This window comes from Vidua chalybeata, chromosome 6, assembly GCF_026979565.1.
Source record: "Vidua chalybeata isolate OUT-0048 chromosome 6, bVidCha1 merged haplotype, whole genome shotgun sequence".
NCBI classification, from domain to species: Eukaryota; Metazoa; Chordata; class Aves; order Passeriformes; family Viduidae; genus Vidua; species Vidua chalybeata.
In genome coordinates this window covers 61835073-61907161 of record NC_071535.1, presented here as the reverse complement: position 1 = coordinate 61907161, position 72089 = coordinate 61835073, and the positions used below count along the sequence as shown (strand labels likewise).

General features: G+C 41.4%; 2 protein-coding genes across 3 annotated transcripts; both read left to right on the top strand.

Moving 5' to 3' along the window:
- Positions 1-32663: 32663 nt before the first annotated feature.
- On the top strand, positions 32664-33617 carry FSHB (follicle stimulating hormone subunit beta). Its single transcript, XM_053946139.1, has 2 exons — positions 32664-32822; positions 33381-33617. Exons 1-2 carry the CDS (start codon positions 32664-32666, stop codon positions 33615-33617), a joined length of 396 nt encoding a protein of 131 aa, XP_053802114.1.
- Positions 33618-56777: 23160 nt separating this feature from the next.
- On the top strand, positions 56778-63029 carry ARL14EP (ADP ribosylation factor like GTPase 14 effector protein). 2 transcript variants are annotated; one of them, XM_053946238.1, is made up of 5 exons: positions 56778-57203; positions 57323-57414; positions 59067-59572; positions 60459-60586; positions 61535-63029. In XM_053946238.1, the coding sequence occupies exons 3-5, from the start codon at positions 59150-59152 to the stop codon at positions 61761-61763; spliced, it is 780 nt and encodes a 259-aa protein (XP_053802213.1). In that variant the 5' UTR covers positions 56778-57203; positions 57323-57414; positions 59067-59149; the 3' UTR covers positions 61764-63029. The 2 variants fall into 2 exon arrangements, with proteins under 2 accessions (XP_053802213.1, XP_053802212.1); XM_053946237.1 differs by lacking the exon at positions 57323-57414.
- The last annotated feature ends 9060 nt before the right edge of the window (positions 63030-72089 follow it).

Below are 72089 nucleotides of genomic sequence, written 5' to 3'. Positions count from 1 at the left end.
AATTGCCTTTATTTTGGTGTGCTACAAGGTAAACAAATAGTTATGGTGCTTTTCAGTGTGACATTTACTGAGGAAAATATTTCCAGAATGGACGTGCCCTTTCTAGAGTATTGTCATTGGTCTGGGGTCCAGGACTTGCTAAGAAACAAGAAGTTAAAATAAGTAGCACAAAGACAATATAAAAATTGCTTTAACACTGATGCATAAATGGAGTTACTAAAAATACTCTTGAAATTACCCTGCTGAAGAAGACCTGCACTTCAGGACATTGAGGATCATTTACAGCAATGCTTGGGAGAGCTGAGGTGCAGTTAATGTGAGGAAATATTAAATTCTGCAGGTTGAATGAAGCATCCAGCCCTTTCTCCAGAGGGAAGAGGAAATGGTGTTCTGGAATTCACAGGCTGCCTTCCCTCACGTGCACACAGAGCTGCCACAGGCAGGGCAGGGAGGATTTGCACCCTTTCTCTGTCTTCACAAGGCAGGTAAGCTGGGAGATATTTGCTGTCATCGCCTCATTAGGCTACAAAGTCATCCCAATAAATAATTTGCATATGCAGATCAGAAATCATCTGTAGAGAGCTGATGTTCTTTTGTACACTGCTGGCAGAGTAACTCCTGGGAAATGCCTAGTTAATATTAGCTCAGCTCTACCCTATTCCTATCCCAGGTCAGTAAAACCTCCATATCAACCTCTAAATTCAGAGAAATCTTGTGGTTCTCAGCTGCAGGATACTACAGAAAATTTCCTCCCATCTGTCAGTGTGGGAGCTCTCACTGTGTTTTTGTGTGCCCCTGGGCATTGCTTAACTATTGTTGAACACGAGGAGTTTTCACAGAGAGATCAAAGGCCAAACCATTTGTAGTTCATGAATACAATTACCATTTTTATGAGATCCTGAGAAATGCATTAAACTTAGCTACTGTAAAAACTGGGCATTATACCTGTGTCAAAACCCTGTGTCAGAAATTAGAACGTGGAAACTCCAGCCCAAGAGTTAATCTTGGCATGTAAGCCCAACTTACTGGAGTGTGTTGTTAAACTCAGAGTTTTGAGTGGACCTAATGGTCCAAGTGCTTCAGATCTTTCAGGCTAACATGGATTAATTCCTTTCCTCTGTTGAAGTCAAGAGCTTCAATGAATTGTTCAAGACGAGGCCTTTGTGGCTAATTAGTTGGAACTGGAACCTTCAGTGGCCTGCTCTGTGATTAGGAATGGCTCATCACATTCCCCAGGGGGTCTCTAGGAAAGGCACATGGAGCAATGAGCCACCGACCTCCCACCCAAATCCAACAGGAATAGAGTTGAGCTTTCATTTTCTCCATACCCGTTAACTAACAGAGCCTAACGCCAAAGAATTTGGTGAGATTTCTGGAGAGCTCAAGAAGAACACGAAATCCCTCTGTGCTGGGCTCACAGACCCCCTTACCCAAGTCTAAACAACAAATAAACGATAAATAAATAAACCAGCACTAAACAATGCTGTCCTTATGAGCACAGAGCTTCTCACAGGGTGTGCCAGCTGTGCAAGCCTCCTCTGCACTGGCTGTGAGCTCAGCATTCACCCCTCTCCTCTCAGCACACCCTGACACGTGTGAGTCAGTGAATTCATCAGTGAATATTGCCCACAGCCACCACGCTGACAGCACAGCACTTTATCCTATCCACAAGCAGCAGTAATAACTTGAGAGTGAAACCAATCCCTGAACAACACCACCACCACCACCCCACCACGCTCACAGACTCTTGTGTCATGGTCCTTCCAATCTGCTGAACACCCACTTTCAGGTAACATAATTTTTGGTATAAATTAATAGTAGCAAACTAATTAATAAATTAGTAGTAAAATAGGAGTAAATAGTAGTAATACTATCATAATACTACAGTAAATATTAGTCATAGCAGTAAATTAATTAGTAAATAAATTAGTAATATATTAATTTCATTAATTATAGTTAGAAGATAAATAAATAAATGCATGGTAGCAACAGGACTAACCCCCTTCTGGTTAAAATGACCTTTACAAGCCAAACTCCTGTTCAGGGATGTTCACTGGGAGCTTTAACAGGGCAAAATCCAAGAGAACTAATGGATAAAAATCCAGTACATCTTTTCACCTGGACAGGCTTTTCATCCTTTCTGGCACACACACTTCAGGAAGTCCACTTCAGATATTCTTGGAGAATTTTTAGAAAGGAATAGGTTTTTTTTTTTTTCCCTTTCCTGAAGAAAAACGAGGAATGCTAAGTTTTTCCAGACACTTACCCTAACCCAGAGAAGGAAAATTTGAGAGGGAGTGTAGTGCTGCTGAGGGAGCTCTAGAGAGCAAGGTTCTCTCTTTGGCCATAGTGAAACAATGTGAAAAGCATTCAGTTGTATTTCTGGGCACTTCTGTGGCTCTGCAGTGACCTGTTAGGTGAGAAGGTTCTGCAGTTATTTCCTGTGTCCTCGGGTGAGCAGCAGTGTGCTCGTACAGCTCCCTTAGCACTTCAGCAAGAGAAATGCATTCACAAATGCTGCCACTGCTGACAGCACTGAAACTAAGCAAAGAAAAGGAAGCTACTTGATTTATAAGCTGATTTGCTTGGGAGTTATTAACATCAGGAGCTCAAAATCTGCCCAGATTCATCCACTTCAATAAGTTCAAGCTCCATTTTAAGCAAAATTTCTTTATCAGGTGAAGAAGGACCCAAGTGAATCTCTCTAACACTGAGCTCAGCCTTCAGGGTCTCATCATAATTACAATTTGAACATACACATATTCATTATTTATCAATACAAACAATTATCAAAACCACAATGCTTACTGACTTCACAACGTTTGTTCTGACAAAACTGATGGTTTCTGATAAATAATTCTGGATCAGCTAGGGCATCTGAACACAGATGTGCGTGCATTACACCTGGGGCTGAATGCTAGACTCACACCTTGCTGGTACAAAGTGATTTACAAAAATAAACTTTAACTACTCCAAGAAATGCCTACCAATGTCTTTCTGCAAAGTGGAATGGGTACATTTCTGCTGCCTGGGCATGTGCAGAACACGTCTGCAGGGGCAGATCCACACAATCCTCACAATCCACACAATCCTCAGTTGTCTGAGGGTTTCCTTTGTGCATCCACGAGGTTATTGAATGACAGAAAATGGAACCTGAATCATCTCTGTTAAAAAAAAAACACACCAAACAAACAAACACCCAAAAAAAACCCCACCAAAACTTTAGTCAGAAAAATGAATCCATCCTTAAATAATCCTTACTTTCTTTTACATGTATGTAAAGAAGTGAAAAAGGGTTCCAACTGTGATTTAAAACCAAACCAGCACAAATTCTTTCTGTGGAACATCAATTCCTAATTTGCACTTTGCTTTGTTGGCAGCATGGCAAAGGGAAAGCCAAGATTTAAGTGAAATATCAGTCTAAAGGTGGCTAAAGTAGCCCAGTACACACCTGGAATAATAAAGGTAGGAATTAGCATTGTAGTGATGGGAAGGTGGATGAATCCTGACAAAAGCTTTCTCTGAATACAGTCAAAACAAATTTCCTGTTTTATCCACAAATAAAGAAAAGACCTTTTTGCACTGCTCATTTATGTCAGGGTCCATTACCTATCTTTAGGATCTTCCTTAGGAACAGAGATAAATGAGCAGCTACCTTCTCTGTGGGGTTATTTATGAAGTCCTGCTTCTGCAGAGTAGGAGTTCTAAACCTGTGTTATTTTACATTTGAGAAAATGTCTCACAGATCAGAGGGTTTCAGGCAGTTCTAGAACTTCCTTTATATTAACAACGCACCCTGTCAAAGCAGTGCAAAAAAATTCTGGTGTAAGAATGTCCATTATTGAGGGAACTCATAACTGGCTTTCATGTCAGCTTTCCTTATTAAAATAGCCAAATGAACAAGGCAGATAATTCAAAGTTCACAGAGCAGTGATTATACCCTGACTATGGCAATCACAATGCCAACAGACTAAAGACCTATTGCACACATCAAAGGCTGAAATTTGTTTACAGGTGACAAGAAAGCCAGCCTTAACAATAAATAAAATAAGAAAAGAAATAATATTAAATAATAATATAAACAAATAATAAAGCTATAAATATTAATAAAATATAAATATTAATAATAAATGATAAAATAAATAAATAAATATATTTATGCCATCCCTTAATGCATTCTACTGAGATTTACCCATTTGGTTTGTGGCATTTCATCACTTTCTACAACGTGGTCCAACAAGGTAAACAAAATGCATCTTGCTGAAAGGAAGTAATAAGTTACTGTTAGAATCCAAAATACAAAGAATTCTCAGAACTTTGAGCCTGTAAGCCAAAACTTAAAATTAAAACACAAGATTTGATCTGAAACCTTAGAAAAAGCTTCCAAACTTAAGTACTAGAAACAAAAATGTAAATTTATAGTTTAAAGCAGACACACGTTAAGCTAAATAAAAGAAAGTTCCAAGTTTTGCAGTTTAAAATATTAGAAAAATTAAAAGTAGTTACAGAAATAAACACAATAAAATACAGCATTGTAAGTTTGTGTGACATAACATAATTAACTAAGAAAACTTACACTGTAACAAAATTCCATAAAACAAAATGTTTAGAAATTAAGTCAAAACCATAAATATTCTTATTAACAGTGTTTTATTAATCCTTAAAATGACTAAGTCTCTTAAGACCTTCTAAACCATACTATAACAATGTGAGCCAACCTCCCCCTTCCTACCTATGCAAAAAATAAAAAAGTAAACCACATCAAAAACAACTCAAAAGTCCCATCTCTACCTTACTCCAAACTCCCCACAAGTAAATTATCACAGGTTACATTGCCTTTTTTGGGCCACTTTTTTGTACCCCAGCAGGTCCTGATGCTCCTTGCTGAGCTGTGTTATAATTAACTTTTAATGTATCTTAATATGTTCCTTTTGTTCTGTCTCACACAAAGGGAATTTGTCTGGAACTGTTTGTTGGAACCCTGCTTACTGAGAATTCCAGACTTTCTGTGCTGCCAGGCACTGACCCCCAGGAGAACTCTGCATTGACCTGAGGCCCTGGAGAAGCTTCCAGAATGGAATGACAGAACTGGGATTGTGGGGGTGGAGTTTGGATAGAAGTGTGTAACATCACAGGGTGGGAAACTTAGAGTTTAAAGGTTTAGAATATAGTAATAGATATAAAGCAAAAGGGAGGTTTTAGGGCAGTGGCTGCTCCTTCTTCACCTTCTTCTCCAAGGGTTTGGGTGGTTTTGTGCAATTGGATAAAAAGCCCACATTGCACGACTGGTTATTGGGTTAAAAGTGAAAACAATTTAGGTGTCATTACTTAATTGGACAGTTTATCCTTAAAAGGCCTCGTGGAGAAAGACAGCTAGCCATTTTTGTAGCTTAGTTTGTAGAATGTAGCTGTAGTTAGTAGAACGCTGCAGGGCTGGTAAGACTGTGATATAGATGAGAAATAAAAAACGTTCGAGCCCAAACACCAAACATCGTCTCGAGCGCTTTCAATCCTGACTTTGACAGAGGCAGAAAAGAAGCCAAGAACCAGCAACTGTTCTTATGGAATTTGATGTAACAGACATCATTCCTACCATGCTTTCCCACAGCTGTGTCATTTGCACAAGCAGCAAATTCCCCTGGGCCACGAGAACCAAAAGGGCTTTTGGTGAGGTTTTCTTCCTGTAGGATTGTTCCTTCCAGTCTTGCACTCAACCCAGAGTTCTGCCCCTGGTTTCACCTCGCTGTTTTTTGATGTTGATGAGAAAGATGTTGATCTAAAAAAAAAAAAAAAAAAAAAAAAAAATCATTGCTTTGAAAATTCATAAGGGTGACACGGAAATGGTACCTACTTTCTATTTTATATTTAGCATCAAAATATGTCATCAGTCAGCTGCAATCTTCTGTCTTCTGCAGCTTTTGCTAAGAAACTAACATTTATTAAATCTTGCCATTGTAATTAAGAGTTGAACTTTGTCACTTCTTTTGAAAAGGCCGTTATCTGATTTTCAGCAGTTTCCCTCATTTTCAAGGAATTTCTCTTTGGACCTTTAATACCTTCCTATGATTTTCTGGGACAGCATAAAGAAACAAAAATATGAAAAGTGTAGTATATCATACCAAATAAATCACACCAAAAAAAACAGTAAAAGACACAAAATAATTCTCAATATTTACATTACCAAGATCTCTGAATGGCTCTTGGGTGTAATTCTCTGTAGCTGGCTATTCTGGCAGAAGTGAGAAGTGTTTCCCAGGCTGGAATCCACTCATTAAAGAATCTGTAGAAATAAGTTCTGTGAATTTTATGGTAAAACAGTGCCAAGCACAGCCCAAAGAGCAGGATTTAGAAAAAACCTCTTCCAAATGAGGCACTGAATGCAAACACAAGTGCCCTGTTTTTCTAATGACATGAATCAGAAAACCCAGGCGAGAAATTCTTCCTTAATAAATGTGCTGAGATTTTCACCTTGCCAGTGGGGAAGGAGGCTGCTCTATTGCATAATTATATAGTTGTTTTAGTAAGAACTTTTTCTTTTCTAAAATGACCAGCACTTAACTATTCTGCCCAGTGCCCAATTTTCATAATTTTCATTTCTCTGGGAAAGAGTAATTCCCTAGGGATATGAGTCGTGGTGTGGTTGGGCTCTTGCCACTCTTACCCGTCACCCTCAAATTCTCCCTCAGTTACAACAAAGTTTTCCTCCCCTGAGGCTCAGCCTCCCAATAAATCTGTTTTTATGGATAAATCTTCATTCCATATCACTCACAAGGAGGGTTCTACTGATGCTGTGGTTGATACGTGGGAAACACTGGAAATCTCAGGTTTGACTCCCGTGGCCTCTTTGCACTGCTTTGGCTTGACAAGTCATGACAAGCACAGGTAACACAACTTTTGTATTCAAATCAAAGCTCCTGTTTCCCTCCTGGCACCACAGTAGTCAAGCGTGACACTCAAGCAAACACCAAATTAATTTCCTTTTTTTTTATGAATTCCTTATGGCTAACTCCTCTGGAATAAGTCCTAAGGAGATGTTTCATGTATCTTTGACATTCCAAGGCCCTCAATGAACAATAACGATACAGAACTACCTCCATACAACAAAAGCAAATGAAACAGAGGAAACCTTTATCTGATGAAGCTCATACTCACCCTAAGGACACTCTTGAGATATATTTCCAAAATATATTCACTGCACAAAACAGCAAATCATCAGGAAGTAAAGTCAGGAAGTAAAATACAGCTGGACTGACCAAACTGAAAGGACTGAAGCGCCACAGTGAAAATATGATGTGGTAAATCTTAAAAAAAAAAAAAAAAAAAAACATTGATCAAGATGTCACAGAAATAAATTAGAAATCGTTTATTTCACAGAAATAATGACTGTGGTCATGAACACAAGGAATGAAAATACAGATTGGCTGTTGAGAATGAACCAGTGGAAAAAGGAGAGAGAGAGAGCAATGATTCCAAAGAGGATGTATTGAGAAATTCAGCTGGGAGAAGGGAATTTGCTATGGATGACTCTGTATGCATTAAATGAGAAATGTCTGGGCCAAGTATGACTGGAGAAAAAAATGAAATCATCAGAAATTTTGAGTCTGAGCCAAGTACAACAGTAAATGAACCGAAATCTGGTTTTTAGTGATGCACTTAGTGCAACCTGGCAGCAATTGGCAATACAATTATAATCAACACAAGCACAGTCATCAGGCACCATTATGACTTAGCTGGGGCTACAAGAAGCACATCTTGCTTCAAATGAACACATTCAAGGATAATTTTTACTATATTAACAGTGGAATCTCCAGAATTCTTGTTTATTTTAGTCTTTGAAAGATAAGAACTAAGGAAGCATGCAATAGCTAAAAATGGGTTCAAAAGACAGATTGCAGCCTCCTTATGTAGTGGCATAAGGATCAGGGATATTATTTCTATCCAGACCCTCATTCTGGTTTTACCAAGACTGGGAAAGAATCAAATTCCAGTTCTGAAATCTTTGCATCACTTTAACTCCCACTGTTGGCTGAAGGACTTTTAGTGAACCACAAATGCAAAAATCAGACTCAGACTGAGTAGTTTCAGGAAGAGATGTATTCTGTAAAATGATTATTACAGAAATCCTCCTTCACTATTTTTCTGATTGCCTAGAATACTGTGCTATAATGAAAAAAAAAATCATAAACCCACAACATTTAGAAGAACATAATTTCTAAAAAAGAAATGCACCTTCCTAAAGGTATTTTTCATGACCTAATTTTTCAAATTAGCTTTTCACAGTAAAGACTTCCTACCAGTATTTCTTAAGAGCTCAGCTTCCAAAAATGCAGCCACGTATCCTACTGACACTTGTTCATTTTAGCTGATTTGGCTGAAAGTCTGCATTAGGTTCTTACAGAAACTATTCGTGGTAGGTTTTCAGTTGTGCCCTCGTGGTGCATGCAGCCCCTCAATCTTCTCTCACCTGCCTTGTGTTCGCACTGGCTTTTGGTGAAGACACTCCTTGCAGTGGAACACAAGTTGGGGCACACATGAAAACTCTCTGTGTGAGTCTGTTTCGCTGACAAAGTCCAAAACTATTCCTTGCCCCTCCCAGGATGCTCACAAGGCAAGAACATTCGACAGGAGACAATCAGGTGCAGCAGTTTTCCACTGAGAACTGAAAGATCATTACCTTGAACACAAGAACTGCTGGCATCAAAACCATTGAAGATAACCCCACTGTAACCCCCAAAATCTGCAAACACTTGTCTTTACAACACTCCTCTGAGGTAAAAGCATCCTGTCAAACCTCTCCTTGTTGTGAGGAATTCACTCACAGAGAAGCAAAGTGGATTTCTGCAGTCCTGAAGGGAGCTGTAAGCACTCAGACCTTACTCAGAGCACTCATCTCTCACTAGTGTGGCACTGCCCCAGCCAAGAGCCATTCACCTGCTTCAGTTCCTGATGGGGAGCCCCAAATGTGAAGTACAACAGGAGTATGAACAGCACTGGACTCTGCCCAGTCATAATTCATGACTGTGAGGAGCAAAACAGGATTAGCAGTTCTCCTCAGCTCCTAATCTCACAAAAGTCTGAATGCACTGAAATGTTTCTGTGAAATAAAGACCAAACTGAGCTGTGAGGGCATTTACAGCTTCATTAAAATTACAAATTCACCTCTGGCTGCTGGCTTTCAAAGGCTGTAGACCAAGCCATTTTTGTGCATGTGCCCCATAAGGGACAATGCAATGTGCTACAAACTATTCAAAGGACAGTAGCCTCTTTTTTTATCCTTCAAATCAAAAAAAACATGAAGAAACCACCTGGGGTAGAACGAGCACACTGCAGTCATTTCCTCAGACAATTACACTACTCAAACATTTATTCAACTCTGAAGAAAAGCTGCCTGACCTTCCAAAATTACTTTCTCTGGTCTTGTAATCAGTCAAGGAAGAGGACCTGAATTAAAAACATGTGAAGAGCCATACCTTCCCTCTCCTTGTGAGAAGAGACACCTGAAGGCTGGTGGTGAGATTCCCATCCCTGCACTCAGGAATCAGATATGGCAGGCAGGCAGAGGGTGTGTGATTAACCACTCCAGTGCTCCCCGAGCCCTGATTAGCAATTCATTTGGCACTAATTGCAGATTGCAGGAATACCATGGTTTATGATTCAAGTAGCAACATAATTTGTCGGGTTCAAACCTCAGTTTCAGCCAAATTGTACCTTCTGCTTTGCACTGTATTCAGCAGTTATAAAGCTGTTTACAACCACAGCTTACTGTTGAGCTTTCTTCAGAAGCTTTGTAACACAAAGCTGAGAAGCTTTTTTTATAAAATACTCTGAAAAGTATATCTTTATATTTGATAAAATAGATTTATAAATATATTTATAAAAATATATTTATATTTATACAATATCTCTGAAAAAAGCAAAGTGGTGGTGTCTGCATTGCCAGTAAGAGAAGAAATGACCCTGTAAAGGCAAAGATAACAGCACAGTGCACTCAGGAAAACGTGTGACCAGTTCAATCACCCAAAAACCAGTCACAGAGGGAGCTGCAGTGCGTGGAGGCTGCTCCCAGAGGATTAACTGAACCATTCCATCTGAACTCTCACGTAAGGACACAACTCTTTGAGAGCTAACCAGTAAAAATGGGCACACAACGTGGTAAAAACGCCCAGATTTCTTCTCAGCAGCTGCAGCATCGATAAGGCTTAAATTCAGTCAGCAGAAGGAGGAATCACATTGGATTAGCACACAACACATCAAAAATGGGCACATCCAAAAACAGATCCCAGCTTTTGCCTCTGTCTCCTGGCATGAACTGAGGACTCATTAGTTTCCACAGCAAAGCCAATGTAAAAAAAAGATTAACAATTTCAGTGGGGAGGTGGCTACCAGGGGCAAATCCTCAACAAAACCCAGCATTTAATCTTCTTTTTTTTTAAATAGAAATTGTTTATTTATGACTTAAAAATTGCTTGCTTACTTTGCTTACACTGTGGCATTACAAAGCAATGAATAAATCAAAGTTGCCTCTCCCATGCTGCCTCTGTTCCTCTACACCTTAATCCTTCCAATTCAGCCTGTCAGATGCCACAAATTCTTTAAAAGCTCACAAAACTACTTTGTAATGTTTTGATAGATGTTCAGAATGTATATTTATATATATATGACATTATTTTAGAGCCACAGTATCCTTCTTTTCCATCACAGTGGCTCAGTGTTTAAAAAAAAAAACAAACCCCAAAAAACAACCAGGTAATAAGAAAATGCTGCCAAGAAAGAATCGAGTATATTCACTCTGATACCCACTGGAGTTTTCTGGGGATACACAAATTCTTTTTGGCTTTCCTCTCTACAAAGACTCCTGCATTTCAGTTTTAGGGACTTGAATCTTCGAGACTATTGAAATTCAAAACCAGGTATTTGCATTTATTCACACAAATAAGCTACAACAGAAGTGACTTCTCCCATACTCAGGCACCTGTGAACTAACCAGAATTAAAAGATGACTTGTATATTTTGGAATTTACCCCAAGAATAAGTGTCAGCACAAGGCCTACATTGAACTCCACTGCTGCCTATAAAAAGGCAATTTCTTATGTAAGGTAATACTTTTTTTGTCCTATATTTTCATTTTTACACGAAAGACAACCTAAGAGATGACTAAAGCTGAAACTGAAAAAAAAAAAGTAATTTTAAAGATAAAGGGCTCCATAGTTTGGATGTATATGATCTATAAACAACTGGTAAAATCTAAATATAAAATAAAAAGTTTTACCATTCCTAATCTGCCCTCACAATACACTGAATTTTCAGGTTCTGTATGGAGTGATGAATTTTCAGGCTATGTTGTGTCAGTCAAGCCTGTTTCCACTTCACTGGTAAAACCTGCCTGGATTTCAGTGATAATACCTTTAAATTAGAAATCCTGTAATAAAAAGAAATATTTTGCATAGGTTTTGAGGCATCTGTTTATATTTAATTCAATTATTTATAATCAGGCCTCTTCCCTTTGAACTCACATAAAACATTCTATATTCATCTGATTCATTCTCAGGTTGTTGCTTTACTAAATGTAGGAAAGAATTAACAAGGGCTGAACTCACACCTGATTATAATCCTAATTATTTATTTCATGGGCCCTAAAGCAGACATTGTAAAAGCTGGCCTCCAAGCACTTCCAAATCCCATTTGTGCAGGATAGCAGCCATGTGCATTCAGAATCCCCAAGTACTTACAGCTTCAATTATTCACTTGATTTACAATTCCTTTTCGCTGATACATCTGCGGCGACAGACAAAAAATTTGAATTTGCAAAACTTGTAGCTCTTGGAAAGGAAATTCCTGCTCCTTCCCCTGTAACTACTACAGTTTGGCTCAGCTGCTATTGAATTGGCAAAATCTGTGATTTACTCTCCTGCTCACTTACTGGAACCTCTGAAATTACATTAACACAGTAGTGGTTTTTTGTGTTTGGTTTTTTTTTTTTTTTTTTTGGTTTTGTGGGTTTTTTTGTTTTGTTGTGTTTTTGGGTTTTTTTGGTTTTTTTTTTGTTTGTTTGTTTTTGGTATTGTCTTTTTTTTTTTTTTTACATGTGCCTCTTTTCCCACTTAAGCTTTGCAGTTCTCTTTTCCTATGCCCAGCTTATTCACCCCTGTGTGGAACACAGAGCAACTGAAAAGCAGGGCAAGGTTCAATTCAGTGCAGAATAAACTCAGCTCATGGGCTCAGACCATTAATGAAAGCTTCCTCTGCCCTCCCTGCCTTATTAACTTTTGTGGTAAACCAAAAAGTGATAGGAAATATGTCTAATGTTTCCATTTTGGCATTGGGCACATGCCTCTGAAGAGTAAGGCTTGGTTTTACATCTTCTAACATCCAATATTGATTTATCAATAAAAAAAAAATGACAATCAGAAGTAATGGAAAGGTTTCCTTCAGAGGAAAAGATGATGGTGTCACTTTTGAAGTGAATAATTTAATCCTATGTGCTCAAGTAATCAAGTTTCTTCTTTGGAATTCTTTCCTGTTTAGAATCATGCATCTAACAGAGGTTATAGTAATTTATAAATATTAATAGCATATCCATTAAATGAAAACCATCCAGGAATGATACATGAGAATAAATCAGATGAATATGGAATATTCCATTATGTGGTTGGAGTTCAAAAGGAACAGGCCTGATTATAAATTATTGAATTAAATATAAACAGACACCTCAAAACCCTATGTGAAATATTTCTTTTTATTACAGGATTGCTAATTTAGAGTGGAAGTTGCACAGACCACAGGCATTTTTAGGTTTGCTCATGCCCTTGCAGCTCCTCACCATAACGTTTTCTTTTCTAGATCCCTGGACTAAATTGGGGGGGGGGGTTAATGGAAATAGTGCCAAAGTTTATGATAAAATATTTTTAATTACTCTGTGCTATCATTCAAGGCCTCACGCCTCCTTTGATAGAATTTTTGAGTTTTAATGAACATCAAATCATGAAAAGAGTGTGGGTCAGATCAGAACCTAGAGTCCTGCACACATAGCCTGACCTCACATGTACTTGTTTACATTCACAATTTATGGCCTAAGTTTTAGTTCCTTCAAACACTAAATTAAATGTTTACTTGAACAGAGCAAAACTTGTATTTCACACTCCTGATCTGAATGAGGGCACATAGCAGTCTTCAATATTTGCATACAAGCTAGGCTTGTTTATACTGATTAATTGGGAAATCTCCTACAAGGGACTATTTTATCACACCCTTTTATTACCACATTTTCTAAGCAAGAAAGCCTTGGCAATCTTGGGAAATAATGTGAAACAAGTGTTTGTTATCTAGCTGTAATTCTCTCTTCAAATGCAGCCCACTGCCTGTGGAATGCCCTGCAACTGGTGGAAAGTGACTCTGTTCCTTGGTGTCCCAGCAGACTCCAGCAGAGGAATTTCTGATTCTGTACAAACTGATGGAGCTGTTTCAGCCAGATTTCAGCTGCCACCGAGTCAGAGTGCTCTAGAACTCTGTGACTATGGAGCCAAATTCTCAACCTGCTGACAGCAGATGCTTCCCTTAAATTCCCAATGCTGGCAACATTAGAACTCATGGCAAAAAAAAAAAAAAAAAAACCTGGAGCAAGAGAATGCAGAAAGCAATAGCAAATAGAACACATTTAATCTTTTCTTCTAGAGAATAAGTACCAGAAAAAAACAGCCTTTGATGCTGAGAGCTCCCCAGAAATAATCTGCACTCAGTGTTGGAGAGGTATATGGGTCATGTCTAATAATTTCTTCTTGCTATTACTATTAAAAAAAAAAAAAAAAAGGTGTCTCACACTGTGTGAAATCATGGCCTAAAGCTTCCCAAGTGGTACAGATGATATACCATCAGTGGGCTGCTAAACAGTGCAAAATAAGGAATTTATGCTGTAATGGAATTCAGCAATCATGTCAGACACAATTCCTTTAACTGTGGGAGAATAAACTACTTCTCAGATGTAATGGTTCTCCTTTTATTCACAGAGCTAGAAAAATCCAGCTCTTTCTGACCACTGGGAACAAGACCAACATCTTGACATTCTTGTTATTTATTGCTGCTATTTGGATGTTGATGAACAGTTCTCTGGATATAATTCTGGATTAGTACCTCAGAATAAAGTATAAAGAATAAATCTAAGTATAAAGAATAAATCTAAGTATAAAGAATAAATCTAAGTATAAAGAATAAATCTAATAAATAATATTATAATATTACATAATATTATATAATAATAGTGACAATATTATTAATAATAATATAATAAAGAATAAATCTAAGCATATGATTCTATTATGTGAAAGATAACGTGTCTGATTTTCCATGGCAAGATTTGGAAATGGCAGCTCCCAAAGTCAACTATGATTGCATTGTTTGAGGAAAAAGTTCACAGCTAACCAAGATTCTTGGACAAGTTATGCCTTGAAGGGCTGGAGTGATTCTTGGCTCAAGAATTAAAAAAAAAAGAAAAAGAAAACAGCACAAGTAGAGTTTCTCACCTTGCAGCAAGGAGTGAGTAAAGGGAAAAAAAAAATCTTTACAGTGAAATACACAGAATTACCCACAGATAGCCATGCCTGTACTGCAGCAGTCAAACAGGACCCTGTTAGGAAGAAAATATCACAACACCCCCAAAGGCAGCCACTGACTGCCTTTTCCAGATCAGAGCTGTCTGAAAGGCTCCCTCTTTAACTCACTGCATAACAGAGCTAGCTGAAACAAGGGGTGCCATTCACCAGAATCAACTGCCTCAAAGTCAATCAGAGAGACTCAGTCTGGGAACTGTGACTGAAGGGAGCACATTTCAAAACTGCCACAGATTCCATGCAACTCTACTGCTTTGTTACCCACAGTGCAAGTCAGTCAGGTACTCACCCCCACTTCCCGTGGAAAATTCAGTAGAAAAGTGGACTCACAGAAAGGTAATTGATTTTATTCTGTGTCTTTCTAATGAGAAAAAAAAAAAAATGTTTCATTCTTCAAAACTATTAGATAAGACAGGCAAGCTGAAAACCAAAAAAAAAAAAAAATTTGATTTTTCTTTTTTCTAAACAAAATTATTTTATGCACATATAGATCCATGTTCTTTACTTGCACTCTTTGGTCTGATTTTGTATTCTGCAGCGTGGAGGAGAACCAGGTTAAACTACCACAGTGAAAATTCCAATCCTACCCCAGAGTTAACTTGATCAATCCTTTTCACTCATTATTTAAGGTAGCTCTTGCAGAATACACCAAGGTGAAAGTTATCAGGCAGCCCAGGGGGTTTTGTTAATCAGAGAATCTGTAAGTGATAACTGGAAGGAAGCTGAGGAGCTGAGGTAGCTGCCTGCTCTAAGCTAGGTGAGACCCAGCCAGATTGCCTGGGGCTTGAAAATCTCCAGATGGGGCTTGAAAACCTCCAGAACCCCACAGCCTCCCTGGAAAACCTGCTCCAATGATTCCTGATCTCCCAACCAGGGTTTTTTCATATATTCCCAATCCAAGCCACTCCCATTTCCATGCATGAGCTCTCCCTCCACTCTGCACCTCAGCTAAGATCCTGCCTTCATTTTCCTGCTCACTTCCTTGGTCTTGGCTTTTTTCTTTTGTCTGTTAATGGATATAAAATTTGCATTTGCTCAGACTGCAACAGAAGGACTGTCAATAACTACAAATAGGGGAAATCACACTGCATGGAGTTTTACTTTCTTACACAGTGATATTTCTGAGTATTTTGTACAGTGAGGTTCCTATTTTAGAAGTGATTCTTCAAGATACAAAATAAAGGGGAAAAAAAAAAAGGATGGGGAGGGACAGTAAAATATTATTTCATTTGAGTGACAGACCACAACTGAAGACTAAGAGTTAAACTACTTTCAGCTTCCCCATTACACATTCCCCTGCCTGCTATCAGCATTCCTACTCATACTGTGACACCAGCAGCTGTGAGAAAAGAAAGAAAATGGATCTTTAAATCCCGACAGAAATCAGGGCTCTGGCAGAACCTTTTCTTAAGTAACAACCCTACAGGGCAAAAAGGCAGAAACTACAATGACAAAGAGCAGGGGGATGGGCTTCTGAGAGGAACTTCCACAAACATTTTCAGTCCCTTATTGGAGAGGGCTCATCCCTCAGCATCCATTCTGGGAACATTCCTCTGTCCATGCAGTTGGAAGGAACATCTCAGGAGCATTGCTGCTCCTGGAGCCTCCTTTGGAGGCCAAAGGAAGCTTTGCCACCACTGGATGCAGTGCTGCTCTTTTACAGCTTTCACACTTCAAAATTCAGTGTACTCACATTCCCTCGGCAAATACCTCTGAGTTTATTAATTATTTCTCCATTAATATTTCCTGCCTTTTTTTTTTTTATGAGAGAAAAGCATGCTTGAGCCTGCAGGTAAATCTGATATTTTCCAAATATCAGAGCTCTACTAAAGAAGTGGCTCTTCAGCAGCCATTAAATAATTAATGGGCTGCAGCAGCAGTTTCAAATGGTCCTTGTCAATGCTTGATAACTTATTTTTCACATCAAAACCATAAATCATGGGCAATATGCATTTCTAGTGACATTTTAGGACAGATTGTAAAGTTCTAAGGCCACTCTGAGGAGGAGAAAGAAAACACACTGCATTATTAAAGAAGCAAAAGGAAAATGTTTAGTTTTGGGTTAGATTCTGCAGATTTAGAATGCATGCAAGTTCGTGCAACTTCCTTTATGTTTGCCCAGTGTAATGAAAATCAAACTGCTTTGACCAAACCAGAATAGAGAGCAGGTCTTGGTTTATCACCCCATATCTGTCCAACCTTTTCCTTAGGTACTGCAGCCCAAAGCAGCCTAACTTCTGTGGAACTGGTGAATCATTTCATCCTTGGAGAATGGATCACTTGGACACATCTCTGGAGGCTCTGTGATATGGGCCAGCATAGAATTTACAAAGGCAAGAACATGTGACTCCTCCAGAATAATGGGAACTGTAAAGCTCTTTGGGGGAATTAATCCTTCCCAATCCTGGTCTCCAAAAAAATTCTCAGTGTTCTGGTGATTTCTCAGCTCGCTGGCTGAGAACAGCTTCTTGTGAGGAATTTTGGAATGATTTCATTCAAATGAAAACTTGAATTGCTTCATTCAATTCTTTAAATGATGCCATTTATTTTTATAATTTTTTATATGGGTAGGAAAAGTGAGTTCAGCTCACATGTTCACCACATAGTTTAGAAAGTCACAAGACTTTTAGTTACAAGATTTTTTTAAAGATTTATTGACTAACAAAATACTACTAACCAAAATATTTATGTTTTTGACTTAAGCTTTAAATATTTCATTTAATAGACTCATGTTGCAGTGTAAAGCCACAACCACAAAGCCACAACCACAAAGCCACCAGTTATATTCTGAAATAAGATCTGTTTGCAATGAAAACCAGCTATAACTATGAAATAACTGCCTTTTCAGTCAGAGAAGATTAAATCATTTTTGTCGTGATCTTAAATAATGCCATAGAGAGACAATCACAAGAGAGCAAAGCATTTTGGGCTTCATTTGTTTGCTTCTCCTAAGAAGATGCTTAAAGATTCCTTGGCAAATATCAGTAAAGCCTCAGTTCAGGCAGAATTCCTTGAACTCTGGAACACACAAGCTCTGGAAAGCCAACAACACTTGCTGAGAACCATCACAAACATAAAGCAAATGCCCTTTCTTCTTTTTACCCCTGAGCCAGCACAGAAAAATCCAGGTCAAGCTTTTGGGACTCAGTGGCTGCTGAAAGTCAAAAATTGCCAACCATGGCTGATGATCTCACTCCAAAGCTTAGGAAACGTGCAGGATGAGAAACCTTCAACCCAAGCATTAAAAAACAAAAACCACCCAAGAAAATAACTTTGTTTCCTCCAGCCTTGCTGGATGATTTTGTGCCCTTGCAGCCCTTTGAATCCTCAGTAGAGGAGAAACTCCAGTGGATTACTGTGAGCTACCCTAAGAGCACAAACTGTGCACTGCCCACTGAGGCAGGACATGGTGGTGCTGCAGAAAAATAAACACACACTGCTGCAGAAAAATAAACACACACTGCTGCAGAAAAATAAACACACACTGCTGCAGAAAAATAAACACACACTGCTGCAGAAAAATAAACACACACTGCTGCAGAAAAATAAACACACACTGCTGCAGAAAAACTGGAACTGCCTCAATTCACCACCAAGAACTTCTCGAGAAAACCAGTTACTCATTTTTGTGGAAAATGGGGTATCAGAGTTGTAGCTAGGGCAGGACAGCAACAAGTGCATTTCATCTCTGTAACTGAAAATTGAAAGTGAAGCAAGTCATGGTAACGAGGCAGGTCTGAGCTAATTCCAAATCCATGTCCTCTGTTTGCTCAAAAGAAGTTTAACAGGAGAACCCAATATATCTCCTACAGGGAAAACAGCTTTCTGCTATCAGAGGATTCTTTTTCATTGTCTCAATTTTTTACTCATAAAAATGAGGCAGCATGAACCAAATACCTTGCTTTAGAGGGAAAGAAGAAAACGTATCTATTACATGATTTCCAGATATGTCCATCACTAAAGATGATCATCAGAATTTCTTATCAGAAACACCTTATCAGAATTTCTTATCAGAAACACCTTATCAGAATTTCTTCAGAGGAGAACTGTGACAGTGAAGGCAGATTGCACATAAATGAAAAAAAAAAAGTAAATCTCAAAACAGAACTAAGTTGAGGTGGCATTAATGATGAAAGGACAGGATGAGGAGGCTGGAGACAAAGGAAAATAAATGAAAATGACAAGAGGTCTGCAGACTTATCACAGGGGAATTCAAGGGAACAGCACAAGATATCACTGCTGGAAATCAGAAGCAATAAATGCATGCAGGAAGACCAGCAGAAGAACATCAGAAGCATAATATCCCAGAAACCACTGAAAGATTCATGCCTTTATAGTCTTCTGCACACAGCCTCAGTGAAGGAAGTGTATTCACTGAAATTCCTGAAGCAGTGAATACATTTCTGATCCAAAGGCTGTGGTGCATAAAACCCCTGCAAACAGTCCTTAAATATTATTCTTCCCACATGGAAAAGGAAAGTGTTAGGTATTCACAAGTTACTTGTTTCTGAGTCAGAGTATATATCCCATCAGAAAAACAAATCTGTCTAAACCCTTGTTTTTAAGGCAAAGAAAATTAGTTCATTTGTCAGAATGACGGTAAAAACAAGCTAAAAAATAATAGAACTAGTCTGACTGGGAGACTGCCACTCCTGCCACCATACAGCTGCAATTAAAGAGATGAAGCTGAAGGGACTCTGAGCACTGCTGTGAAAGCCTCCCAGCTACAACAACCATTCCTCTTGGGGAGAAATGGGTGTGCAAGGGATTCTCAAAACCTGACAGAAAGCTCACACAGCCTTGCACGTCTGTGTGCACACTCTGAGATGAGCTGTGCTGACTCAGAGAGGCCATGGAATAGAAATGACAGGGCTGAGAGAGATTGAACCAGGAACGAGTTTCAGACTGTGGCCTTGCAGAAAGACCAGATATTTTGGAGAATTAGAGCAGTGAAAGATGCATTGTAGCAGGACCATGTGGTGTAAAAATATAGGTGATTGTTGTTAGGAGTATTAGCAGCATTGTGTGGCAGCAGCTAACAGGCTGAAAAGCATTTATAAGGAATTGCAGCCAGGAAATGGGCTGGCTTCTGGTGGAATGGTGTTGAGTTTTACATCTCTTGTATCTCACTATTCATTGAGACTGATAATAGAGTAAAATCTTTTAAAACACCTCTCAGCTGCCCCATCTCTGTACAGCTACAGAGCAGGACCCAAAGCCTGGAAACAAGCAGATACTGCCACAACATAGTCCTGCCAGCAAATGCATCCTGCTGCCTCCTAAGGCCCAATATTATTTCCAGACTAAATTTATTCATTAGCAGGTTTAGAGCTATTTTTTCATGTCAACACTGGAAAGATTCATGCCTTAATTCAAGCATTTAGCCATCCTGGTATGTGCTTCTCATACCTGGTGAAGGCTGCCCTAGAACAGAGACTGGACAGAGCTAAAGAACAAAGCAGGGATTGATTCAAAGGATCTCCTCCATGGATCCACCTTGGGCAGCACCAGAGCCCAGCCAGGGCTGCAGCCAAGAGGAACCAAAATGGTCCCAAAATGCACGAGCGCTCCCGGGGGCTCTCACTGGGATCAGCTCTGCTCCATTTGCACCTTGCAGTTCATTGTCCCATTCCAGCTTTAGCCCAGGCACTCCCATCCTGCTTGTTTTTCTCTCTCCAGCCCACGCTGTTTGTGCTCCTGGGCCTGAGCTTTGGATCATTTGTCCTTGGTGCCCAGCTGGAGCAGGAATTGTTTTGTCTCCCTGCTCTGTGCACAGAGCTCCCCATCCCCTCATGTGAAGCTCAGAAGTGCACACTGGAGCAGCACAGAATGTGAAAAATAGAAAAGCTGAACCCTGAGGCCTTCCTACCACATTTACACAAGGCTCTTTCAACATCTTGCTAGAAAGAAGTTCCCATTTCACCTGAGCACTGCAGTTGCCCTTACCTGATTTAGCTGACCTGGGCTGTCCACAGAGTCCAGCTGAGGAGCTCTCACAGCTCAGCAGCCCCTCCTTACCTGAGCATCATGTTTACCATTTCCACTGCCCCATCAATGCTGAAACACAATTATCTTGCAGCTGATTAAGACTCTCACACATCACTTATTACTCACTGATAGCAGAAATGCTTGCAATTATTCCCTAAGCACATGACCTTGCAATATCATCCTGTTTCTGTTGCTTCACTTCAAATTCACTTAGCTGATTTCATCTCATGCTTGAGTCAAATCCAGTTTTAAGACATCAATGAACTCACCTACTGTTCATTTTTACAGGGTAAAAACAAAAATAGATGTATAAGAATGACGCTTACACTGTTCTGCAGTCTGTCAGACAGTAGGTATTATCTCATTGAAATTTTTGTCTTTGCGTAAAATCTTTTATCACTTCATAATTTATCTGCTGTATTGCTGCGTGCCACCTTTTCCAGCTGAACAACACTTCACATGACCCACTACCAAACCCATTCCTGGACACCTTGGAAGTCAGACATGCTGTAATCTCATTGCTGATAACAGCTGAAATGAACAAGGTTACCAGGGTCATCTACCACAACGGGTCTTAATCAGTTGTTGGTTTTTCCTTTATTATATTTCTTATGGTTTTACTCACTTCTTCAGGTGAACAATTCACAATCCTTGCACACACATTAATTCAGACTCATGGGAACAGTTGTTCCATACGCTTTGTTTTGGGTTTGGTTTTGGTTTTTTTTAATATGTGCATTATGTACAGTATTCTCCCATTTTAATATACAACTCCAGTTTCAGTGATTTCACAGTTGTTCCAGTCACATGCCAGATTTTCCACTGTTACAGAGTGAAGCATAAGCATGTTGGTACAACCCCTTTTAAGCTATGTTACAGAGTTCTTTCATGAAGTTTTTTTCCCATTTGTTGCACTTCTCATTCATGGAACTGGGACATCACTTCATTGTTGAAGTATTGCTTTGTTGGCTGAGAGATCATTCTTTCAAATTTGCTGAAATGTGACATTTTATACAGAAACATGGCAAGCTCATGGGAGGAATTTCAAAGCACAGGAAAGATTTACATTTTCTCTCACACATAAATGTAAATACTGAAAGAAAAATGCAAAAAGGGCTAGACTTGATTCATTGGCAGTAACTCCATTTTGCTGAAGTCTACCACAGCGAATTGCAGAGCTATGGATATAATAAATGTTTTCACCTAGAGCTTGCAGCAATTTTTTCTCCCATAATTTATTTCCTTATGATATAAAGTCTGTAATTTTCTTGAGAGGGAGAATCCAATTACTCCCTAATTAAGAAAATTCATGTCCTTTGTTTAACTGGAAGGGATCCAGACTCATACAGTTGAATGTTCTTTTTTGTCACCGTTAACAAAAAAAAAGAGTCTATGTTTTCAGGAAATAGCATCAATTATTTCTTCTAGCTTTAATTCCTGGAAGATGACTTAATGATCTGGGTGGACAGAGTATCAGGGGCAGTTTTACAGCCTTGTACTCTTCTCAAGCTATAGTCTCTGTACATCATAATTATTCCAGTTTGCATATCTAAGAGTTGCACTTTCTTAAATAAAGGGCTGCAGAGAGATCCTTGATCACCACATCAAGGCCAGCCTTGCAGATGTCTGCAGAAATGTCAGTGTGGGCTGGGAGTTATGCCTTGATATTAAAATTCTGACCTGCCCACTGGAAACCCTGTGTTTTGTGCCATTTGCACGTAAAAGTTCATGTATGCTTTTGAAATCCTCTGAGTCTAAACTGCTGCTTGCTGGGGATGTACAATTTTTTTCCTAAAGCTTGTTTCCATCCCCATGGGTTGGCACTTGAGAATATCTGGCAGACATTATTATTATTTATAAGGCTTAAAATCAAGGACTCCTCCTTCCCCGAGTCTTTTAGGAGCCATGATAAATTTGACTTCAGCTTTCTTATAAAGGGTTCACAGATTATATAGGGATCAATGTCTTCTAAAACTACATAATAATCTTTCTAATAAAATTTCTGTTTTATGGTAAAAGGGGAAAGAAATTCAGCTGATAAGGGAGGGGGAGAAAAAAAATCATCATTCAAAATTCAGAACAGCTAAATAGGTCATTCAAGTCTTATAATAACCTCCAGTATCCAGGAGCAGGTGATGACATTGGCAGTCAGGAACAGAAATTAAGAATAGAGAACACTGGCATTTCTTGCAGAGCTGATAGGTCTCAAACACTGGATTGTGTCTAGCACAGCTGATGCTCTGTGGGGAAACCCTTAAATGCATTATCACTTGTACCAGGGCAAAAATATATACGAGAATGTGAAGAACAGCTCTAGAGTCTCAAAATATCTGCATTTTAAGCCACTCAAATGCAGTGGCTTAAATGCTGCTTAGAATCCTTTAAATAGCACTGAAGGTAATGACTAGTCCTCTCACAGAAGTGGCAACAGCCCCTTCTCTGATCTCACCTGGACTGGCTAATGAATTATGATCACTCCCATCTGCCAGCCCTGGAATTCACTAAAAACCTTCTTCCCCTACAGCCTGCAGAAGGTAAGTGAGCAGCTGATTCTGTTCCAGCTTTGTCCTGCCCACAGGAGCACGGCAGCACGCTCCCCTTGCCCTCACCCAAAGCCATGAAAATGCTTCCTACAGGGGAAGAACGGCTGTGAGCAAACAGCAGCAACTTCATCAGCTCTTTCCAAAAGGGACTTCTGCTTTTTCAGACCTACTGATAATAACCAAGGCCTGAGATGGAATTCCTTCACCTTTCCTGTACTCAGTGCTCCAGAAAGATCTGATTGTCCATAGCCACTAAGAGATCTCTGCCTTAAGCTTTTTACAAGTCTACTAAAACCACAGCTTATTGAATTACCTAGCAGGATTCCATGGGCTGCAGTGATTCATAGAACTCTGTCTTTCACAGAAATCTTATCAGAGACATGAATATATCAACAGTTTCCTCCTGAAGTATCATTACCTAAGAGGTCATTCAAACAGAAATTAGAATTCAGGAAGAGAAAAACACGACAAACATTTGGCAGAAAGTGCTTGCCAATCTGCTGGGTGCCATGAAAAGAGATAATGTGTTACAGCAAAAGAAAATGGCAAACAATGGACAGCACCAAGAAAAGAAGAGGCTGCAAAGTGAGAACCATTTCCATGGGACTGAAAGTTTCCTAGTTTTTGAGGACTTGTAGCAAAAGTAAAGACTTCTAAAAACCACATAGCTGCAAACGTTACACTGGAATATGAGGAGGACGAGCTGGAGCAAACATCGTTGTTTTTCCAGGCTGGGAGCACAGTAAGATGAGGGAGCACACAGGAAGGCTGCTCACATTTAGGAGCAAAGCCCCTCTGTGTACGAGCTCTGTAACAAACACGTGGAAATGAGATGGAGAAGACGGCTATAGATATTTTCTGGAAATTTCCTCTTCTTATTCCAAACAAGGCACATTAGAAGCGAAAGGACTGCACTCTCCCCATGCACTCTCAGAGCAATTCTGTGTTTAAGACACCAGCAGGAACAATTATGCCTAATGTTCCAGGGCTGAGAAAAAAAGAAATGCCTGTTTTCTCGAGCAGATTTCTGCATGCCTCTCCTACACAGGGGCAGGCAAAACGGGCTGGTGCAATTAATGATCATCGCATTTCAGGACTGCTGCACTATCACCACTCCTGCAGCCACAGCTCTGACACCTATTTGTGCCCAAAGGCTTTGGCAGGTGAGGAGGGGCTGAGCTCGGCAGGAATCTGCCCCGTGGCCGGGAGGGTGAAATGCTGCTTCAGCTCCAAATCTCCCCTTGCTTGCCGCAGTGCTGTAAAAGCTGCTGGAGCTGCCGAGGAACTTTGAGCAACGTGGGAGCTTAACCCAACCCAGGAACCACGAGATGGCACCACAGCAAGGCAGAAAACCCGCTCGCCTATCTGCAGCCCTGATCTTGCTCGTCTGGCTAATTGATAAATTAATTAATAAAGCTGCTGGGCAGCGCTGTTTCTGCATCGGGCAGTACCAGAGAGAGATTACAAATGGATCTCTCTGCTCTTTTCCATTCCTCTGAGCTGGGCAGACGGTGTTTAGGCTGATCCATTTCAAACAGCTGCTTAGTGCTGTGCTGAAACAGACACAACATAAATCAATATTTCAAAAGGCGATCGGTGCCCACGGGTATCCCATTTCAAGGTGATTTTAATCACATTTATGCACACACATTTGGCAGGCTGGCTCTTTGAGCTTGTCCTGCAACGATGCCTGTTTTTCCCTCACTGTTCAACCCCTCTGCTGGCATCCCACACTCCCCCATCCTCTTGCAGAGCTGCCTCCCAAGGCATGCCTGGCATGACAGGCTCCCGAGCTCCTAAAGAGGCAGAAAAAATGAATTTCTAGGCAAGATAAGAGGCAGATTCGTTCCTAAAGAGAACGGTGACCAGCATGATGGCCAGAATATGAATTTATAGGCAAGATAAGAGGCAAGGTTCATCCCTAAAGAGAATGATGGCCAGAATGGTGGCCAGAAAATCAATTCCTAGGCAAGATAAGAGGCAAGGTTCATCCTAAGAATGATGGCCAGAAAATGAATATTTAGGCAAAATAAGAGGCAAGGTTCAGCCTAAAGAAAATAATGGCCAGAATGGTGGCCAGAAAATCAATTCCTAGGCACGATAAGAGGCAAGGTTCATCCTAAGAATGAGGGCCAGAAAATGAATATCTAGGCAAAATAAGAGGCAAGGTTCATCTTAAAGAGAATGATGGTCAGAAAATGAATCTCTAGGCAAGATAAGAGGCAAGGTCCATCCTAAAGAGAATTATGGCCAGAATGGTGGCCAGAAAATGAATCTCTAGGCAAGATAAGAGGCAAGGTCCATCCTAAAGAGAATTATGGCCAGAATGGTGGCCAGAAAATGAATCTCTAGGCAAGATAAGAGGCAAGGTTCAGCCTAAAGACAATGATGGCCAAAAAATGAATCTCTAGGCAAGATAAGAGGCAAGGTTCATCCTAAAGAGAATGATGGCCAGAAAATGAATTTCTAGGCAAGATAAGAGGCAAGGTTCATGCTAAAGAGGGATGATCAGTATTTTCTGATGTCAGGCTGCCCAAGACTGTGCTCAGGGTTCCAGCCATCACACAGCTGTCCTTTCCTGCATTTCCACCTGCTGGCAGACCCAGGAGTGGCTGGCTGGCAGCCCCAACCTCCAGCACAGCACAGCCTGGGCAGTGCCTGCTCCCAGTCCCACAGCAGGGAATTCCAGCAGACCTTCCCAGGAATTTTTTTATGCCCATAAGTCAGGGAGTGCTGCTGGTCACCATCATTCACAGCCTCTAGATTATAAAGGTGTTTCACCCTCCTGCCTCCTATCAGCAAGAGCATTCCTAGGTTTTCCCCATGGATTGGAAAGCCATGAAATGATGTTATGGCATGGCACAAACTCCTCTGTGTACTCCTCCACTCAGCCTTCAATGATCACCAAGGAAAAAACTTCAAATCCAGAACCCTTTAATAAAATACCAAAAAAAAAAAAAAAAAAACCCCACAAAAAAAACCCAAAAACAAAACAAAAAAAAACCCAGCAACAACAACAAAAAACACTTCCAAATGAGCTTTCTAAACATGTATTTGTCTGAACACAAATATGGTGCCTGTGCACCACTCCCCAAAATATGTTTAGCCCTCAGAGAGAAAAAAGTTCTCAATACTGTGATTTAAATGAAACTGATCTCCTGACTTCTGTCATATTCTAGTTTAACATTAAGGCCTCTGGTTTAATTGTTGCAATTATTTCTAAAAACACACATTCATTGGGAATTCAGCCAAATACAAAATTTGTTTCCTTATGTCATCATTCCTCTGATACAACCTAACTAATCAGATTTGGTTCTCATATTAAGCTATGTACTGGGCTGATGCCTTAAAAGTCTTTTTTTTTTAAGTTTCAGATCTGTTTCCTCATCAAAACTCTGTGATCCTGATTCCTGCTGCTGTTTCACAAAATTTCTTTGTGAATTTGCAATCTGATAACAATCAAAGTCCTGTAGCTCACAGGGCAACTCCATCACCCTATAACCTGCTCAGAAAGGGCTCCATGCCCTAGAACAAAAGGTCCATATGAGTGCTTAGAAAATAGGAACTTAAAAGAAATCGTTCAGAACCCCTAAAAGCAGTTAATATTTTAGCTAAAGTTGGTCAGACAAAATGTTAAAATTGCAGCCAAAGGTGGCTATGGCTGTATGCTTTCTTCCCAACCTATTTTTCCTAAGCAATTTGACCTGAAATTACTGCACTTGCAGAAATATGTGGGTCAGACACCTTCAGCCTAGGACTTTATTTAGCAAGCCAAGTAAGATGGGCTTTTCCTCCGTCCTCCAAGTGTGCCAAACCCTTCTGCACCAACTTGATTGTGTTGTCAGAGCAGACTGCCAGCGTGATTCACACCAGCCTCCTGTTGCATATCACAGCTGCAGTTTGGAAACAATTGGCAGCTGCTGGATTTTATGTATGAATAAGGTTCAGTCCTGCCAAATTTACTCTTTTAGAAGAAGAAGGCATCGTAAAATGCATCACAGAAGCTTGCCCAGCTTCTCAGCATAGTTGTAGAACATAAGAGAAATAGTGGTGAAATATTAAAGTGTCTGAAATATTGTGCTTTTTTTTATTATTTCTAGGTTTAACAAAATATGAACATGGCAGTGAAACAACCCACCTAGAAAGATGCAAACATTCCTTACAAAAACTACTAATGGCAACTTTTGGCCTTTGGACTCCGGTCACTCTATTATGTTTGAGCCTTGAAATATTATCATCATAAAATAATAAAATAAATAAACACAATTAAAATGTGAAATAATTAAATTAAAAATAATTAAATAATAACTTCCAATTGGATTTGACTTTTCAAGTGACTACTTAGATATGTTTGTTTTTCTCTTTGATTATCTTTCCGATGTTCTCAAGAGCATAATGGCATTTCCATACAGACCCGAGAGCTGCTCAGGTAACAAAAAGAAAACCCAAGCTGATCATGTATTTAATAACTTTAAATGTTGCCCATCAGGTCTTCCCCTTGCTTTGGCACTTTTCTAATATGGCTGTTCTATTTTAAATCCATGATAATGCTTTCTTGCTGAAAAACACTCTAATAATCAGAGAAGCTTAAAATAAAACAGCTGTACTCCAGGGCAGTGACAGAATCAAAACTTCTACTCACACACAACAAAGGAAAAGAAATATTTTTTCATTGGAAAACTAAAATATTCAGAAACAAACTGATAAAAATCAAAGAATGGCAAAGAAAGAAATAAAAAGAGAGCATTTTTAGCAAACACATAATTTTTTATCCTTGGCTTACTCTTGAGCAGAATCTTAACCCATATTTGCTAACAAATACCAATGGAGCTACCAAATGATTTTATATAAGGAGCCAAGACCACACTGTGGTTCTGCAAGAGAAAATAAACAGAGAAACAGATAAAGGTTATAAGAATGCCACCTCTAAAAGAAAAAAAAAAAGAAAATGCAACTGGTTTATAAATTTAGAAAAGTGGCATAAGAATCAGCCATGAATGAGTTTGTGTCCTGTGAGACACAAAATACAAGAGAGGTGGCTGAATGACAGCAGAGCAGCTGCATTGCTGCTTGCACTGCTCTGTGTTCATTAAACACTTCCAGAACCTTTCCTTCCTGCTGCTGCTGCCTGCAAGCAGGATTTCCACGAGGCTTAGAAAGACTAACAGCTTGTGTAGGTATTTGAAAATATGGGATACATAACCTTAGCTCCAAGTAATGGAAACTTCTATCTCCAGAGACTCCTAAAATCCTGTGCTACTAAAAGCACACTCGATCCACTCTGGCATCTTCTTTAGTCTGCTGAGGATCAAATATTCTGCTTTCCTATGAATGCATGTACAAATTCATCACTAATGATTAAGTCTTCAGCTGACACTAATTAGCTTCAGCTATCTGTGTGCTCAGCAGGCCCGACCTGCTTCACAGTTCTGCTTCCTTAGTGCTGGCAGCTTAAAACAACATCAGTAAAAGTGACACTGCCCAACAGTGACCAGCCCCTCCGTGCAGGAACCACTGAAGGCAGCCAGAGCCTCCCCACTGAGTTTAATAAGAATCACAGTACAGCCCAAAGGCACAGAGAGAGGTAATGCAGTGGCAAAAGCCATCTCCCACCAGCAGCAAGTGACAAAACCAACAGCAGCAAGAGGGAAAACCAAAACTCCATTTGTTTAGCACGGGCTGTGCTCTGAAATGCCAACACCACAGAGGGAGCTCACACTTAAGCACAGGAACAATTTGCAAGCTTTGTCCTTCAGGGATATCAGTTTAGCCAGTCACTGGGGAGCAGCAGTGAACCTCAGGTTAAATTCGGGGCCGTGCAGAAAAACATTTGGACAAACAGAAAGGGGAAAGGCAGAGTGCTTGGCCAAGACAAGAAACTTGGCAAAGGCACACACTGAGTGCACAGCTCCACATCTTCACGTGGTGGAGCCACACACAAAGTAAATTAAGCCACAGCTTTAAGCACCTTGGGCATGCCTTGAGACACTTCCAATGCAAACCAGCTCCCATAAGCAGAAGCTGTTGTCCTCAGTAACATATCTATTTATCAAGGGCTAAAACATCTAACCACAACTACAAACACAAGAAACTTAAAACCATGTCCCCCGGCACCTTTAAGTTTAACAACACATAAGTATTTAAGATTACATTAGAAGCTAAAGCTAGGCTGCAGCTGGAATAGTCACAGGGATTTTATGTTTTTTTTCCCCACTAGAAAACATGTTTTTATGTTTTTTTCCCACTAGAAGGTTGAATACCTCTTCCAACAGGACAGAGTCAGATTTATTACTCGTGGTGGATGCGTTGCACACATATAACCAATCTTCCAATAGCACTTTGACAGATGCTGAAGTTCTCTTAGATGTCTGAACTACCTTTTTAAGCAACACAGACCTAAAACCTGTGGTAACAGAATCGTCAGTCTTAGCACCAGCACACTGGAAGAAAGAAATTCCATTTGTTTAGAACATATAAGGAACATAAAAGCTTTCAGTTCTGTATTTGATGCTTTTGCAAGGAAAAAAACAAACAAACAAAACCAAAAAACAATATCCCACATACACAGGCACACCCAAAACCCCCCAAACAAACAAACCAACCACCAGAGCACAAGAAGAAGAAAAAGAGCATTTGCTGCCAGAAGGGAAATAAGAGCAAAATGTGTTGCAGCACTTCTATTTGAAGTGATTAAGAAAAGCAAAGCAAAAGCTCCCTTGTGACAGTGCTGGTGACAATGGCTTGCTAGGTTACAGCACTAAACAAGCCAGGGGAAAGAGCCACAAAGACCAAAAAAAACCAGCAATACAAGAAGTGTTTTATACGCCCAAGAAGCCACTAAGGCGTTACACAGCCATGTGAATCTGATGTCCTCTGTGACTGCCACAAAATTTGGCGAGTCCTCCTCCACAGCAGCACCTGGATTTGAGGAACCAGCCCCTTGCTCCTGTTGAAGATCCTCCTCGACAGCATTTGCCAGATTCTGCACTCCCTCCAGCAGAGTGCAGAGGTCTTGGCCACCAAGTGCTCCTGTAGGGCCCTTGAAATCAGGACAAACCTTCCCATTAAAGGGCTTGGATTGTGTCTATGAGCTCCTCAGGAGAACACTGCCTAAACCATTTTCTGCTGATCTCAGCCCTCATTCCCACTCTCCAAACAATCCCATGGCTTACACTGCCACACTGCTTTGTTCCTTGTGGAACAAAAAACATGGATTAACAACAACACTGTAAAAACCAGCTTTTCCTTCTAAGAGAACAATTCCCCTAACTTGTGCTTCCACAGGTGAGGAGGCTGAGAGCTAGGGCCATGGAGATACAACACGGCAGGGGCTAAACTTGCACTGTCTGCTTGTCAAACGAGCTTTTAGCGAGGTCTGTGACTTCTTCAAATCATCAGACAGATCAGATATTTTCTGTACTGCCCTCTGCAAATGAAACTTATTTAGTCTTATTTAATTTGTATAAATTAGTACTTAGAAAAGATCAGATCCTCAGCAGGGATACAACAAAAGTAATCAGCTTTTGTCCAGCCTCTCTGGAATTAGAGATTTGCAGCAAATGAGAAGCTCCTCTGAGAAAACAGACTGTGCTGACACTAAACGACCCAAAAGACCATTATCAAACAATCACAGGGTTTATATTAGTTCAGAGGAAGATGTCTAACTTTTTTTGACCTCTCTATAGATTTGAGTGAACTGTCTTCTCATTCAAACAAAATTTTCATTACAGGAGATGCCCAGGGAGAATTTTCAGCTCACTTTCTAGCTTTGGTGCGACACAAAATTCATTTAGCAAGGCAGGGACTGCAGGGAAACTGGAGCAGATGGCCAGTCTGCAGGGCCCCAGGCAGGCATGGCACACTTAAAGGGCTCATTTGTAAAAGCCACTTGGAAAAGTACCCCGTCTGCAGGAAACTAATAGGCCAGGGAGAATTTATTTTCATGATAAAATGCTTTTAAACTCTATGTCCTTGTCTAGTTTTCTTTCAGGGATGGATTTCTGTAAGAGTCAGACTGACCATAATAGAGCAGCCATAACAAAGCAAGACTGGCTGTTCTGAGCAGATAATAGTAAACACTGTGAGTCATCCTCCCCAAAACTGGTATGTGAAGCTCAGAGTTCTTTCTCTGTCATTATTCTGGTGAAGAGGCACACATCCCTAACTTGTGAGTGCAGGAAATACCCCAACACTATCCACAGACTCTTTTATTACCATGGAATACATTCCAGCTGAGTTTGCATGGTTGTCAGTTAAAAGCATCAGCATTTTCCCTGGAACATGAAAATATTTCATCTGAGATCATGGACATAAAAACACAAATCTGGAGCCTCATTATGACATCTTAACAGTCCCTTTGCACAACACAAACATCCCTCATATAAGTTAAAAATGTGACTGTGCAACAGACAGGAACCAGGACTGCATGTTCTGGGCTAGAAAAGAATGGCAAAGAAAAGAGGAGTTCTTCATGCTTTAACAAAATTCACATTGCTAGCTTTATTCCATCAATGAATAAATAGATATGCAGCTCACTGGGTACAACCTAACTCAGAGAAAACCAATTAAATTGAAAATGTCCCTTAATGAAACAAGAGAAGGGTCATTGGCTAAGAAACACTACAGCAGTGTCCCCCCCCTGTGTAGGGTCCTCCACTGCCAGAGGATCAGCTTGCACCCCAAACCATCACTCTGAGGGCTGACAGAGCAGCTTAAACACCTGAACATTTCATTTCCAAAAATAGGCTTCTCAACCTTTTTTCAAACTGTGAAATGGCTCAGCTATTTCTAAATGCCACTGAATCAAGTGCAGTGACATGTGTGGAGAGACACTGTGACAGTAACCTTCACCATCCCTTCCTGAGTGTGTTTGGCTTTTCTTTTTTCCTCTCAACAAGGCTTAATCTCACTGTCTGGCTGAACATTAATCCTCTTTCACCAAGTCCCAAACTAATGCTTGCTGCATTAAGACACTGCAAATCCTCAAGGTATAAGTTACACCCAGTTCAGTATAAAAGGAAAGCACAGGGCTTTCTTCTCACTACAGCTGGTACTTCCAGGAAGGCAAGTAGAATACAGGTAAATTCCCATCAGATCCTGAGGTAGAAATCTTTATTTTTTTAATATTGCGAACTCTTAAAGTAATTAATTGCTTCTGAAAATTATACTTTGCTCTTTCTCTCTCTTGCTTCTTTTACTTTGTCCTTACAGAAAAGATACATTCTCTCTCCAGAAACTTAGATAAAAATGTTTCATTGGAAGTGGTATGGTATTCTGCTATTATGATCATTCTGCAGAGACTGCTGACATGCCATCTCCATTGCTGAGGAAAATCAAACTCCTTGAGCAGTAAACACAAGGAAGATCTATCTCACGTCTCTGTTCTCACTGCTGATTCTGAACTCTTGCTGTTATAGAACCACTTGAGGATAAAGCAGAGACTCAATTTCTCCCTGCTTCTCTATTTCCTGTTGAAAATAACTATACATGTTGCTCCAGCTGAGATATATTTTTTTGTTTTATAGACAGGATGAAGACACTTAATTGCTACGTGCTGTTCCTTTGCTGGAAAGCAATTTGCTGCAACAGCTGCCAGCTCACCAATATCACCATAGCCGTGGAAAGAGAAGAGTGTGAATTCTGCATTACAGTGAATGCCACGTGGTGCTCAGGATACTGCTTCACCAGGGTGAGACTCCTCATTTCAGGCACCAGAATTGAATATTTCAAGTGATGGATGGCTAGCCCATTCCTGCAGCCCGCAGCAAACACATGGGCAGGATGAGCCTTGTGAAAAACCTTGTGTACCTACTCTTGTGTTACTCAGCCAATCTGAAGCACAGACAGGAGAGTGAAATAGCATAGTAAAAATGCACTTAATTAACTGGCTGCATGTATTCTGTTAATAGTGTATAACCAGAGTTAGAAGAATTACAGCCTGGATCTCTGCTTTGTGCCCTGTTTGTGGTTGCAAGGAGACAATACAGCAGCCAGTACTAGACAGACTCCTCTGCTCTTTCAAATAATTTAAAGAATCAAGCAATTGGCCTGAAAGATTGTCTGGTGATAGTATGACAAAAATTTGCTCTTTCAGTCCTCCTGAAAGGGGAAATTTAAAGATCTAACTGAAATTAGAAATCAGACCCAAATGCTTTTGATCTCAGTGGGATTTTCCCCTTTTTATAAAAATTTTGAAATCTAACCCATAACAAATTTAAAAGCGGCTATTCCCTTCTTGTAATTTCAGGATCCAGTATATAAATATCCTCCAGTATCAACTGCTCAGCAAACCTGTACCTTCAAGGAGGTTGTGTATGAAACAGTGAAGATCCCTGGCTGTGGTGACCACCCCGAATCTTTTTACTCATACCCAGTAGCTACAGAGTGCCACTGTGACACCTGTGACACTGACACCACTGACTGCACTGTCAGGGGGCTGGGGCCATCCTACTGCTCCTTCAGCCACAGTGGAAGTAACCAGTGAGGGGCACAGTCTGGGGACAGCAGTTTGGCTCTAAATGTTCCCTGCTAAGCAAAGGCACCGTTCAGGTTTCAGTGGAAGACAGCAGGCTATGCTAGCTACAAACTGCCAAGACTGAAACAAAGATTTTTAAGGCCAAAATGAAGAGCTACTGACTGGACTCCTCTTCGTGCCTTCCTTCCTTAACCTATCAGTTGCCTTAAAATCATTTTCATAGGTCTTTGAAAAATGCTGCTTCCAATCTCTTCTGCCTTTCCCCCCCACCTTCCTCTTTATCACAACTTTGTTATTTATATTCCTCTATTTCCACTGCCTGGTTCACAGAGATTATTCTATGCTATTCAAGAAGTTCCCAAGTTTCAAGTCTTTATAATCTCCTGCTTTTCATCTCTCCTAAGCTCACACTAATTTTTCAAAGCCTTGCTGCTGGTTGTGGCTCTATTGGCTGGACTGTAAACCTCTCTCAGCTGAAATCCTGACTGAATTTTCTTTGCATTATGTTTCACATAGTCACCATGCTCTGCCAATAATAACAGCAGGAATATTTAAGAGCCAAAATCTGCATTCAGATGTTGAATTCTACCTGAATTCTTGTACTTTCAGTAAGGCTTGTTAGCTCACAGCAACACAAGGAACACGAACTCTGCTTCGTACCTGGCCAACTTGAAGAAATCATCAGCTCTCTATTTTCACCTGAGTGCAGAATGTAGTGAACAGAAACTTTTAGCATTATTTAACACAGGAGTCTCAGAAATTGTTTAGGGATGCATCCAGAGGCACCTGACCCCAGCAGTGCAAACATGGTGTGGTGATGGGAGCCTTTCACAGGAGCCCCTTCAGAGAATGGAAGTTCACAGAGCCCTGCAGCAACCTAACTGTGCAAATGCCAGGATGAAGGTGGGGTGGTCTGGAAATGAGCTGGAGGCCTGACTGAACCAGCATGGGAAATTACCTCACGTTGTTGAGAAAATTCTATGAAGCCTACAGAATGAGATCCTACAGGGAAAATGAAAATACACCGTTCTTCACCAGAAAAATCCCCTGCACAGGCACGGCATGGAAACAGCAGATCCTGCAGCAGTTCAGCACTGCAGGCTTGGTGGTGTCAGCACCATCCAACAGCATCCCAGTGCTGCAGGAAAGTGGGAGTGCGAGGAGCAGAGCCTACAAGACACGAGCTACCTCCACCACTCAGCTCTGCACGGCAGGGCCTTGGCTGAGTGGTTATTTCTGACACAACTTCAGAGCGTGGAAAAACCAGAGAAAACCCCCACAAAGAAGAGTAAGGATGGAGAGAGGCCCAAGGAACATCTTAGGAGAAAAAAAGATTTGTTCAAATGCGGTCGTTTTGCTTAGGGGAGGGAACACTTAGGGGGGAAATATCAGCAGAACATTTTACATGCTTGGAAGACTTTACACAGAGGAGAACAGTCGGTTCTCCATGTCCAGAGAGAGCAGAACAAGCGATGGAAGATTCAGAGCAGCCACCAGCAAATCTTCTGAAAGCTACAGACACTGCAGCAAGCTGTCAGGGGCTGGGAGAAGGAGGCAGGCAATGAAGGAAGGGCTCTGTGGGTCAGGGACCAGCACAGGACTCCCAGAACACCTGGGACCTGTTGGGAATGACAGGCAAAGCTCATTCAGCACCAGGCAGGGCAGTGAAGGAGCAGTTACTGGCACATCTGCTTTTTGAGACCTTGCAGATGTGTTTATTTAAGGAGGATTTGCCTGAGTCTACTCTGAATCTGTCTTGTAATAGATAATAGATATTTTGACTCACGTAGTTTTTAGCTTTTTTACTAAGAGGTATTCGTTCTCTTGATTTTATTTATAAGATTTATATGCATTTTTTTTGGTCTAGTGAAGCTTTAAAAGTGGTAAAGTAATGGATAAATCACACTGGGGCTCACTAATTTCAATTTTAAACATGAGTAAATTGCAGTTAAAACTAAGCATATTATTAATATCAGCAATTATTCCATTCTAAATGAGAGAATTTTGAATTGCAATTGCAAAACAAAGTAGCCTGTAGCAAAAAAAGTATGTAAAAAAGTATGTTTTCAAAATAGATCTGTATTGTCTCTTGTGCATTTGCAAATAATAAAAAAAAACTATTGCACTTCTGTTATGAGTCTTAATAAGCCATTTTTAAAACTTAAGAGTCTACCTGCCAACTTTATTATGCTTTAAATTGCATGGTTTTTTTCTTCCTCTCATATTTTTTCCCATGTAACTAGTACAGCCAGTAGAGCCATAAATGCATTACATGGCCAAATCACATAAAATATTTTAGCCTGATCAGTAATATTATAATGAAATATTACCTAGTTACAATATCAGAGTAGTGCGGATACAAATAATGATAATCATTAATATCTTATTTAAATGATAGACATTAGAACCTGTCCAGAGCTGTGCCCACATCTGTCACAAATTATACTGCACAGAAAACCCAAAATCATACAGGTCTCATTTCATCCATCAGACACATGCACCACGCATTCTCATTTTGCAAACAAAACTATTCAGAACCTCCTGAAGAAGGCTGGTCAGACTTGAAGGTATCTTAGCCTACATTTGATAGCCTGCAAGACAGACTTTATCTCTTTTAGAGCTCAATTTCCATTGAATGCCCAATAATTTCATTAAACTTACTTTTACATCAGTGTTTCCGCAAAGCTTTAGTGAAGGTACACACAAGTCATGAACATCAGTACAGTCTGGCACCCAAATCTGCTGCTTGTTATTTAAGAAAAATATTTGAGAGGTCATTTTTGTGCTTGTTGTCTAGCTCTGCCAAGATGAATAAATGGGAGCTCTGTCAAAAGGTGAAAGTCTCAGTATGACATGCTACTCGAAAAAGTAAATTGGTGCATAAGCTTTTAGAAATGTTCCTAATACAGTCAGAAGTAGATTTTGAAGAACTCCTACCACGGGCCTAACATTTTTCATTGAGATCAATAGGTAAAATATTTTCCAACTTGAACACAACCACTCTGCCAACAGTGAATTTTTCCAAAACTGCACATTAATTCTATTTTTAACGTCAGGTTCTGCAAAAAGACCTTAGAATGTGCCAGACTTCAGCCTGCAAAATCAAATGTAGGGAGCAGTAAAAATTAAAATTGACTGAACTAAATAGAAGTACTATTTAGGCAAAAAAATACGTCTTTTCCTGCATGAGCCTGCAAGAAGCAAACCTGGAAAACTTTAATTTATGCCCCCTGGTGAAGGCAGACAGCACAGAGGCAACGCACAGTGCTGGATTGAGGGCTGCCTGATGCAGGACTCTCTGTGCTGCAATTAATTAACTAATTAATGCCCAGGGAGATTATTCACCCGTGGGCAAGTGAAAGCTCTCTGGCATTCACCACGCACCCCTGGGGCTCTGCAGCGGCTGTGCCAGCCCCACGGGGAGTGCCCAGGGTGGGCACACGGGGAGCAGCATTCAGAGCACTCCCGAGGAAATCCTGATGCCTTTGGGCGTGCAAAGCCTCGCCCTTGAGCGGGATGGGAACAGAAGAACTCCAAGTTAGAAGGCAAAGAGAATGAGCTCTGATTTATTTCAGATGCAGCGCTCTATATACGGAGAACACCACGCGGATTAATTCCATTGGTCTTGGAGTAAAAACATCTCACTGGTGTGCAGTGAACAACACACACTGGCAGAACATATCTATAAACAACGGGAACAAGACAGACTAGAGAATTATTTACATTCTTTCCCAACTGCTCTCGCCTGGTTAGAAAACCTTTCTCTTTCTCTCTGTCCGAGCTGAGAATACCCACAGCAAAGCACAGCCCGGTTTGACAGGAGGATGAGCACACGTTCCTCACCTTGAAGCTTAATAAGGCATCAACGGGATTAGCATCCCTGCACCCCTGTCAGTGCTCAGCCATGATCCCCAGCCCAAAGAAATCATTGCTCCTAGCTAAAAGCAGGCTTGCACTTGCTTTTTTAATTGATATTATATATATACAGATATATTGTACATATATTACACATATTTTATATGTATAGATTTTGTATATGTAATATATTCTATTGTATATATATTATATATTCTATTCATATGCTTATTTTTATTTATTTTTCACTTTTATTCACTTTTATTTACAGCCCATATAACCAGGCTCTATTTTTTTGCTTCTTTTTGCTTATTTTGTATTTTTTCTTATTTAGTCAGACTGTATTTTTTTACCACAAGCAAGAAACATAAACGTCCTCTCCCTGTATTAACCCAGCCGATGAATAAGAACTCAGCAATCATTCACAAGTCCTCAGACAAATGCAGCCTGAAGCAGAGGCCATTACAAATGGTGCGAAACAGGAATGTTTTTGACCACAAATCTGGAGAAAAAGAGGCAGCAGCAGCAGCACTCTTGGCTTGCACAGGTCAGCTTGGGGCTGCACTTAACTTGGACTATTTAAATGGCAAGGGAGAGGCACTTCAGCGTGGTGTTCACGTGCAATGCTCCTCTTTCACCCTCCCAGCTCAGCAAGGGCATTCAGTTCTGTCCCTGTGCAATGTTTAGCCACATACTTTGTTTCCATTTAAAAAATACCACTGGCATCTTAGTTGAAACCAGCGAAAAAACAGCTGAAGAGCTCATCTGAACAATTCATTTGGAGAGGGCAGGCTGGAGATCAGTGGCTCCCCTGCACTCAGGCAATGGGATCTATAAAGTTTTTCTTGGTCTCTCTTCAGTTTATGTTATTGCCATTATTAGCTGTCAGAGCCTTGGTCTGTCAGCACGACTTATGCTGACAGACATTGCAGCAGCTCACAAGGCTACAGTCTGGGAAACAGAGCAAGTGGGACTGCAGCAGGGCTAGAGAAAGGACATCCTCTTGAGAAATCAAATGTCAGTGTTGCGTTCTGTGTAGGTGGGGAAGGGAAAGAATTAACCACCTATGCTTTAGCCATTAACCATTGCATTAATGGTTAATGAATTGGACTAGATTCACTGAAAAAAAATATGGCAGGTGGGTCAGATATATTTCTTGCACTGGGTTATTCTGTGTGAAACAGACATTATATATAAACATTATTCCCTGTGAAAAATTAAAGCTAATTATGGATCTAATATGTTTGGGTTACATTCAGCTGTAGTTGCATTCATTAAATAATGCTAGGTTTATTATCAAGCCCTAAAATATGTCCTTCTTAAAATGGCAATATTCAAGACATATAAATTAATCTAGCATTACCCAATGGCTTGTAGACAAACCTTTGACCAATTTAACCAATCCAGTTTTCCTCTTCCTTCACGTGTTTACATTTAAAGTTTCATTCAAAAATTATCTTCTCTGTCACGACCTCCTCCTCTCATTACACAATATTGGCAAGACTTGATGCTTTTGTGAATGCTGTGGAAAACCCCAGCCAAAATAATATGACAACAAAGAAAAATATTCAGGAGGCAGAAAGAAAATTTTTGGTTCAGACACTGTCAAAATTTAAGTCACAGTGAGGCAATGGGGTTTATAGACCAGGTCTGTGCCCCAAACAGGAATTTACAATCACCAAAGCTAGGCAGCACACACTGGGCTGTGCCCTTCATCCAGCCCAGTGACCAAGGAACAATACAGCCAGCCTGAAATTAATTCTGCTCCCACTTCCAAAATGTACACCAGACAGCTCTGCCCAGCAAGTTCCATTTCTTTCCTATACAATTTCTCCTTTTGGAGAAATATCTCGACCTTGATGAGAATGCTAAAGTGAGCTAATGCTTTGGATGGGAGATGATGTGCACCGTGGGTGTGAACAGACAGAAACTTCACCTCCCTGGCTCTGCTTACACAGCCTAGCCTTAAGACAAGCAGATCCTGATCTACAAGCATCTAGATGTATCATACACTTGGATTATTGTGTCTGGAACTCAAAACCACTTTACACTGTGATGCTGAGTTCAGGGACAACGCAAAAGCTCCACCAAATCACTGTCTGTGCACAGTCTGGTTAGTCAGCATTTGTTATTCAGCAAGTACAACACGTGGGCTGCAATTTTATTCAGCATCTCTCTAAGCAGAGTGTGGAAATCACCTTGTCAAATTCCAATATCCAGCTAATAAATTCACAGAGCTAATGAAGCTGTGGTACTTGGACAAGGATTCAGTGCACCCCAACACAAGCCCAGACAGCACCTCTAAGAACAAGCACTGTAATTAACAGTGTGTCTGTCTGGAGTGGAATTATAGACCCATGAGAACCACTCAAAGAATCTTTTTCATCTATTTAGCACAACATTTATTTTAAGATTAGGATAGCCATTTGATTTTGCTTGCATTCTGTAGACCAATGTTGCTTTAAAAATACAATAAATTTTTAAAAAATAGCACAAGAGGAAGTCTGGAAATGAACATTATATCATAATTAGTAACCCTAAATATGAATATCAATGCTTCAGGGGCTAAATATTCAAGGGCTTGTGATGTCCTTAAATAATTCAGTCTACATCCTTCCAGTAGATATCTGAGCCATTAAATATTCACAAACACTTTGAAGATTGGAATAGTGTCAGAGCTCAAATTAGAAAATTTCCCTTTAATGTCACTCTTACCTTAATTTCTGCCCTCTTATTTCAGGTTATTTCCCACATCTCTAACTAGGTAATACTGAGAGCACAAAAAAAGGATCTTTTCTTTATAACTCAGTACAAAAGAAACAAGCAGCTCTGCTTTTGACTTACAGCCCTTTGCCTTCCAGACAGGAAAGGTGACCTGCCCAAGGATACAGCAATGGGTAGCAGATTTCGGGACCTCCCAGCTTCTCACTCCAGCAAAACAACACGAAAGCACAATTGGAAATTGGTAATATTACTATATTCTAGATACACTATATCATAAATCTCACTGCCCTTTCTCTCCCTTCACTCACGCTCAGGATTTCAGGCTGTGTAACTCTCTCTAAGACTTCTGGTCAAGAACAACAACAACAACAACCAAAGCCAAACTTACGGGGGTATTTTAAATTTCTAAGTTTTAATAAAACAGCTGCTTTCATTTCCCTTTTCCTTTCCTTATCACATTTTCTGGCTACTGACCAGCAGAGAGAGAGGCATTCTTGTGATTTTTGACCATGGCATTGCTAGCAACTCCCATCTGCTGCACATGAAGTCTTCTGAAGAGCAATTCTGGTCAGTTTTTAGCTCTGTTCTCATTCTTTTCACATGGCAAGCACCTCAATGGTGCCTGCTTTTCCAAATTGCATGCATAGCACTTTTCAGGTTCGCAGATGAAACATATCTATATGCACATATCCAGTTATCCAGCAGTTTTGCACTAATATTAATCGGACACATTCTCACTTCTGGGAACTCATAATGCCACTTATAAGCTTGAAATTCAAGTTTTCAGTAATTGATAAATGGCAGTGTCATTCAGTACCAGGAACAACCATCAGTCATCTTCTGCTTCAGATGGGAAGTGGATGCTTTTGAAAATCCCTGGGGCCTAATTGCACAACAGCATGTGTCCTTTTTCAAAAGTCCTAAGCTGAAGGATGTACACCAAAATCTAGTTACTAAACCACATAATTACCAAATTCTCATGTTCTGCAGTGAAGAAGATGGCAGAAACACCTTCTGAACAACCCACAATTCTGTATCTCTTCAGAAAAATCTGTTATAGGAGTAAGTCCCTCCCACTCAGAAAAAGGTACAGTCAAGTCTGTAAAATGCTGTCACTGGTATTTTTAAATGTTGCTTGAGCTGAGCACAAAACTGAGTCTATTTTACTACTGTTTGAACAAAAATCGTTAAAAACCAGAATTGAATTGCTATTGTGAACTCATGACTGAACATGTGAGTAATGACACTCACAAAGCCTGCTTTCAATGTAGAGAAAAAGATTATTTCCCCTTTCTCCTCTTCAACTCAGTCAGCTTTTAGCATTTATTGAGCTCAACATTTTGATTTCCAATAATATTTTTCTTTCCCTGAATGAGAATGTCCTTTATGTGGTACCTGCACTTAGGTAAAATTCATTGGGAAACCAAGGCCAGACAGATTTTCCTGGTGAACACTTGAGTTTCCAAAACAAATTACATGTAAGTCATTGTGAGCAATGCTTTCAGGAGCTCTTCTTTAGCTATCTAAATTAAAATCTCCACAAGTCAGGTTTCCTAAATCTCATTTAGCCTTTAGTAGATAAATGTTCCCAGTAGCAGAATAAGCCACAGCCCAAGTTAAAGTTGCCTGAATTCAGCTCTGAAATGCCACATAACTTTTAAGACTTCCTGCATTTGAACAGTCCTTCCTAAATGCAGAATTCTTTTAAATCACAAACAAGCTTTTCAGCATAAAAAACCCTTCTCATTTGCCTCTTGTGGCATTAAGAGTGGCAAGGAATTAATGCAAACCAAAGGTTTTGTATTTATCTTTTTGGTGGCACATCCCCTCTCCTTCCCCTTTCTTCAGGCTGCTCAACACTCTCAGGAATTCTTGTTAGGCCCCAGCCTTGATTAATGCTTTCTGGGCAGTTAAGCCGAGCTTAATCCGTTTATCAGTCTGACTGAGTTTACCAGTCTGTTCCCAGAAAGTTCTATAGCCCAAGGAACTTCTGTTGCCTAACAGAATAAGGCCTTGAAGCATTATTTGCCAAAATCACAGCCAGAGTGAAACAATATTATTGTAACAGGACTTCTGAGGAAAACCCGAGTAACTGCCACCTCGGATTGTGGCCAGGACAGGGACTGGCAGAGGACTGCAGCCAAATTATTTGTACACCATGAGCAGCAGTCCTGTGACACTCTCTGGCCTGTCCTGGAGCACCGTGGGCTGTGCCAGCATCTCCCCTGCAGGGAGAGCTCCAAGAACTTGCCAGCCCTCGAATTTGGGATGCTCAGAGGAACATCAACACAAAGTGACAACAGGGCTTTGGCTGATACCCCCCCTCTGATGCCTTGGGAAAGCTGAGCTAGAGCAGAGCTGGGCAGAGCTAAAGAACAAAGCAGGGATTTATTAAAGGATCTCCTCCATGGATCCACCTTGGGCAGCACCAGAGCCCAGCCAGGGCTGCAGCCAAGAGGAACCAAAATGGTCCCAAAATGCACGAGCGCTCCCGGGGGCTCTCACTGGGATCAGCTCTGCTCCATTTGCACCTTGCAGTTCATTGTCCCATTCCAGCTTTAGCCCAGGCACTCCCATCCTGCTTGTTTTTCTCTCTCCAGCCCACGCTGTTTGTGCTCCTGGGCCTGAGCTTTGGATCATTTGTCCTTGGTGCCCAGCTGGAGCAGGAATTGTTTTGTCTCCCTGCTCTGTGCACAGAGCTCCCCATCCCCTCATGTGAAGCTCAGAAGTGCACACTGAAGCAGCCCAGAATGTGAAAAATAGAAAAGCTAAGCCCTAAAGCATCGCCTCCTCAAGGCTGAACCCTTTGCCCAGTGAGGCAAAAGCAACCAACATATTTCACTGACTTCAGGGGAATTTCACAAATACACCTTTGTGTGTACATAACAAGTGTAAATTTCGCCTTCTCAGATCCACAGGTAAGGTTACTCTTGAGCTCATATAAATCCCACTGAATTGTTCTGCAAATATTCAACTAGTCAATGATTAAGTGCTGCTAAATCCTTTAGAAATAAATATTTCTAAACTGATTCCAAGCATATTTCCCTTTGTGAGCCTCATCTCTCTAGTATGTAACAAAATGAGCTTTGTTAACAGTGTTGCTTCTGCATATTTATATTAAATCTGATTTTCTAATATCTTTGAGAGTGATTCTTTCAAGTGATCTAAACCACTTATTTGCACCAAAGTTCAAAACTCATTTATGAGTTTAAAACTCAATTTATAAGTTGCTTCCCTTCATCTTTTTAAGTGCATCCCATGCACTCCAGCGTCATTTAAGAACACCTCTGGGCTATGTCCCTTGCAGGAAATTGAGAAGAGATGAAATGGAGCCAGATACTCTTGAACTGGGGATGGCAAGAGCCTCTTTCATGTGGTGCAGAAGTCCTCTCTGACTGTAAAATGTACCCTGGCAGTCAGGAGCTCATTTCCTTTTATTTCAGCACATAGGGCTCTTACCTTAGGAATGTATCACTGATCTCTTTTAGCCTGTCAAAGACACAAAGACTGAAATTTCACGTGATTTTGGAGCTGAGGGAGTTTTCCTTTTAATTCCCATAGACCTTATCTAGAAGTATTATGACTCTCTGGATCAGTACTTACAGCATTCAGAAAATTATCTTAGAGTAGTGTTTGGAACAGCACAAAAAACCTAGGATATTAATAAATTAATATAACCTCCCTCTCAGCTCACAGAACTCTAGAAAGCAAGCTAAACTGATTTATCTGGTGATTTAACCCCCAGACTGTTTCAGAATATTTCCAAATAAAGTGGTAAAAACTCAATATTTGAAATTCTATCAGTCTTAGCAGTTATGGTGAGTCACACAAACCAAGCAGCATCATCCTTTTTTGGCTGAAGAATGTCAGCTCTCACAAAGAACCCTTAGCATACCACCAAACATGGCCATAAATATGAAGTCTTCCAGGCGTGATAATGCCCACAAATAAACCTGAAATTCAGTCTCCTTGAACAACTGGCAGTAATAATTCCTCAAAGGTATTTTAAAAGATGCTAAAACCAGCAGAGCATAGCTGAAGCACATGAAGAGTGGGGGAGAACAACCCAAAAAACCAACTCAAATATACACACAGAAGTTGATTCTCCTATTTTGTAAGCATCAAATATTGGCCAAAGAGCATGCAGTGACAAACAGGCACAGCACCTTTGCTAGGAGGGCATTTCAGACTCACAGAAACAATGTGTGCTTTCAACCTGCTCACCTACTTTCACTCAAGGGAGTGATGCAGCTGTGGTTTGCCAGGAAAGCAGCAGAAAGCCACTGAAGGATTAGGCACTGCTGTTTGAGATAAGCTACAGCTCCCAGCTCTGGAAGCATCTATGTCTCAGAAGTGTCTCACTGTGCATGCTTTAGCTGCAAAATTAAGAATATGCCATACCCCATGTGGTGGTGTGCTCCAGTGAAACATTTGACAGAAGGAAAAAGTGAAGATAAAGAACACTTATTTGTCAGGGATTACCTTAACATCAAACAGTAAAAAGCATAGAAAAGTAAAAAAATCTTTTGCACTTTTTATAGATAATAGATTTATGGAGAATGCTGCTGCACAAATCACCAGCCTTGCTTGCCAATCCAAATCTATCTTTGCAACCTTCTGCTGACCATCCCTTCTCCATTGCATTAACCATAAGGTATTTGCCATCACATTTAAGGCTCGTTATGACTGATCCTTCCTACCCATCACCTCTCATCAAGTATTTAGAGGCCTCCAATCAAGCTGTAGTGACAGCTCCCATCATCTTCGTCTTCATCTTTTAGACAGGCAGCTCTACACTGCCAAGTCAAGAGCTGACACATCCAGAAAAGCAGTTTCTGGCTCTCTTTCATATTTTCCCTTAAAATTCTCCTTTCCTATGATGTCAAGAAGAAGAATATTGTATGAAAAGAGATACTTAACATGTTGACCAAGAATATTAAATTGTCTCCCTCACAACCTAGCTATAATTATTCTGAAGCCATGAATTATTTACAGTTCTTAATAAAGCTTTAGAGCTGTGTGGTTTATTAAAGATACACATGCAGGTCTCCCTCTGAGGTAAAAGAAAAACACTCAGCAAACCCAGAGACTTTGTTCCTCATTTTCCTCTAGGTGAATATGAGACAGCTCCACAAGATGGCATTACTCATGGCATTCCCAGGTGAGGAACACAGGCACTGGCACACTCCCTGTCCTGCCTGCTTTGCTCTGGGAGGATTCAGCCCTCACCAAACTCTCTGTCCACAGCCAGCATTCAGAAAACTTATCCTTATCCAGAAAGCTGAAATCCTTATCGCTGTTCTTCGAAGCAACATGAGAAAACACATACAGGCACCAAAAATGCATTAAAAACTACAATTTTTCCTTTTAGAAAGCACAGAGTACTCACTTCACAGGTGATATTTTATAGAGAAACAAACTTCAAGTGAGGATGTGTGGGATACTCCAAACTCTAGGCTCACTGCACTGCAGAATTAATTCAATTACATCCTGACCACTGCTGCTTATTCAGTTCCTACCAAATACAGTTCTCTAGCTGAAGAAATGTTTTCCACACAAGCTGACTGGGCCAAAAAGGGCTATCATTTAAATACAGTGAAAATTAGACTAGGAGCAAAAGGGAGACTCAGCCTCTCTGTGCAATTAAAAAAAAAAAAAAAATCTATCTGGTTAGCTATTTTTCCTATTTTGAGAAACAAGTGCACCTAGACTGCCAGAAGGATCAAAGCCAGATTTCTCACACATTATAATTTTATCAAGTGAAATTAACTGGAGGGGGAAAAATTGCAGTAACTTCAGAGCTTTGGACTCCTCCATTACTTCCATTTATTTTGCTTCTGCCCTTTTTGTTCTTTTAATCTTTCTCCTTCAATCCTTTCTTGCCCAGTCCTGGAGTCTTACTAACTTGCATTCCCAGTTCATCTCCAAGTTAGTTTCTCAGTCAGTCCTCAGTGGTCCCCCATTTATTCTATTCCCAGCCCCCTTGTCTCTCTTTTTGTTTTCCTCTGGTACCTTTTCCCCTTCTGTTCATCCTACTAAGTTTGGCACAAATTCTTCCTGCACTAACATCTGCTTTGGTTTCTCAGAGCTAAACATTTTGCAAAGCTCGAGAACTTGTCCCACAGGGCTGCACTGTACAGGCATCAGCCTGCTTGTGCTACTGCTTGAAAAATGGTAATTCAGACATCACTTGGTGCTTGGGGAGACAAGAGTCTGAACAGGATTGGATAGTTGGACAATTTTTCCATGCAAACGACTGTAACAGAGCACATTGCCTCTTTTCTGTTAGTCATGGTACTATCTGGAGAGTAAAGACAAGTCAAAACAATTCATACCCATCCTACTTGGCATCATAAATAATCCATTCCCCAACACAAAATCTTTATTCTGCTTTTTTATATATGTTGGCCATTATTTTCTGATGCTTTCCATTGTTGCAAAACAAGCAGACAAACAAAAAACTGCCAGTGCACAACCCACTGAATACAAGTCTGACCTGACTCCAGAGCACTCACCCTGATCCAAGCACAGCACACAGGGACCATATTTCACTTCACAAAATGAGCTTTCCCCTCCTTCAGCAGAAGAATGTTCCACTGTGCCGAGTACAAGTTACCTCATGGGAACAAACCCAGAACAAAGCAGATGCTTCTGTGCACTTCTCTGTGCTGTGCCACTCCAGAGAGTGAGAGAAAAAGCACTTACCATCTGAGAAACCTGATAAATACACAAAACACTAATTTATGAGAGCATTTCTCCCGAGACTGACGATTCTGAAAGTTCTCTGCCGTGTCCCCTGCTTGAAAAGCCACTGCTCTTAGGATGAGCCTGCACATCAGGACCTTTCAAGTGTCCCTGTACTGTGAGAAGATCCAGGTAAAAATCCAGATTTAAAACATCTCTCCAGTCAGATCAATACATAACAGAACTGGAATGATTCCAGCTGAGGATTTCTAAGAGGCTATAAAATATTAACAATATGAATTAGCCCTTTGGGGGAGAAATCTTCTCAGCCTACGTCCTCAGAATTTATTTGCTGAAAATTTTGTGGACAGGTTTCCTAACAGAAGAATTCAATTCTTTGGTTTGCTGTGATTTTTTTTTTGTTTTTTATGCAGCACTTGACACATGCAAGTTGCAGACCATAAGTGTGGCTCCTGGCTGCCAAAATTAGACAATCAGACACTTGAATAAAGCCAATGAATTTTGAGACACTAAGGACTTCTCTGAGGACTTCCTAATATTCCAAAATCCATAGATAGTGAATGAATGTTTATCATCAAGAGTAAGAGTCATGGAGACTCTAAAATTTTAGAATTCTTCCTCTCATTACAGCATTCTACTGCAAAGAGGCTGGATGAAATATGCATAGGCTTCAAAATAAAGGGAAAAAAGGCAATAAAACCCACCATAAACACTGAGATTACAGAAAAGAAAAGGAAATTATATGAAATGAAAACAACACTTTGGTCACAGTCTATTAAAGTGAATAATTAAGGAACTGTTCCAGTGGTATGTTTATGTATCTAAAATGAATTCTAACATGAATTCAACATGAAAAATGGCCCAAATGTTTGTCTCCTATAGCTGGAGGGCAATAAAGCCATAAAAACAAAACGTGTTCTGAAAGGATTATCTGCATTTCAAATATCTGAAAGATAAGTGTCACTACACAATTATGAATATTTTAAAACTAAAATTAAAACACTAAAATTGTGAGCCAAAAAGGCAGTTTCTCCTTGGAAAATAACAACTGAAAAAGCCCAAGGAGATGTGTTCAAAGCACTTAGCAATTGTCTTACAGCTGGAAACCTGAAATCATGTCCAGACAACTAGACATCAGTTGGACAAGCAGATAATGGGAATCTTTTTGTTCCTGCTAAGGAATGGGCATCTGGAGTCTGGATAAAATGGTGTCACTCCCAATAACAGAACTGTTCTTTGCACTTCAGAACTGCTTGAAGAAAACTTCAGAATCAAAATTGGTGAAACCATGACTTCTCTGGGATTTCAGTCACCACTGAGCACATTTTTATCAGCTATGCAAAAGTGTGTGATGCCTCCTAACACAACCAGATTTGGAGGAGGCTGGATGGCTCAGCAGCTACAAAAATACCTCAATGAATTTTTAAAAAGTCTCAACCACGTTAAAAAAAAAAAAAAAAAAAGGTTAAATACCTTGCTACTGACTAAAAGAATGTTCTATTCTCAGTCCCACAGCAACACTGATTGTCCTACATAAACAGAGAATCAACACAGTGCCCTGACAGTGAAAAATGGGTACTGACAAGGATGTACAAAGCAATTCAATTATCTGAGAATTGCACCGAGCTGATCCAAAGCAAGAAATAGAAACAACAACTCCCAACCATTTGCTAACTATAAAGTTCAGGGAAACCATGGGCTTTCCTAACAAACATTTATTTAAATGGTGAATAATTTATTTTTCCACTGTAAGAGTGGTTCTGGACCATAGCAAATTCACATTACTGACACAAGAAACAAAACCTTTGACATATGATAGCAACAAAGATTTCTTAGAGGACAGGGAATGTTTATATCAGAAATATTACTGTGGAATTTTGTCAGAATCAAACCAGCAGACTAACATGCTGTGACTGCCTCTGAGACAGACATGAGAAAACCATTCCAGATAAAATGACAGCACACCATTATGGCAAAGCTGGCACTCAACCTAGCCAGGGAAAAAATTTAAAAAGAACATTTGAGGCTGGCTGGAAAGAGAAGAAGGTTATGACATGAATGAGTAAAGCCAGCTGATAGTATGAGCTGCCTCAAGAAGCTGTTTGAAGATGTTCCAGAGGGTGTTCAGACATAGAATAAAAAGCACCCTGGGCTCTCAAAGCAACTCACTGCTGAGCTGGAGCAGGCTCCAGCTGCTCCTGCAACACACATGGATGTCCTGTGTGTCTCTCTGGGGACACACTTAGAGGACACACAGGACATCCCCCTTCCCCTCAGCCCCCATGCTGGCACTGGAATGGCACTAAACCCCAGAGAAACAAGAAGTCTCAACCAAGTATACAATGTCACTGCCTCCACAAAGAAATTTTAATTGCCTGTTCCACCTTTCCTGTATTTCAGCTCTCAATAAAGGCGTAAGATGGAAAGGTTTAATTTGAAAAACCAAAGCTTATAGTTGTTGTCAAAAGTAAGAAACTTTTTCTAGGTCGCCTTTAGGATTAGCTACACTTTCTTCTGTCTGCACACCTGCCAGTATTAACTTACATTCATTTCCTCTGGAAGCTGAGGTGCCCTCTTATGTTACTTGGATTCAATAAAATCTATAAAGAAAACTGTTGCTGCAACTCCTAATATACTGTGCAACACCAGATAAATTGTAGAGTGACTCATACACTGCTTAGTTCAAGCATAATGAGCACTAGCCTGGGTTTGGTTTGATAATCCAAAGTACAGCCACAAAGTGGGCTCAGGTTGGACAGGTTCTACTGTGGTTTTCATGGGGGGTGGGAAACACTTGACTTTCATCATTTGTCAGAGTCTTTCCCTGATTATCTTTCAAAACAACAATGACAGAGGATAAAGCATCCAAAATTTGATTGCCTGAATACTTCTAAAAAGCACAGCCTAATGTGATGGGTTTACATTCATTTCTGCAAGCCAAAAACTGCTAGGTTTAGACTGGGACTGTTCACAGTAGTTGCTGCTAGCTGCTAACAGGCCTATCGATTGCACACAAATGGACCATTTTCTCTCCAAATACATAATGAGGCATGAAATCAGGGGGCAAACAGTGTGGTTTTAGGTCAGTGATTTGTCAGAAGGCCATAAAACTGATGGACAATGTAACTGTCTCCCATGCCTTGAGGAAAAAAAAAAATCACTCTCAAATGCAAAAATAGAAAAGCTATAAATAAACTTGATTTCAGTAAAGGTTTCATGGGATGACTGTCTTATTTCTAAAAGGATTTCAAGGAACCATGGTAATTCCCATAGCTACAGCTGACAGAAAATTTTGATGTACAGTGAGTCACGGAGCAGAGCATGGCAGAACTGAAGAACAGTTACTGAACTTCTCACAGAGCCCAACCCTTGCAGCAGAAGAGGACTGAAAAAAAAACACCTAAGCTCACAGAAACATTCCTTGATTGCTTTGTGCATACACCCAGGTGCCGTGACCATTTCAACATCAAGACAAGAACATGTGCAAGTCACTTCATAGCCAAACGTCAGTTTGTGACATTCCCTGCCACAAACATTTCAGGACTCGCTGTTCCATGGGTGGAACTGGGGAAGCGTGGTCGAACCTGTGTGTTAGGAACAGAAGACTCAGCAAGCAAAGATCCTCTTGCAGTAAAACATTCTAAAGCATGTGTCCCACGTGAACTGCACCAGCACAACTGCAACAACCAAGCCTTGCACAGGAGACCTCGAGCCTACGCTGAGGATTGTGAGGTGCTATTCTTACTCTGGTCTGCCTCAGGATTTCAGAAAGCCATTCAACTTCTCCAAGTAATATTGCTTAGGACCTTCTCAATGAGATAACCAACTGGTGGTTGAGATAGACGTGATTTGTCCTGGAAAATATCCTTTTTAAATAAAGTATGCACCAGCTACCCATAGTAGCAGTGTTATGGTGGTATAGCCATGTCAACAGAGTAAATGCTTTCCTTGAATAAAAATATCACAGGAAAACTTCTCCCTTTACAGACAATACCATACACAAGAGTTTCTAGAAAATGGCAAATAATCACTGCTAGCTATTTTGTTGGATGGGTTTCCCAAAATTAGGGCTTAACTAGAGTGCTTTGCACTGGCTGGTGGCAGCTACAGAACAGACAATTCTTGACCTAAATGCTGATCTGTTGTTTCTTCTCAGCTTTGGTGTTCCATTAAGGCAGCTTAATTGAAGGCAAACAGCATAAAAGAAATGCTGAGTAACCATGAATCAAGCCCTACTGTTTAACAGGCAAAAATGCTGGAAGGCTTCCTGGAGTGCTGCGTGATCCATAAACCCACACTCACGCTGACAAAGCTCACTCACAGATGATTTATTCATGACCTCTCTGCTCCCTGGGACATCAGGGTGCACTGGGGAGAAGTAACACCCAGACAAATGATTCAGCATGCACCAATTAAAAAAAAAAAAAGTAGTTTCCCCTATTTGAGTCTTCACCAGCTCTCAGATTAACAACCTTCTTTTTCCATCATGCCAAGCACAGAGAGGGCATTTTTCTCAGGAAAGGACAAATCCTAAATTCCTAGAGCTCCCTAACCTGTTACCAGTGAGTAAGCATTGACTGTCTCAGGTCTGTGCAAGGATCAGTTGCTCTGGAAGTGACTAGAAGGAGCCTGAATGAGATTGCTTTTAGTAATGGCCCTGCTTTTTGAATCAGAAATAAATCCAATACCTTTCGAGACGGCGAAAGGAAACTCCCAAACACTGGGCTTGTGTCCCAGATGAGATCCAAACTGGCAGAGAGTGGCTGCACCAACTGCAAAGGACAGCTGACATCCAAGTTTGAGCACATTCCCTTCAGCCCCAAAGCAGAGAACACAGAACAGCACCAGGGTGATGCTGCAGCATCTGGGAAGCTGCTCAGACAAGAGGAGCAGGCTGGAAGCAGCAGCCAAAACCCTCCTCAACACAAAGATCTCACTGAGCAGAGAATGTGCCAGGCCATAAATCTATAAGGACTGACACAAAATCAGCCTGGAAAGGGCAGAAGATTCCCAAAGAGGCATCCCAAGGTCAATGCCAGTAAAGTAGAGGATTCTCTTCGTGAGACAGCAATAATCAAAGTGTTGAGGGGGATTTTAATTTTTTTCAGCCTGACAGAATTTCTGTTATTTCTAGATACCCCAAAAACTCCACATAATACAAACTCACATATTCAACAGTTGTGTGCCAAAACGTAAATGTGAACTTTTTCAATAGTCAGAAGTCTTAACAACATTGCCAAATTAAAATAAAAAAACAGAACAACTAGGCCAAAGAGCAATTTAAGCCAGTACATGCATGCTATTATATCCATACTAACAAAATAGAACTTATTATCATGCTACAAAATATGCCAAGGTAATTTTTAAGATTTTTTAAAATTAGTTTTATGGTGCTACCCAGACTTTCCATGACTTAAAGATTTGGTGTGAAATAAACAGTTCTGTTTATAACATTACTTGATGACTTTTAGATAAACCACAGCACTTGGCATCACATTTTCCACAAGGAAAAGCTCATGTAGGTTACTTATTTTCCTTTTTCCATTTATGTCTAAATGCTCCCTACCAAAACCATCAGCTTTTTTCTGCCTTTTCCCCTGCAACAATTGCTCTCAATAGCTCTGGCTTCATACTTTTAAAAGAGCAGATATATAAGAAAATCATAGAGAAAATGAAAGCAGACAACATCTATGCCTACTTGATGTTCCAGCACATTTTGTAGGAGCTAGACAGAAATGTTTGCCTTGAAGAAAAGTAATAGGATCCCTGGTGGTAGCAAAAATATATAACCACAATTATATTCAGTGGTTTTTTTTTTTTACCAAATATGCCAAATATAATAATATGGACATTTTATCTCCATTTGACACTAAAGTTCAGGAAAAAAAAAAAACACTTCATGACATAGTGATTCTATACTAGCAGAATACCTTAGCCTATCTCATTTTAATAAAAAAACAATTTACCAGCAACCTCAAACTTGCTTAGACTGAAAAAGCAATTAAATCTCTGACACTTGCCAGTACTTTGCTGATTTCTAGACCAGACTAACTGGATATCAGATAGGTGAACAGAATCTCTGGGAGGTTTTTTTGGATAAGGTGTAAGATCTGAAAGTAACGCTGAACAATGTTCAAATGACAGGTAAAGCGATGAAAAATTATTGCTTGATTACCTTTGAAATTTGAGGTGAGCTACCTGGAATTTATACTATATTGAATGCAGTTACAAACACCTTTCTTCCATCACAAAGCTTTTTGCAGGTCAGCAACAAATCTGTCTCTGCTTTAAGCTCTGGAAACAAGGGCAGTGGAAAACCACAGCAACACTGAAGCAATGATGTACATCAATATTGCTTTACTCAGTTTTTACACACGAGGGACACGTGAATCACTGACTTAGTGAGGAGACACAAACTGGAGAGAGCAGGACTTCTGCTACTGTTCGACACAAAATCCATTAAAAATTACCTTGTGACACATATTTCTTATTTCAGAGGCCATCATGAGTGAAAACGACATGTGGAGTCAACCTGCATTGGCAGAGACACAAGTTTAAATTCCTACCTCTGGCAGCACAGGTCAGTTGAGGTGGCCACGATCCCCAGAGCATCTCCATGCAACTGCAGAAAGCTCCAGCCCACACAGAGCAGCACCAGGGCACTCCAGGAGGCTGCAAGTGGTTGATCTTTTTGTTTTTGCAGCCCAACCTCTTATCCCCTCCTGCTGATGCACTGCACCTGTGTGCCTCTGCTCCCTGTGTGGTTATTCAGCACACCTGGGCACTCCATGGCTCATTATCTTCAATTGTATTCACCTGTCCTGCACAGCTGTAGCCCATTAGGGATGAGGCTGGGCCACAACCCCACTGCCAATCACCATAAACTGTGCACCAGAATACATGAGAATATTTCCACCACACCCAGTCCAGCTCCTGTTCCAGTTCCCCTTCATCCTTATCTAGAATCCTTTTACTCTAAATCCCAAAGCTCTCCCTCATTTCCATTTACACAGGGGAAATCTACTGTGATCAACCAAAACCAGTCTAAACCCATGGCTGGCACATTTGTCACAAGTCAATTCCCAAACAACCTGAAACCAGCCCGACACAGTCAGCCTCACACACTGACACTAACAGTGAAAAAGCGAACACACCTCACTGCCCTTCCTGTATTTATGTAATACAAATTGATGTCGCAACCTGGATCTCGAGTGTCTCCTCTCATGAATTATTCCCCTTCATTAACTCCACATATTTCATCCTAAGCCACACAAGTCAGCAGAAGCAGCCTTCCTGAGGCCTTCTTGAATGATAGCACTTCACAGTCTCTCTGTCATCACTGAGCCACTGCATGACTTCACATATGGAATTTAAAATGGTTTTCTTTAGTGGTCAGATGGAGAAACAGCAAATGGCACATCCTACATGTTGTTACTCCCATATATTAAAGCTTCCCATGCTTTAGAACCCTGGGTATCTCCTGGAGCAGGGATAAAATTATTTCTCCACAGGCTTTTAACCATTTTCACATCACAATCCCACCAATTTTTCAAAACTCAAAAAGTTCACTGAAGACTGTTCAAAAAGTTAGGTGAAAAGATATCCCCATTTATAGACTTGCATTCTAAAGGCAATGTCAGTCATATTTCTATATGAAAATCCCCTCTCCCTAATCTCTTTCTTAGTACTGACAAAGGCTACTGTAAATAACAGACTTTAAAAAAAAAAAAAACCAAACAAAAGCCACTTAGCTGCTTTGTGTCTTTTGGGATGTTTCTATTCCATGTGCCCAGCTGGCTTCAGTACTTCATTTTCTAAAATATAAAACCGTAGAAAAGATATACCAGAGTGATAAAAAACTACTGCTAGGTCTCCAGAGAGCACCTAGCTCTATACCCAAATATTTATGGGTAAATAAAGCTGAGCTTGTGTTACCCAAACTGCTGCCCCACCTCAGTCCCCAGTGATTTGCTCAGAACTGGGTGTCAGCACAGCTGTGTGAAACCCCACAGACCTCACTGTTCCGTTACTGTCACCAGCTTCTATGGCTAAATCCTTTTTTTTTTTTTTTCAGGTTCTTGCCATGCCTTTCTGTGTTTGCCCTTCTTTACTGTTGGCATCCACTGGAGATCTGTTGGAAAGCCAGATAGCAATGACTTAGTCAAATCAACAAAAACTTCGTATGGGCATTAAGAGGTAAATTGAGGCTTTATTTTAGGTACCACTAGCACCATCATCATTTGAAACCAAGAAATTAGAAATTCAAGGTCCTTATTAGGGCAACTGTGTTCTAAACTAAACTTTGTTCTAAAACTGAACTTTGAACTCTAGAACTAACTTTGCCCTAAAAAACTTAAAACTCCAAGAATAATTGGGGTGTGCTGTCACTATTTAGACGTGGACCAAATGAAGGCAGGTCAAAATTTCATACCTCCTCCCTGATAAATCCATTACTGTCCTGAAGGATGGAAAAGACCTTCAAGATATCCCAGCACAACCCCAAAACCACCACACCACACAGGCACCTCTTGAACAATAGAATTTATTTTAAAAAGCCAATCAACAAAAAAAAAAAAAAAAAAAAAAAAAAAACAAACCCAAACGACCAAAAAGAGTGGCAAACTTTGGAGAGACATCCTGGTGGCCAAAAAAAGAGTGACAGGCTTTTGAGAAACATTCTAGTGACCAAAAAAGAGTGACATATTTTTGAGAGACATCCTGGTGGCCAAAAAAGAGTGACAGGCTTTTGAGAGACATCCTGGTGGCCAAAAGGCCGTGTTGGGTTTTTTCCCCTAAATGAAGGGACAGATTTGAGATTTAAATCAAATTAAATTTTATTTGATTTGTTTTATTTCAAAACACAGCACAGTTTTGGTGAGCACTGATTTCGGGGTCGGGGTGAGGTGTGAAAGACAAGAGTGAGGGACCTGGGGGATGGACAGGGCACTCCTGGGACAGCACAGGGTATTCCAGGATATCACAGGGTATTCCAGGATAACACGGGGTGTCACCAGATGACACAAGCAAAAACGACACACCACAGCTTTGGTCACGATGAAGAGACTCATTGATTTCCTCTGACTCCAATCTTTTATAGTTCTCAAAAGGTGCCAGTGGATTGGAGGGTGAACGTGCCACCTCTCCAACGACACTGCACAAACTACCTGTACATCAAATTTCTCCACCTCTATGAAAGAATGCAAAACAGGTTGTTTACAGAAAGTTGTGTGGGAAAGTTCTCTACAAGAATGTAAACTCAGAAGGCTTTAGAAAACTCTTGATAACCAGGGCGACAACGGGGCACTCCCAGGATAACACAGGGCACTCCCGGTACAGCACAGGGTATTCCAGGATAACACAGGGCACTCCCAGGATAGCACAGGGTATTCCCGAGACAGCACAGGGTATTCCCGGGATAACACAGGGCACTCCCGGTACAGCACAGGGTATTCCCGGGATAACACAGGGCACTCCCAGTGCAGCACAGGGTATTCCCGGTACAGCACAGGGTATTCCCGGGATAACACAGGGCACTCCCGGTACAGCACAGGGCACTCCCGAGCCCCGGCCCGGCCCCGGGCCCGGTCAGTGCCGGCCGCCCTCAGCCGCGCCGCCGCCGCTCTGCAGCCCGGCGGAGCCTGCGGCAGGCCGCGGCCCTCCGCTCTGCACCGGCCCCGGGAAACACCGGGAAAGGTCGAAAAGCACCGGGAAGCGCCAGAAAACACCGGGAAGCTCCGGGAAGCGCCGGGAAGCGCCGGGCCCCTCAGGCCGGGGCCGGCCCTCCGCGCCGCCAGGCGTCGCCGTCGCCGCCGGCGGGCCGGAAGCGCCGCTCCCGCGGCCGCGCGGCTCTGCGCTGAGGCGCCGTTGATGGCCGCCGCCCGCCGGGCAGCGCGCAGCGACCGAGCCCACGGGCGGGCAGCGGCACCCGGCCCGCACGGCCCGCACGGCGGCACACGCACCGCGGGCAGGTACCGGGGCGGCCCGGCGGACGGAAGGCAGCGGAAGGGCCGGGCCTTGGTGTGCCCGGGCCGGCCGTGCGGCAGTGTGGGCCCGGTTCCTCCGTGCCGGTGTTCAGCCGCGCCGCCCCTCCCGGAGCTCGGGCTGCCCTCGAGCGGGGGCACACACCGGCAGGCCCCGGGCACTCCTTGGCTCTTTCCGCCGAGGAAAGACAAAAAGCCTTCTCCCGCAGGAGAAGCAGCCGCGCGCTCCGGCCACGGGCAGAGGAAAAGCGCCGAAGCTTCCAGCGAGAATTGCTGCGGATTAAGCGATCGCTGAGTTCCGTCGGCAGCAGTGCCATTCGAGCAAAGCGAGGTGACAGACGCGCTGTGTTTCTCTGCGGTTTCATACAGGGCATATCACATAGCATAGTCAGCGGGCAGAACGGATACCTGACGGTGTAATAATTATTTGTGGTTTTTTTTCCCCCATAGAAGACAAATTAGGTCTCTCAATAAGAAGAGTCCTGATGTACAATCCATGTGCAAATTTTGAAAATTCCGACTATCGCTTGTGTATTGACGTGGTGAGTTTCGGCCATGCACACAAACCCCACGTCACACAGCAGGAATCAGTCAAAAATGCACGTTAGCACTTGAAGCAGGCTTGATGGAACAGACTTCTTTGAGTAAAGTTACTTGCTGTTGCCTAAACGCTGGTAAAATGTTAACTCAGCTGCAGTGAACTTTGCTCATTAACAGCTCCAGTTACCTTGGCTTGAAACACAAACTTTGTGCAGCTAACAAAAAAAAAGATTGTCATTCGAGCTGGCTCACTAAGATGGTGAAGTTTGAAAGGTGGTCTTTTAAAAACGATTAAAAAATCATTCACACACCAGCCACTGTGAAGAATTTGACTCCCTCCCAGACACAACCAGTACCCTGCTGTTCCATTTGTCTGGGTTTTGCCTCTGCAGAATAGGGTGTAGGTGAACATAAACCTCCCAGTTAAGCAACGCTCGTTGTAATTGAGGTTTTTGGAGGATTTGAGAGCAAGTGACTCCTTCCTTTTTGTAGAAGTTTGTTTTTTATGTTGTGAAAATAGAGTGTAAGATGGGCTCAGGCTGTGGTGTGTTAAGGCCAGCACTGGGCTAGCAACAAACAGGGTGTGAGACCTAAATTGTTTTTACTTTTAACCCAATAACCAATCATGCAATGTGGGCTTTTTAATCCAATTACACAAAACCACCCAAACCCATGGAGAAGAAGGTGAAGAAGACCAGCCACCCACCTACATCTTGTCTTATATATATTACTATATTCTAAAACCTTAAAATCTAAGTTTTTCACGGTGTGATTCAAACCACACCACTATCCAAACTCCACCCCCACAATCCCAGTTCTGTCATTCCATTCTGGAAGCTTCTCCACGGCCTCAGGTCAGTGCAGAGTTCTCCTGGGGGTCAGTGCCTGGCAGCACAGAAAGCCTGGAATTCTCAGCAGCCAGGGCTCCAGCATCAGTCTGCAGTGGCTCACTTGGCATTTGGGAATTTGGTTTGGTATTGGTGTATAACTATGAAATAACTGCCCAACAGAGGGCTGCACACAAAGGGCACATGACCCCAGAAATGCACACACCTGGGGCTGCCAGCCTTGGTGCATAGCCCAGCCTGGTTCTTGCAAAGGCTCGGGTTGATCCAGGGTGTTGGCCTGCACCTGATACACAAGGAAAGTGCTGCTGGGTGGGGATTGCTGACTGACACCAGCCAGCCTGTGCAGCCCACCTTCTGCAGCTTTTTCCCCACTTTAGAAGCTCCTTGGAAGCAGGATGGGTGAGTTGTGTATCCATCAGCAGTCCCTTTCTGTGGGCAGTCAGGTCTTGGCTGGCAGGGATTGTCCCAAGAGAGGGCATCCCCAGGAAAACCAGTGACCAGAGCAGGCTGCTGTGTGAACAGTTCATCCACCTTATACCTTGCTCCCAGATTGCTTTTGAGACATTCATGCTATTAAACATTTTGAATAGATACTTATTTTAGCCAAAAAAAAAAAAAAAAAAAACCCTGAAAGGAATAGAAAATGCATGGTTTGATTCCAGAATAAATTTAGTATCTTTTTATTTTATCTGGACTAGAAAGCTATCATTTCTTTACATGTTTTTTAAATTACTTAAATACAGTATGTCAGGCTTATGGATAAAAGTTTGCACTGCAAGTCTGATGGATTTTAATGCTTTCTCTAGGGTGATCTTCACAGAAACTCCTGAAGGCTTCAAAGATTTATTTTGGGCAAAACAAATGAGAGAAGTTGTTCTGATAAAGTGAAATGAATCCTTGTTCAGTCGGAGTTCAGCTCCAAGCGACCAATGAATGCCATAAGACCTATTACACCCGTCACACTGGCTTCAAGACCAAACAAGACATCTCTTCATCTGACCTCCTGCTGCTTCAGCTGAGGACTGGGATAACCCTGTCAGAGAGCAACACAATCTGCCTCCACCATGCCAAAATTTACATTGAACGGTTTGAAGACTTACAAAAATCCTGTTGTGATCCCTTTAACATCCACAGAAAGCTGTCGAAGAAAAACCTGCGAGCCATTGACTTAGACGATGCGGCTTTTCTGAGTGCCAAGTTTGGGAGGCAGTTTGTTCCTGGTTGGAAGCTTTGTCCCAAATGTATGCAGATAATAAATGGGAGCGTGGATGTGGAACCTGAGGAGCGACAAAGGAGAAGGCTGGATCCAGATGTATGTACATGGATCAGCTTTCCCATCCCCTCTGTACTCTGCAAGCTATTAGAGTCTACTACATAAAGAAATCAAATTTTTCTCTCATAGAAATTAGAAAGGATGTAGTCTTTTAGACGTGCAGGAGTTTACTGTATTTAAACCTTTTTTTGGAGGACCTTAAAGATCTTCTCTAATTGAATAATACAGCCTCTAAGTTTTGGAGAATTGTGTCTGCTTATAAATTCATGTAAATACCAGGCTGCTGCTGGTATTTGAAGCTGTTATTCAAGCCTTGCAAAACAACAAAACTCCTGTGCTTGAAACCGAGCACTGCAGAAGTTGCCTCCAAAGGTGTCTCTTCAGTTAAAAGCAACAAAAGGTGTTTCTCGTGCAGTTCATTAGGAAATGAGCCGCATTGAGGGGCATTAAGTGTTCTCCTGTGGTGGTGTCTGGGCTGTGAAGGCCGTGGCATTTGGTCGGGGCGCTGGTGAAGGTGTGGGAGGACAGTTCTCCAGGTGCTGAGCCTGCACTGTGGCTGCTGCCTTGCTGGGTGCAGTGTTCAGGCTGTGCACAGGGAGCCCAAACAGCAAGAGCTTGCTGTGTGCACCCTGAGCAAGGAGGAGTTGCACCCTCAGAGCTGTTCCCCTGCTGTGTTTTCCAGTTATATGTCAGTGTGATTAGGAGGATGACTTGAAAGCATTGATTAAAACTGCTGCTACAAAGCTTGTGTTGCTGGGGTCAGGTACAGGAATAGTTCTCCAGCATAAAGATTTTAAGTTGTTTCTCCTGGGAAGTCATAGAATCATAGGTCAATAATTCATCTAGGTTATTACAATATCCTTGGCTGGATATTTTTTTTTTTAAATTTGTATTTATAATTAAGTGACATTTTCTCTTCTTTCAGGGGCGTACAGCCAAGGCTTTAAAGTCTCTCCAGTTTGCTAACCCAGGACGACAGACTGAATTCACTCCAGAGACCAGTAAAAGGGAAAAAAGAAGGCAAACAAAAATCTCAGTGTTTAATTCAGACAGGTAATTTGTTAGTTGTACTTACATTAACTTTCATTTGAAAATGAAATAGCCTCGATGGTCAGCCATTATCTATGTGGATGTTTGTGTGTGTATGAATTGGGTTCTTCATTTTAGGGATGCTGAAGATCAATAAAAGAGAAGATAAAATGTTAGCTTACAGTTCATATTTCAGGCAAACACAAAAAGGTGTTTGTCAGGCACAATACTACACAGACCACAGATGTAGCTATTAATACATGCATAAAATAAAATCCTGATAATAAGATAAATTTGAATACTGTAAGATCAAGTAGGCTACACTGAAAACATTGGTCATCATCCTTCTGTAAACTCAGTAGTTACACTTGGTAAACAAAAGTGTGTAAGTTAGGACTTTAACCTTCCTTTTGTAAAACAAAGTCAATATCCAAATTGAATAAGTTACAACCTTCTAATTTGACTGATTAAAAAAAAGACATTTTCTATTTGTCAAAATATGCAAGAAATGTCACATTAATGCATTGTATCACATTAAGTGTAACTGTGCCAGACAGAAACAGGCACTAAATGTGCTGCTCACCAGCTACACATCCTTCCCTCTGCCTCAGCAGAAGAGACAGAGTTTGGGCACAGAGTGGAGATACAGTTAGGACTGACAAATGTTACCAAATGCAGTAAGAGATGTATATCTTTGAAATGAACAGCGTTAAAGTGAGCACCTGAAGAAAGCAAACTGCCCTCCTGTCCTGGCTTTGCACTGGAGGCATTCACAGAAGTGATGCAAAGCTTTTAGCCACTGGAAAGCTGTACACACCTCTGTGAAAAAAAAAACACATGTTAAAGATGAAAGGAAAACTTCCTTTCCGAGAAGTTCCTTTTTTCCTTCCTGCCTAGAAAATTCCAGCACCTGGGCATCAGTAACAAGCGGATTTTAACACGGAAAATACCTGCTTGCTTTCCATTGTACAGGCAAGTTATCCCAGCCAAGAGTAAGGTGTACGACAGCCAGGGGCTGCTGCTCTACAGCGGGATGGACCTGTGTGACTGCCTGGATGAAGATTGCCTGGGCTGCTTCTACGCCTGCCCCAAGTGCGGCTCCAACAAGTGCGGCACCGAGTGCCGCTGCGACCGCAAGTGGCTCTACGAGCAGATCGAGATCGAGGGAGGGGAGATCATCAAGAACAAGCACGTTGGGTAGGGGGCATGTGCACTATTCCACCCTGGATGGGTGGGCCAGGCTTTGGTTAAACACTGCACATGCAGCGTTTGGTTTAATGGAAGCTACTTGTCGGGAGCCACGTGATGGATGTGCTCGCTTTCACAGTCGTTTTCAGAGTGGTTGTGGACATAGCCATAGCGCTGTCTTTTCACACTTGAGCTCTGCACTGCAGTCAGGCCTGTTAGCCATGCAGGTAGGATCTCACTGAACAGCTGTATTCAAGAACAGGGTGCTGAATTCTAATGTGATCTATCCTGAGCCACTCACTGTTCTTTCAGTCACTGTTTTATAGGATGTACCATCTCCATGTATTCCTCATTTCTCCTTCTCAGTTTCAGAATCTCATGGGTTTTAATCTGATTTGTGTGAAATGCTGTCAAAGTTCTCAATGAATTTACATGCAGTGTTAATAGAACTCTCTTTCTAGTATTAATAGTGAATACTGTGTCTTCTATAGAGTATTGAAGCTACACCTGATAAATCCAATCCTGTTCACTTATAAAGGAGTCAAAAGCATTTAGCTGTTCAGGTCTCATCCAAATTAGTAGGATTTGAGGTCAGGTTATTGTTATGAATTCATATTAATTCATATTAAAATATAAAAATTAAACGGTCAAAGCAATGTATTAAAGTATTACTTATTATTGTTGTTTCTGTAGAACAAAATTGTTTTAATTTTGGTCTGTTATCAGTCTGTAATTGGACTGAACCAGTACTTCCAACAGCCCTCTCCCAGTTTCTTTCTCTTTACTGATTTTTAAGGTTTATATGCAGCTGAAATGAGTTTCTGTTTCCAAGCCAGGATAATCTAGACTGTTACCAAAAAAACCCAGATGAATGGAAAGCATCTTTGGTTGATACATTATCTGTCTTCATAATATTAAACTTTTACACTATAACAAAACTTACTGAAAAGATTCTATAAATTAAGTGTTAGTAACATTTTTATTCTTTGTATTCTTGTTGTGTTTTGTATAAATTTCCTATTCTTTGATGACTTGGAAGATCTGCATGTTTGTTAGGTCACATTTTTTCAATAACACTGTTAAGTTCTTGCAGCCTTACTTGGTAAAGTTGTATAATTTTGCAATGTGCTCAGCAGAACTTTTTCTGTTCCGGTAAGTGTCATGAATGTTGCTGTGCCAAAATCCAAAGTTATGCTTTGAGTTCTGCTGACATCTGCTGGTCCTGCTGGAGTATAAGCACTGAGATGCTACATTTTTATTAAATCTGTTATAAAAATAATCAGACTCTTTTTTTTTGGTCAGAGCATTGGCAGGTGTTGCAGGGGGTGTCTCTCGCTGTTTCATCTCTTAAGCAAATTCAAACAGGAGAGTGGGAGGGGAAAAGCTGTTTGAGTCATGTCATTTACATGTGTTTATTGTGTTGTTTTAATTAGACCAGAGTTGGCAGTGCCCATTATTAATAAAAACTTAACAGGCTTCCATGTGTGTGATGAGTGTAACCCCTTCAGGTCCTTGGATTCACTAACTACCAGTAACTTGAGTTGCCCAGAGCATCTCTTTATTAGAACAGCATTGCTCCATCTCCATTAAGTCTGTGCAAAGTTAGTACATTCAGCCTCTCATTTTACAGCTGCACCAGCAGTGATTACTTCCCCAAATAAAACACTTGTTTCCTAAAAATACAAATAGTGAGTACTGTCCCTAAGGACACTTAGGGTTTAAGTTTTTTTTTCTGGTAAAACGATGTCATTTTGGTGTTGGCTGTTCACATGTTCTCCTAACATGTAATATTTAGGACATTTCCATTTAGCTGCATTTCCTTAACATGCCTAGGCTGTAGTGTTTCACTAAGTTCAGCATGTTTTTATACAGTTCTATTTGCCTCACAACCGTTTTTCTCTTAAAAAAACTGTTACAAGTCAGACTTTACCATCTTGCTAGATTTAACCTGCTTACAGCACGAATTTCTCTTTTTGCTGTTTTTATAAACACCACACAAACTATTTTGTCATCATATAAAGTGACTGAGCATGTGACTCCCAGCAGCATGTGTACTTCCCCATCTGCCAGAATTCCTCACCTAAGCCTGTTAAACAGGACATTATTTCAATAGAGCCAAAGGAAACAACTGCTTTCCATAAAATCCAAAATTTATAATCACTTTATGCTCTGCATGCAGTGAAGCCAACTGTAGGTGTACCTCAGTGGCTGTATTAAAACTTTCCTTTTGGTATTAATTGCAAAAATGTATGCCTTGGCAAAGTTTATATATTCAAGGGACAAAAAGCAATGATAATAAAAGACTCTGGTTTATAAAGAATGCATACATATCCCATGAATCAATTTGAGTTGATTGAAAAGAAGCTCTGAATTGTGTAAGAAACCAAGCCAGTCCTTAACACTCTACTCCTCACACAGAGCAAACTTCACATTTAGAAAATGGGCAAGTTTAACATCTTCAAAAGCCAGTGAGGGTTTGTTGACCCTGTGAGAATTGCTGCACAAACCTGTGCTCAGACCAGAGATACCACAAAGGGACAGTGCCCCTTCATGAAGCTGAACATTTAAAACCAGTTAAGTATCCCTTGGGATTATTTGTCTTAAATACTCAAATACCAGTATAGTGCACTCAGGTAATTAACTCAGAGAAACTTTACATTAACTTTTTCAGCATTATGCTACAAAAAGACATTTATCTTTGGGAGTATGTTATAGCCTTATCTTTAGACACAGCATGAATCTGGGTTTTTTTTTAATCAATTCAATTCACTACTTCAGTAATGAAGTAATAGGATGCTTTCTAATTTCTTGACTCCTACCATTCAAGACATCGGAAAGAGCTGGAAGTGGAGAGACCTACACAAAATTGTAATTTTGTAAACCCAGAAGTCAGAATTAAATCTTCTAAAGGAAAAAGAAGAAAGCAGTTAAGGTGACAAATATTTACCTATTTCAGATCTGTTTTAATGTTCCTTTTAGCCTTTTCTCATAGGCACTGCTCATGTTAGCCAGAATGGACCCATAAACAGCTGCAGAAACGCTCTCACTGAAATCCCATAGTGACAGAGCTCCAGAGGGGTTAAGTGGACATCTGTCCCTTGGTGTGTGACAGAAACAGCTACAGCAGTCAGCATCAGGGCCTGAGTTCTCAGTCTCATGGCAAAGCACAAACACACATTTCCAGCTTTTAATTTGTTTTCCCCTAAAATTCCCAATTTTCTTTTGTCGTATTTGTGTCTCCATACGTGCAGTTCCAGCATTTTTCAGCTGATCTCTCAGTGGAACATAGGGTGTGCTGACATACAGTAGCTTGTCCCTCATGATCCAGGCCTTTTCTCCCAATAACTCCTCAGCAAACATTCTGAAAGCTTTGTTCATCTTTAGTCTGGTTTCTAACCAACACCACTAAATAAAGTTTTATTCTGGTTTCTAACCAATACCACACTTACTTTAAATAGAGGTTTATTCTGGTTTCTAACCAATACCACACTTTATTCTGGTTTCTAACACATACCACACTTACTTTAAATAAAGGTTTATTCTGGTTTCTAACCAACACCACACTAACTTTAAACAAAGGTTTATTCTGGCTTATAACCAATATCACACTTTATTCTGGTTTCTAACCAACACCACACTAAATAAAGGCCCCTTCAGACACTTCTCTCCAGCTTCAAATTATACATTCTTTTAAATCCAGCTGATAGCAGAGGAACAGTTCATTGAAATTAATATATTCAAAGCTCATTAATTACAAGTTGCACCTAACATTCACCAATGTGGAAGCCATAATCAGAACTACTGTCATTAGATTTCAAATCAAAGAGGCATCAGTTAGATTTCAAATCATCAGCTGCCCTCCAACATGGAATCAAAAATATGGTAGGGAGGTGTGAACCCTTGCCATTAAACTGTCCAGTTCACTGTTGGAAGGAGTTTTGTGCCATCATCCCTCTCTGAACTAGGGAATTTCCATGTTTCCAGTCCCTCACACCCAGCAGAGGGCATCAGCTTATTGCAAACCTGTCGTGAGTTCCGTGGTGCACCTCCGAGAGATGCGACCCCAGAGCTGGGGCATTCCTCAGAGAGGAATTCACTGACACATGCAGAAATCGAGCACAGGACAAGAGAAGTGTTACCCACAGCCACGAGGCTGCAACAGAGCTGACTCAGGCACAGGATTTGCCCTTAAGAGGAGTTGATTTTCTTTTGGGGCTTTGTAAGAGCTTCACACCCAATCCCCAGACAGACACCTCGATGACTGCTAGTCCTTTCAGAGGGGAGCAGCACATTTTTATAGATACGTTTGCATTTTACTTTCCACTGTGCAAGCCTGGTTTAGATCTCCTGCCTGAACATTGCCTCAGAAAGGCAGCGTTGGGTGGGCAAGGAGGCACTCACAGCAGGGCCCTGCTCTCGTGGCAAAATGGAAAACTTTCCCAGACAAACGGGGAAAACTTTCCCAGACAAACGGGGAAAACTTTCCCAGACAAACGAGGAAGTACTCAGCATTTCACCAGAGCAGCTACAACAGCAGCCAGAACAGCCCAGCCTAAGGTGTTGGGCTGGGGTAGGGAAAAGACAAGAGAGACAGGGACTTTCCCTGGTTCTCCTACCATAACCAAGTGGTGAGAAAATCGCCTTAATTCTTCTCTTGGATAGCCCTGTGCATGCACGCAGCAGCAGATGAAATCTGGACCACACACTAAGTGGCTTGCCTCTCTAAGCTCTAGTTAGGACAGCATTAACAACTTATGTCCTAAGCTCAGCTCTCCAGCTCACCCACAGATGTCAGCATTACCTACTGCAACCTCCTGAGAGGGGCTCCATGCACAGCTCCAGCCTGCAACCTCAAGTAAAAGCAACTCTCTTCTATCATCTTTAAATCCCTCCTTGTTACTCCTCCATTTTAACTGATAGCTCCACCTACTTTTAAATTGATTGTTTTAGCTGCTGAATTAGAACCATGAAGTAGACAACATCAGTTAACATATTAAAAAGAGTCTATATATATATATATACACCAACAAGCACCAGCTGTGCAGCCTGGGTAAACCAGCACCATCACAACTTAAATTCTCAAAGAGAAATCACTGGGAGTTCAAAGATCCTATTTCATTCACAGCCCTTAAGGCCTCACAAGTCATCTGAGAAATCTTTTAACATAACCACTTGGCATAAAGGTAGAAAACAAGATTTTACCAAATTTCAGAAAACATAAGTTTTCTTAATTCACCATTTCTTTTTCTAGTTAATCCTGCATTAGAGTACCTTATAATCCAGGTGAGAATGAGTTTTCTTCTCACTTCACCCATTTTCTCTTGTAAGTTTGTAGCTTGCAAAAAAAAAAAAAACCACCCCCAAAACCCCACCATCAAGCCTCCAAGCTGCTCCTCTCCTTCTGTTTTATAGCATGGTAGTGCTCTCTCAGCTGACTTGCTTGTCAGTTTTCAATCAGATGGGCTGGATCTTGACAGCTGACTTCAATGCTCCTGGAACTTCTCTCTTAACCATCTCTTTTTAGTAGTCATTATAATTAGAGTGGTTATGTTTTGGCTTAGTTTTCATTTGTTTTCTTTGTGCTGCTTCCTGGGAGTTCAGTCTCTAAGAAAAGAGAAAAAAAAAAAATCAGAGACAATTCTCTGTTAAATACACCTGTGCAGGGTGCTCCTCCAGCAGGCTCCTTAAATTGTCAGCACTGAGGGAGCCCCAAACCTCAGCTGCATTGTTCCACATCTCACTAGTGAGCTCCTAATAGCAGTCCTGCTGATTTGAGTGAAATTACTTAGAGCAGTGAAGGAAGCCAAGCAAAGAGGTGTGTTCTGCCCAGGTGAAACGTGTCAGGATGAAAAGCTGAGACTGGCAGACCTGTTTGGACAGACACCTCTCACCCTCGCTGGTTATGGGTGAATCAGGAGGAGGGATTGTGCCCAAGATCTCCTGATCCTAAGGAGCCACTGTGCCAAGCAGCTACAGAGTGTACAGTGTACACCTAAAATAAAATCCCTTCTGTTGTGGGATTCCCAAACTACAGTGCTGGGTGACCTTTGCAGGATTGTTCCCTAAAGATGCAGAGAAGCCCGAAGTGCCAAATGCCTGGATCTGAACTTCAGTACTTACGTGTCCCTTTGGAACTCAGGATGGGGCTTGGAGATGGGGACAGGGCAGCCAGACAGGCACAAGCAGAACAGATGCCTTTTCTTGTGCTTTCTGTTGGATGTGCTCAGGATAAACAAGCTGGGCAGAAAGCAGTAGTTTATACTAATGGAAGTTGGTTATATCTCCAAACAACACCAGAATTCTATTTTTCACAAGAGGTTTTCTTCCTATTGGGTTTGAGGGTTTGGTTTTGCTTTTATCAAAAACCCCAGAAAGGCCAAATTTATCCAGCCTAGCCTGTGCCAACTACCTCTGCTTTATGGCTCCCCTGTGGTAATTTCTTGTCCGTGACCTGCTGACTTCTTGAAGTAAAGATTGGGCTGGCTGTGGTTTGGAGCAGATGAGGATGCAGGGCTGCTGTCAGAGGACATCTGTCACAGGGGCTGCTGCAGAAAACGTCTGCAATTTCTTCTGTGCTGGGAGAGGGCTGCAGCCCCCAGCTCTGTGTGCACACTCCATCCCACCCAGGCACCTCTGACCCAAACTGGACTAACATGGCTTTCCCTGTCACCAGATGACACAAGGAAAAACGACGCAGCACAGCCTTGGTCACGATGAAGAGACTCATTTATTTCCTCTGACTCCAATCTTTTATAGTTCTCAAAAGGCACCAGTGGATTGGAGGGTGAACGTGCCACCTCTCCAACGACACTGGACAAACTACCTGTACATCAAATTTCTCCTCCTCTGTGAAAGAATGCAAAACAACAGGTTGTTTACAGAAAGTTGTGTGGGAAAGTTCTCTACAAGAATGTCAACTCAGAAGGCTTTAGAAAACTCTTGATAACCAGGGCGACATTTCCCTGTCCCCCCTGTGAGCACATCCTTGGCTGGAAGCTCTGTTTTTGCTGCAGAGTGGCAGAACCTAGCTCACTAACGCCATTCCTGTAAGCTATTTCATTTCTATCTGCACAGTGCTCCAAACGGGGCAGGGCTGAGTCAGATCTCACTAAGGTGTGTGTGCACACGTGCTTGTAGGACTGTAAAGTGCAGCTGATCCAGCCCAGCTGGGTGGAGCTCCCCTCTCAGAAATCCCAGATAAAAGTGGCCTGGGTATAAGTTACCACTGAGCTGGATTTGCTTGAACCTGCCCAAGAAGGAAGAAGTGAAACCACTTTTCTGCCCGAGTGTGTGTTCTGTCCTGTAGGGTATGAGGAAAGGGGACCTGCACTCCATGGACTTCTCCTGACCTCAGTAATTACCCCACAGTTAGCTGGAAGGCTGGAGACACTGCTCCTGCATCTTCTGTGCTTCTGTGCAACTCCAAAGGCCCATCCATCACTCAGGTTCAGCTGGCACCCAGCTCAGTATTTAGACACCACCATGTGGAACAGAGACAGCTTCTGCAGGAGCAGAGCTGGAGCCCTTTCCCCTTCCACATCTCTTCTTTCCACTGACAGCACTAATTATTATTATATTATATTATCAAAATATTATTTTTCCCACCCAGCACTAGTTGCTGATGCTTCTCACACGTCCAAAATTGCTACAGACATTTCACTTTGGTTTTATTTTTCTCTTTTCTTTGATAGAATTGCAGACAACATTTATATTGGAATAAAAAGCAAATAATGCATGTCAGAGTATGCATCAGGGAACATCAAATTGTAGTTTTCCAATTACGAATCTATTTCAAACAGGGCAATACAATTAAAGGATAATTACTCGAAGTGCAAAGCCAAGGTTATGATCAGAAATGGTTACCCTTTCACTTCAAAGGGCTGCCTGACTAAATGAAACGTTCCTGTGGGGCAAGTTGCCCTGCATTTCTGCAGGTATCCAGAAGCAACATGTCTGGCACTACAAGTGGAGTGGCTCTTCCAGCATAAACTACCATTTTGGGAAAGGGGACAAATATAAGTGGCTTTATCACTGAGTGATAGTGGTATAAGATCACTTCAAGATAGGACATTAATAATATGTTAGTAGTTTTTAATAAGCAGCATCATAGCACACTTTTAAATAGCAATGATGGTAACCTAGTCACAGTTCCTTAGCAGTGAGCTTGGTTTGAGCTGCCATGGCTTTGATCAGCAGCAGGATAAAGAAGCAAAAAGGCAATTCCAGTGTTCTCCAGGCTTTGCTCACTGAGCTCATCCCGGGGCCAGGGGCTGCTGTTCCCCAGCAGAGGGATCAGGTGGGGTGGACGAGCTGCAGAGCAAAGCCCTGAGCCCACAGCAGCTGTGGTGACCTCCTGTTGCCACGGGCAGCTCCAGGGGCCCAAACAGCCTGGCACTGGTGACGTGGCTCTGGCTGTCCCTCCCCGTTTTGGTCCCAAACTGAACCAAACAAACTCAGCTCTGGCTGTCCCTCCCCGTTTTGGTCCCAAACTGAACCAAACAAACTCAGCTCTGGCTGTCCATCCCCGTTTTGGTCCCAAACTGAACCAAACAAACTCAGTGTGCTGCACCCTGAGGGGCCCTGCACTGCCTGCAGGAACACATTGTCCTTTCTAATGGCAAAGACCTCAGCCTGAAACACTGCCAGAGGCACCTCCCACCTTCCTGCATCCTCCTGCATCCAACTGATGCCTCTGGTTTTGGCTTTTCTATTTCTCACATTCTGTGCTGCTCCAGTGTGCACTTCTGAGCTTCACATGAGGGGATGGGGAGCTCTGTGCACAGAGCAGGGAGACAAAACAATTCCTGCTCCAGCTGGGCACCAAGGACAAATGATCCAAAGCTCAGGCCCAGGAGCACAAACAGCGTGGGCTGGAGAGAGAAAAACAAGCAGGATGGGAGTGCCTGGGCTAAAGCTGGAATGGGACAATGAACTGCAAGGTGCAAATGGAGCAGAGCTGATCCCAGTGAGAGCCCCCGGCAGCGCTCGTGCATTTTGGGACCATTTTGGTTCCTCTTGGCTGCAGCCCTGGCTGGGCTCTGGTGCTGCCCAAGGTGGATCCATGGAGGAGATCCTTGGAATCAATCCCTGCTTTGTTCTTTAGCTCTGCCCAGCCTCTGCTCTAGGCCAGCCTTCCCAAGGCACCCAGGCAGTGATGGAGCCATGGGGACAGCCTAGGGGGAACTGGGGGATCCCCTCTCCCATGGAGGGCTCTCCCTCTGGGGTTTGGCTGTCTCCTGCTGGAGTGTTGAGGTGAGCCAGAAGTTCTCCAAAGTGCAGGGCTCCCCTTCCAGAGCTGACTTCACTCCTGGGGAGCAGCAGGGCCGTGCTGTGCCCTGGCTCATCTCGGGGCCACCCTTTGGGAATCCAGCTGTGGCAGAAGTCCTGTTGTGCCAGCTGTGCCACCCACACCGAGCACAGAACTAAACATGACTTTGCTGTGACATGAGCATCAGTTCCTAACTAGCACAAAGTACTGTCAGCCCCTGTGCCCCTGCCAGGACCCTGCAGCTGGCTCAGAGGAGGCTAAAGAGGATCTAAAGTGGCTGATAACAATGGGAGCTATGCTTAGACAGGTGAGGGTGCTTCAGACTTTATTCAGATGAAGTCATGGACTTCAAAAGTCCAAACCTGCTGGAAATTCCTGCCTTTCTGCAGCAGCCTGTCTGCTGCTGTATGCTTCAGCGTCGGGCATGATCAGCAAGGTTTTGCCAATCTCTTTTATTTAAGTGCAGGAAATAAAGCAGCAATCTTTTATTATTAGCTGCTTTGCTGGACTGGTAATAGCGCCTAAAAAGGGTTGGGACTCCAATTTGCTCCACTTGGAGCCACTGTTTGCTGTGAGAGCACGTGGTGTCATTTCCTGCAAGGGTTTCAGAGGGACAGGGACTGAGTCTTGATCCGGCTTCATTTGTCTTCATCTTTTTTCCGGAGGTGGCTGACAGGCGATGCAAAGTACCTGTTAACTGCACCATGGGAGCAAGCCTCCTTGCAGTGAATGCTCCAAACACTTGGGTGAAAATGCAGTGGTTTTGGCTGTGCACACTGCCTTTCCCCTGCCAGGCCCCAGAAAAAAAAAGGGTTTCATGATGATGTCTAGGGAGGCAGCTGAGATACACACCCCAGATAACCTGGAAGGGTTTAGCCCCTGGTGCTCTTAATCCCCTTGTGCTCTTCTAATGAGAAGCCAGATAGTAAATCTAAACATACAGAGGATTTGTTTTCTAACATTCACATTTTAAACAAATAAAATAATATTAACAACAATAACAACATGAATGATAATAGTAATGATGATAATAATTATAGCAATCATTAGAGATTTATGTTAAGTGATAAA

Coding starts and splice junctions, on each gene's coding strand:
- FSHB (XM_053946139.1), top strand. CDS start 32,664: ATGAAGACACTTAATTGCTACGTGCTGTTCCTTTGCTGGAAAGCAATT. Junction 32,823..33,380: donor CAGGATACTGCTTCACCAGG/GTGAGACTCCTC, acceptor TTGTAATTTCAG/GATCCAGTATATAAATATCC.
- ARL14EP (XM_053946237.1), top strand. CDS start 59,150: ATGAATCCTTGTTCAGTCGGAGTTCAGCTCCAAGCGACCAATGAATGC. Junction 59,573..60,458: donor GGAGAAGGCTGGATCCAGAT/GTATGTACATGG, acceptor CTCTTCTTTCAG/GGGCGTACAGCCAAGGCTTT. Junction 60,587..61,534: donor TCAGTGTTTAATTCAGACAG/GTAATTTGTTAG, acceptor TCCATTGTACAG/GCAAGTTATCCCAGCCAAGA.